A 55,541-nucleotide genomic window follows, 5' to 3' on the forward strand; every position below is an offset into this window, starting at 1 on the left:
ATGTGCCTACGGCTATCAACCACCGTTGTTCCCCACCCAGGAGAAGGAGGTTTCCTGCCTGTCTGTCCAAGCCTTCATCTGCCGCTGCCGCAGAACCTGGCTCCGGGCCCGTTCCATCCTCCTTCGGTCTGTGGACCCCTGCACCTACTTACCAAGTGGGTCAGCGAGTCTCCACCCGAGACCTGCCCCTCCACGTGGAATCCAGGAAGATGGCACCCAAACACATTGGACCCTTCACAATACAGAAGGTCATCAACCCCGTTGCAGTACGGTTGAAGCTCCCGCGCTCTATGTGCGTCCATCCAACCTTCCATGTCTCCAAGGTGAAGCCGGTCCATGACAGTCCCTTGGTCCCTGCAGCACCGCCACCACCTCCTCCACGCATTGTTGACGGGGGTCCAGTCTACACGGCGCCTGATGCACTCCCGCCGGTGGGGGAGAGGCCTTCAGTACTTGGTGGACTGGGAGGGGTATGGCCCAGAGGAGAGATCCTGGGTTCCTGCTCGTTTCATTGTCGACTCCAACCTCATTGCTGATTTTCATCGGTGTCATCCTGACCAGCCAGCTAAGATGCCTGCCTGTCGGGGAGCCCGCGCTTTGCCTCCACCAGACCGGTCTCTAGGGGACCGTTCCTTGGGGGAAGCTACAGATGGAGCTCATCATCTCCAATCAAGCCAGTATATAAGCTGCCTCGGCCCACTCCCTCTTTGTCAGATTGTCTATGCTACTATGCTAAGTCATCTTGCCTTCATCTCTGGACTGCCTTCCTGGTTCCTGATCAGCTTGTCTCCGACCATCGCTCCTCGTGTCTGCCCCGGTAAACCCACCAGCCTTCTGTCCCTGACTCTAAGTTCTGCCTGCCTGTTCCCTGGTCTTTGTCTGCCTTGGGAGTGGAAGATCAGGGTTCAATTCCCGGTGGAGCCATACTCATCAGAACTGTGTTTCTCTGACCGTGCTACTATTGCCTTGACATTGTGTGGAATAAAGACTGTAAAATTTATACCGGTGTCATTTGTGCTGCTATTGGGTCCATTCTATACCCGTTACACAGCATTACCCGATGACTTTCAGGGAACATTTCTACATAATTCACCTCAAGTTTTGAACCTTTGACCATGTTTAACAGACATTTGACATCATAACTGTATAAAAATAACAGAAATTAATAACAACAATAATAATACAAGCATGATATGTCCCCTTTAAAGTATGTTCACATAGAAGATGAAGGGACATTTTGAGGCGGTGTGAATGCATGTTGGGTGTAGCCTACATAGGATGAAGATGAATGCAAATGAATTTGAATTCTACTGCCTGTCAGTCATCCATCATCCACATTCATTATATGTTTTAAAAAGTAATTTTTTACATCTTGCAGTGTTTTAGAAGTTTTCACCAAGGCTGTTTCATTTCTTTTACAAATGGCCACATGGTGAAGCTGAACTTCAGCAAATTTCATTTAAACCTGTTAAGCAGTGTATGAGAGCTACCTAACAAATAGCTCCTAATACACAATTCTAACATAAATGACAAACTGAACATATTCATCTTGTGAATTGTGTGAGTGTAACCCCTAAAACACATTTTCAAGAATAAGGAACACAGTGGACTAGTTCATGTGGTCCCAAAGTTTTATTGACTCCAACTGTACTGATAGCTGACATGGTTGAAGGAATGATGGTATGCATTTACAGAATTGAGATGTTTTTCCCACTTGTTGTTAACATCATGATAGACAGTATGACAGTCAGGAACACACATTGTGACTGCTGAGACGAATTAGACTTGGGTGTGATGGCTGATGAGAAAATGAGAGTTGGAGCCAGTCTGTCGCAGTCTGGGTCAGTTAGTGTTGACGAGCAGCAGATAAAATCATATGTGTGTGATATGTAAAGATTCTAATCTGTAGTCTTCGGATCCAGCCGCTGCCAGTCATTCTCATAAAGAATTTTTAAAACATATTCGGTATTTGTTACTGATGACGTCACCTATATGTCACCTGAGGGAGTCAAGCCATATTCTGCAGTGTACTGGTACACATATATAAATATTGTGTCCCCTGAAAGAAACTGAAGAAACCCATAACTGATCAGAGCAGTGTTGGCAGTTATTTTAATGGAAAGTGGCTAAAGCATCACATGAGAATTTGCATATCTGTCAAACTACACTTAACCTTAGCTTCAATTTTTATTATTTTTCAATCCACTATCATTTCATCAACATGCATTTAAATCTACCTCTAATTTCAAAAACGTCAAGTTAAATCATTTAGAGCCAAAACAAAGTGGTTCCCCAAACAATGAGGATCACTGATTGGTCGTTTGGTACGCACATTCACAGCTCAAAAGAAAGTCAGGTTTTCCCCTTTGCAGACAGATATGAGAAGATCTAATTGACATCACAAAAGATCTTAAAATCAAACACTCAAGACAGTGTATGCATAATTCTTTCATATTCCTGAACCCAAAGAAGTTTTAAAATAAAATAAAGTGAAAGAAGCATAGAAAGACCTTCCACCACAGTCTGCCACATTGGGCGAAGCCTCAGATTAAACTATTATGAATATCTGATTAATCAAAATATCAAAAGACGCCAAAGTCGAGGTTCCTCAAATTTTCCTTTGGACAAAGCAGGGGGCAAGAGGACAAGAAAAGAGGCATCAAAGTCTCTTTCTATCTTGTCAGTCTCCCTCTGCCTCCCCACTTCCTTTGCATTTTCAGTTGGTCTCACTGTTTGGTAAGACTTCAGTGATATCAATATCAATGATGCTAGTCCCCTTGGGCTTGAATCGCCTGTCAAAACACACAAAGAGGAAGAAAAACACAATATACACATAAGTCAGGGACACACAGATATGAGGACACACACGGAAAACACCAAATAAAAAAATGAATGAGGGTGAAAGTCACATTTTCATTGTCTTTTCAAGTCATTATATCAAATTAAATGCAGAGGGGTGAACATTGAGGACACATTAGAATAATAAAATATGTTCATTACAATATCATCACAAAGTAAGCTTCATGCAAGATCATTTCTTATTCTTCTCCTAAATCTCTTGTTTCTTTCAGGTATACTTGTACGTGAATCAACAGATTCACAAAAGTGTCCTAAATCGCTTGTTTCAGCCGGGTGAATGCCACCCATGACATGTGTTTCTGACATTTCATCAACGTGATCACCGCCTCTAAAATTGCCATGTAAGGCTGCGTGTTCCACTTTGACATGATTAATTCACTAAAATGTTACCAAACAGTAAACAACTACCGCTCACATAAAAATCATCACATCGAAAAAACCTGTCAGTAAATTAGCAAACCATGATGATGACAATATGATGTGATCATTTTGTTTTCGTTATGCATTTTATTTTAGTTAATTTTGGCATCATAATTAAACTCCAAATTCATTCTGACAAAGGCCTCATGATTTCAGGTCAAATCAGTGTTTTTTGCCCCATGGAGTAAGTAAGAAGGAGAAAATGGGTGAATGTTACAAAGTCTCTTAAATTACTCGTACGAGCTATTTAAGAACAAATCTATTTGTACGAATGCTTCTTGCTTGAGGCCCAATGTCTCTTAAACCACACTGGACACCTCAAATCAATGAGATAATGGTGTCAACATATTAGAAGGTGACATTTTCCATTAAGGCCTCAAAAAAACTGATCTATTTTGGCATGTGTGACAGAGAAAGTTTGTTACCCACTCGTATGGTATTTTGGCCGAGTCAAGCATCTTCCTGGAAGCGACTGTCATCTTGTCGTCATGATACTTATCAGAAAGATAGACCACCTTCTCGATACCTGGACAAAGAGAGGGAGGGATTATGAAGGGATGCAGAGGGTAGGTAGAAGTGCAAAATAAAGACTGTTATAAATGAAAGCAGGACGAGAGAGGACAAAGGACAGAGGAAAGATGAGATGAGGACATCATATTCAGTTGACATAAGCAGTTAAATTATATTGTGACAAAAAAGCTGATTTAAAGCTTCTTATTTTTACAACTTACAGCGTACAGCTGCAATGACCTCATTCACGCTGGTCTTTTGTGGACACTTTCAGTCAACATTTTTCATTTCAGTCCTCTGACCTTGAGCCAAAATTCATTGTTTGTCCGTGCAAATTTTCCTGACGAAGGTTTGAGGACCTAAATATTGTGTTAAAAAAGTGAGTTCAAGTGATGGACAGTGTGCAGAATTCTTGATTTTCTTTCATACAAATGCTAAAATTCTTGAAAAAGCTCTCACTCGTCATCTGGAGAAGATTCTACCATTTATCATTTCACCTAATCAAAAGGGTTTCATTCAGAACAGACACTCTGTCTTTAACATTAGATATTAAAGAAAGAGTGGACTACGAACTGTGAACTGTGAAATAATATAATCTATAGTCCATCTTCATCTGATACCTCAGAGATAATTGTCTTGCATGATGTAGAAAAGGTGTTTGACTTGGTGAAATGGGATTTTCTTTTTTAAACCCTCCAAAAATTTCAGTCTTGGTTCCAAATCTATACCATGGATTAAGGTTTTAAGCTGCAGTGTGGCACAAGACAGGGGTACCCTCCGACTCCCCTTCTTTTTGATGTGACAATTTAGCCATTAGTTATTGCTCTGAAGGAAAATGTTTGCATCAGAGGAATTCACCACTGGGGCCTAGACCATAAGGTGTCACTTTATGCAGATGATGTGTTGTTATGTATCTGTCCCTTTATTACACCTTCCAAAACTTGACTTTGGGTTTGGTAAAATATGAAGCTACAAAATAAATCCTCAAAAAAGTGAACTAATGCCAATCAAAGATATGACAAAAGGACTCCCTACTTCAGCCCCCTTTAAAATGAGTCTGAAAAGCTTTAATACTTAAGGATCTGAATCTCTAGTAGCCAAAAGATAAAGACAGTTTATTGGATATATTTCCTTAATTCATTTTAATTATTTAAACAGCCAGACTTAATACTTTATTTGGAACAAGAAACATCCTTGGGTTAAACACAGTATACTATAGAGACCCTATGAAATGGGCGGCATGACACTTCCAAACTTCCTGTATTATTATTGAACTGCTCACTTAGAGCATTGTTAAATACAAAACATGCCCCTTGTCACTGCTCCTTCACGGTCAACTACAGTACAGCGAAACTACCACTGAATCAGTTTCACTGTTGTCATTATTATGATAGACACTACATGTTTGCTTCATCAGCTGTGGCCTGTGATAAGGCCTTTGGTACATGGTCAAAATGTAGGATCACCTCAAATCAAAAACAAGCCATTTAACAGGGAGAAATGGAAGAAACCTTAAGCAACAGGTGTCTTGTGTACAGAATAGACTAAAATCAGGATAACAAAATCATAGATAGTTTATTTTGACAAATTTGCTTCAGTTGAGCAGCTGGTACAAAAATGTCATATTCCTAGAATGCACATGAAGTATATACAGTACTTCTAAGGAATTGTATGACATATAACTCCTTCCCTTTCTGTCCTTCCTCATCCCCTTTAGACTCAAATGTAAACCAGAGGACAATCCATAAGTAGAACCAACTTACTGACCTGAGAGTGTGTGTGTGTTTGTGTGTGTGTTGTCAGTACCCACCTCCCTGGATGATGAGCTTGGTACACTCGTTGCAGGGGAACAGAGTCACATAGATGGTGCAGCCCCTCACATCAGCACTGTTCTTGTTCATTAATGCATTCAGCTCTGCATGGCACACTGTGGGACAGAGCCGAGTCAATACAAGACATCACCTTCAGTGCTGTCATGGCAATCTGGATCACATGTGTGTGCGTTTGTGCGTCAAACTCAGGCTTTTGTACATGACCGGTGTGATGTATTTGTTACTGCTGAATCAGGATAACGGGTTTGACCTGAAGTAATAGTATGTATAGTATAGTATGTTCACTGATAAGTAAAAAGAAGTGTTAAATGTAAAAATATTTTTAATTAGAAATATTTGTTTAATCTTGAAATATTATTTTCCATAAAATTACAACTTTATTCCTGTAATATTCAGATTTTTTTTCATAGAGTGATTTTGAAAAAAAACTAATTAAATTAAATTATTGATCAAAATTACATTTTTCTTAAAATATTTCAATTTTTTTCTCAAAATCTAATTTTTTCCTTAAAAATGGCCATAATACTTTGTCTGCTGGACAAATTGAAATGAGGCATGAAATGTCCCAGCACATTCTTGCTCTCCAGAGGATGAACCCTTTTAGGTCACTATCAGGGTTTTGCTCTTTATGTGTTGTCTTTAGGAATCAGTTACTATGCAGAAATATTGTGTGAAGAAACTGAGAATATTTTGTGAAGAAACTGAAGAAATTTCAGATGTTAATCAGTTATTTGCTCTTTATCATCCCTTACATGTGTATGTAAGGGTCTGATTTTGTTTCAATTAAATGACTCTAAAGCCTGATCTGAAGCATCTTATTAATAAAGATGGAGATTCATTATTTACCCTCTATCTCACTCTGCAGGTGAAACAGTGGTATTGCCTTTGAGTTATAGCTCTGAGACAATGAACAGTACTCAGCACTGACGTATGAACAACTTTTAATTTACAGCCTTTGCTGACACTTTTTTTTTTGTCATTATTATCATTCTTGTTTGATATTTAATGCTTTTAATGTGAGGCACCTTGTAAGTTTTGTTCTGAAAAGTGCTATATAAATAAACCTTTATTTACTTACATCTATAATTTTATTGTCTTTAACAATGACAATAAAGCTGATTCTGATTAATCACACACATTTCCTTTGAATTAATAAAACCCAACACTTTGATTGCAGATAAAAATAAAACCAGTATTATTTCAGACTATCCAAAATAACTGTAATCAGGCCCAGAACAAGAGTCTGAGTAGAGATAGAGCTGGTTTGCTTTCAGAGACCTGCTGCTGATTATTCTTATCTGTGTATAAAAATAATTAAAAAAAAACAATGTGTGTATTTAAGAATTAAAAACTAAGGAGTGTGTATTCTAACCATAAGGGTACTTAGTGTCCAGTCTGTCTCCTTCTCGTTCCCATGAAAAGTCGTCATCGCAGCCATTGGGCATTTTATTGTGACCAGTACCGACTATCTTATTCTCATGGTTCACGATACAGGCCCCCACCTGAAACATAGAGAGATATTACACTGTTTAGTCCATTTTGTCTTTATATAATCAAAGATGATACATAACAGTCCTTTAATTTCAGTATGATTAAACACACTCTCAACCTCTTTGTGTGTGGATCTCTGTGAGAGTGCTCAGCTTTGTTCATTTCTAAATGTGTTTGAGTTTGGCTTTCTGTAGCAACATTCACCTACTCAATAAGGTCTATTTTAAGAGCTTCTTCCCTTCCCACTCCCCCAATGATCAGACTTATCATCCCAAAGTTTGTTCTCTGTGATTTAACTTTAACTTTGGATGCTTTAGAACCTCAAGGAAACTATACGTTAAAATTATTGTACAAAGGTTCTCTCATTCGAAACACTGAAAATTAAAAAAAATTCACTTACATATGATATAAATGTCCAACAGAATCCATATATACATAATAGATATATATATATGGTTGATTGTGTTGAGTTCTAATACCCGCCTGTGTCTCCTCAATCACAAATGTCTCACAAATTCAAAATGAATAACAGGGGAATTGCTAATTAATTGGGGGAAAAAAAGAGGGCTGTACCCAAATCATAATTTTGTCGACTCAGACACATCTTTCAGATGAGTAGGTTGAGCTGTGCTTCCCAAAAATTATTTAATTGTGGAGTGGTGTAAACCAACTCATCAGGATTCATGGGGGAGCTCAGAACTTTATTAATATCTTTACATGTGTTATTCAATATATACTCTCCTTTTTTAAATTACACAACGAAAAGTAAAACTGGATTAATCTACAATTTCTACACTATACAGTTAAAGTTATCCCTTTATTTAAGTATAAAGCATAGTATGTTCCCCTGTCTCTCCTTTTGTGTTCATCGTCTGACCAAACAGGCCAAACAGGTATGAATGTTCCCCTCTTGTCTCTTAATCAGCAGTCAGGTTTCCATCTGAATGTAACGCAAATTTGAACAGAATTTCTAGAAAATCAGCATAAGAAAGTAAGACTTACCCATATGGAAAACGTGATGGAAATGAGGTTGTGTTGTATGGGCAAAAGTTGTGTAAACGTAAGGTTAAACATGGGTTTACTGTGTTCTTATTGAATTGTTGCCTGTCACCTTGTCTGCATATGTTTGGTGAGTGTTTGCTTGATATTCTAGTGTCGTTGGGATTGTGCTCAACTATGAGTCTCTGAAGCTGTATGCTAACGGTAGCCATGCTAACCGCTAGTTCACCATCTCTGTTTTTTGTGTCGAACTGATTTATTCCTTCTCACACACTCACGTCATTAACAGAAATATGACATTTCTGTTTGTTTCACGTAGTAATTTGGTGAACATTACTCCACTTGTGTTGGTCTGTCGCTACTGTCACATCTCCATGTAGGCTATGTCATGATTCATTCACCTAGTCTGTTTTCATTACACTTCCCTTTGCATTTTGATTTTATTGATACAGCTATTTTTCCACTTTAGCCAAGTGATATCTTAACTTTTTAAAAACTTTTTGGTATTTCAGTCACACTCTTTTGTTTTTGTTATGCACATGACTGAAATGCACTCAGTGTATTCATTGCTAATGCCTGTAGCTCAATTTCTGAGTTGGAACTTGGGAGGATGTATGGCTACGTTATTTTGCCCTGTTGTCCTCCCAAGAGAAATGGTTGTAATGTCAGGCACCCAAAAACAACTTGTAGTTCCATGGCACAATTCAGATGACATATATGTAAGTTGAGAAATCATTTCTTAACCCCGTGGTTAATACTGTAGCCATGACAACGAAGGTAACTTAACTTTAAGGAAGTAGTAACTTTAACCCACACCACATGTTCTCTACCCTTAACAAAGTGATCATTTTAATGCAAACTATGATCTTTCTTTGGTTTTTGTGCCTAATCCTAACTAGATCTTAACCATAGCCTTGTCACATTACAACACATTATTATTTTTTAACAGTGATTTGTACAAATGATCTTGTGCAATGACTGCCAATTGCTGCCAATAAAAGCTGGCTGATCCACTTCTACCAGTCATTCATGTAACAAATTTCCTGGAAACATTCCTTTCAAGTTTTTGGAGAGTCAAGGTGTCGAGATCGGCAATATATGTGAACACACACCTTTGTGCTTGGGTCTTTGCTCCTCTTAGCTGTCAGGGCAGCTACAGCCATGAAGTAGTCATAACAGTCCAGGATTTCTGCGCTGCCATAGAAAAAAGAGACAAAGAGAGGATGTTAAGTTTTGTGATCTGGAGAAAATCAATCTCTTAAACCATTTTGACGTAAGAGGCTTTCCATTTACTGAAATCACAGCTAATTTCAGTGCAGTCATTCCCTCCCTTGTATTAGCTTATGTGAGGAGGAACATTTTGAGAAGATGCTAAAACATCATTACTTTAGATCTCTGGACAATGAAACTATATGTTGTAGGTGCAAATATATGAACTAAGACAATGAATTTAGGGCTACATATATAGGTGCAAACAGAAAATAGAAAAAGAAATCACTATAAAAAGTGTAACTTAGTTGAATGATGGTCAAATAGCTGAGTTGCCAATTACTGGATTGTCATCAGTGACATTTCTCAACAAACTAATTGATTAATTGATGTTTCAGCATCAACACCCACAATGGGCTTGCTGTTCTGTTCAAAAACAGAAAATGTGCTGAAAATGTCACATATACACAGAAACACTAGATAGTGTCATTAATCTAACTTACGGTCAGTCAGACATGAGGGGACTGAGCAGAGTGAACACTTTTATTTATGGCTTAATAGCAAATGTAACTAACAGGATGAAAGAGTGATAAAAGGAACAGATTCTTTTAGAAAGACACTTTAAATCTGAGAAATACAAGACTGAAACTAGACAATGTAACCTCTTAATTTGTGCCTCTCATGTTGAATGTAATAATTATAATAAATAAGAGACACAAACTGAGGCTAGGGTGAACATATAATGAGTGCAATAGACAAAAAGTTAAGACTAGTTACCCATGTGAAGGACCAGACTGCACCTGCTGATTGTTTCCGTCCATATCTTGTAGAATCAAGTCAAATCCCAGAGTGACTTGAGGTTTTTCTGCTTTTTATTAGATGCTGCAATGCTGTGCTGTATGACAGTGTCAGCGGTTGTAGACAAATAGGACAAATCATATTTATACACAGTCTATTGGACACACACTACGTCATCATTAAGGTGTGGTAGCTGCACCCATAGAGACCATATTTGGGTATCTCAACAATATGTTCCTGTGTGAAAGAGAATATCTGATTATTCTGAGACAGATCCTGCCGATGTCTGTTTGAGTATAATCACACATAGACTCGTCACCATCAGTCTGAGATGCTATTTGTGATCCTGCATGTTTACTGATAGGAAAGAGTTCCAGACTTCCATCCTTCACTGCCCACTATGTGAGCGTCTCTTTCCAGTGGGGCAAGTGATATATGGGCTCAAATAAGGGTCTATAAGATTTTGAGCTTCCCAAATGGGAAAGTGGTCTCAGACTTTTGGACCCACACATGTGTGAGGATGTGTGCATGATTTCTTTCAGTTCTGTCATTATGGAGGTGGAATTTATGACCTTCAAGTGACAATGCAGATTGGCATACTATGGTCCAATTTACAACATCCAACCAACCAAACCATGTAAAAACCTAGCACATCATCTGACTCATTTACTCACAGAATAAACTACACCCTGTTTTAAAACTAAAAAAATGAAACGAAACTTCGAACCAGTTCTACCAGTCATTCATGTAACAAATTTCCTGTGGCAATTCTCCATGTGTTTTGGGAGTGTCTTGGAGTACTTTCAATTCATTTTTACTCGATCTTATGCAGACTTCCCTTGAATGACCTTGAATGAATAGATGTGTCCAAACCTTTTACAGGTACTGTGCACACACACCTGTGTGTTCGGGTCTTTTCTCCTCTTAGCTGTCAGGGCAGCTACAGCAAACAAAGTAGTCAAGACAGTCCAGGCAGTCTTCTCTCTTCCTTTTTGCACTGCCATTGAAAAAAAGAGACAGACAGGATGTTTTGTGATCGGGAGAAAACCAATCAGTTAAGCCATTTTGACTTGAGAGGCTTACCTTGGCTAATTTCAGTAGTAATTCAGCAGTAATTCCCTTTGCTTATATGCCTATGTAGGTTCCTACTTCATCCCAGTCTGGCCCTGGGTGAAGAAATACCAGATTATTGTCTAGCAAGTCTATTCTGGTATCATTTACTCCTTTTAACAGAGCTGTCTTTAGGTGCTTTTAGACTGAATGCAGTTACATTTGTCCATGGCTTATTAACGCAATTTGACTGCTGGAGTGTTTTTGCAGCAAATGTTCCAACTATACAGAAGTTAGCAGTAGCTTCCTAGCTACCATGTGTGTGTTTATGTGACAGCTCAGACTCTCACTGATCTCGAAACTGACTAGAAACTTGTTATGTTACTTACCTCCAGTATCTCCTTTTTCTTCTGGAAATGGTGTAATAAAACTTCAGGATGAACACAAATACTTTGTTCAAGTTGAACCACTCTGTTGAACATTCCCTGTCCTAAGATCTTCACTTTGAAAAAGGAAAACCTCCCAAAAAACCCATTTAACAGGGAGAAACATGTTATGGCCACTTTTGTTATGGCCATTTGAGCCAGGTTGTTTGTTAAAAAGTTGGTTTTGTGCCTCAGGTAGGAATTGTCGTATGGTGTTGCACTTAGCTAGGCCAAATCACCTAGGTGATAGACAAACCAATGTGGAGTTGAATGGCATCCAATTTTCACCATTGGTACTTAGCTGCAAAAGTTGATACTTTTGACAATCTTTGTGAGCTGATTGTGTTGGAACAGTTTAAAAATGCTATTCCTCCTATGCATTGCTACTTATATAAAAATATATATAATGAGCAGAAACCCTCCAGAATGCTTAAAGCAGCTGAATTGGCAGATTTTTTGTTGACGCATAGGGTCATTTTTCAGAGACGTGAATTTGGGGTGATTGGAGAATTGGTGAAGATAATTGTGGTAACTCCCGTGGTGGTGCAAAATTTTCATCTGGCTCTTTGCGTAAGCCTGCATTTACAGGGCGGCCTGAGGTTGCCAGAGTTTGTAGTTACTTCCATGGGGAGGGTCATTGGAAGGACAAGTGTCCGCTGTTGAAGTCAACAGCTATCAATCAATCAATCAATCAATTTTTATTTATATAGCGCCATATCACAACAAAAGTCATCTCAAGGCACTTTTCACATAGAGCAGGTCAAGACCGTACTCTTTAATTTACAGAGACCCAACAATTCCCCCATGAGCAAGCACTTGGCGACAGCGGTAAGGAAAAACTCCCCTTTAACGGGTAGAAACTTCAAGCAGAACCCGGCTCTTGGTGGGCGGCCATCTGCTTTGACTGGTTGGGTTGAGAGAGAGAAAGAGAGAGGGAAAAGGGGAGGGGGGACAGAAGAACAACAATCATAACAATAACAATAAGTATAAGTATCAATAGCCAGGGAAGGATGCCATCAGGACTGTGAAGGACCACGAAGGCTCGGCCCAGAACCCAGGGTTTCCTGTGAGATGAGAAAGCACAAAAAACTCCGGGGAAGAAGCAAAGTTATTGACATGCATTGATGTTACATGAATGCATACAGATGGAGAGGAGGAGGAGGAGAGAGGAGCTCAGTGCATCATGGGAAGTCCCCCAGCAGTCTAGGCCTATAGCAGCATAACTAAGGGCTGACCCAAGGCGAGCCTGGTTGGCCCTAACTATAAGCTTTATCAAAAAGGAAAGTTTTAAGCCTACTCTTAAACATAGAGAGGGTGTCTGCACCCCGGACCGAATCTGGTAGATGGCTCCATAGAAGAGGAGCCTGATAGCTGAAGGCTCTGCCTCCCATTCTAATTTTAAAGACTGTAGGGACCACCAGTAAGCCTGCATTCTGGGAGCACAGTGTTCTATGAGCTCTTCAAGATATGATGGTGCCTGACCATTAAGGGCTTTGTAAGTTAGTTAAGGATTTTAAATTCTATTCTAGATTTTACAGGAAGCCAATGTAGCGAAGCTAAAATGGGAGAAATGTGATCTCTTTTTCTAGTTTTAGTCAATACACGTGCAGCTGCATTCTGGACCAGCTGGAGAGTCTTTGGAGACTTGTTAGGGTAGCCTGATAATAAGGAATTGCAATAATCCAGCCTAGAAGTAACAAATGCATGAACTAGTTTTTCTGCATCTTTTAGGGACAGGATGTGCCTGATTTTTGCGATGTTACGTAAGTGAAAAAAGGCAGTCCTTGAGATTTGATTTATGTGGGAGTTAAAGGTCATATCCTGAACAAAGATAACTCCCAGATTCCTTACGGTGGTGCTTGAGGCCAGGGTAATGCCATCCAGAGTAGCTAATTAGATAATGTGTTTCTAAGGTGTTTAGGGCTAAGCACAATAACTTCAGTTTTATCTGAATTTAGTAGTAGAAAATTGCAGGTCATCCAGGTCTTTATGTCCTTAAGGCATGCTTGGAGTTTGTTTAATTGATTGGTTTCATCTGGCTTCATTGATAAATATAATTGGGTGTCATCTGCATAACAATGAAAATTTATGGAGTGTTCCCTAATAATATTACCTAAAGGAAGCATATACAGGGTGAATAGAATTGGTCCAAGTACAGAACCTTGTGGAACTCCGTGTCTAACTTTTGCCTTCACGGAGGATTCATCATTAACATGTACAAACTGAAATCGGTCTGATAAATAGGACTTAAACCAGCTTAATGCAGTTCCTTTAATGCCAATTAAATGTTCCAGTCTCTGCAAAAGGATTTGATGGTCAATTGTTTCGAATGCGGCACTAAGATCTAACAGGACAAGTATAGAGACAAATCCTTTGTCCGATGCAGTTAGGAGGTCATTTGTGACTTTCACCAGTGCTGTCTCTGTGCTATAATGCGCTCTAAATCCTGTCCTGACTGAAAATCCTCAAATAAACTATTGTTATGTAGAAAGTCACATAACTGATTAGAGATTGCTTTCTCAAGGATCTTAGATAGAAATGGAAGGTTAGATATAGGTCTATAATTGGCTAAAACACCTGAATCAAGAGTAGGCTTCTTAAGAAGAGGTTTAATTACAGCTATTTTAAAGGACTGTGGTACATAGCCTGTTACTAAAGACAGATTGATCATATCTAGTAAAGAAGTGCTCACTGAGGGTAAGGCTTCCTTAAGCAACCTAGTTGGGATGGGATCTAAGAGACAGGTTGATGGTTTAGCTTAACAAATCATTGAAGTTAGTTCAGGAAAGTCTACTGGAGAAAAACAGTCCAAATATATGTCAGGAATTACAGCTGTTTCTAAGGTGCCTGTGTTTGGGGAGAGAACGGTGCCTGTTGAGGGCAGGAGGTGGTTAATTTTGTCTCTAATAGTTAGAATTTTATCATTAAAGAAGCTCATAAAGTCATTACTACTGAGAGCTATAGGAATACATGGATCAATAGAGTTATGACTCTTTGTCAGCCTGGCCAAAGTGCTGAAAAGGAACCTAGAGCTGTTTTTATTCTCTACTATTAATGCTGAGTAATAGGCGGCTCTGGCATTACAGAGGGCCTTCCTATATGTTTTAAGACTATCTTGCTAGACTAAGCGAGATTCTTCTACTTTGGTGGAACGCCAAATCCTTTCCAATTTTCGCGATGTTTGCTTTAATTTGCGGGTTTGGGAGTTATACCATGGAGCTAACCTCTTATGTTTTATTATCTTCTTTTTTAAGGGGGCGATGGAGTCGAGTGTTTTTCTTAATGAGCCTGCAGCACTATCAACAAGATTATCAATTTGGGAGGGACTAAAGTTAACATAAGAGTCCTCTGTAGTATTGAGACATGGCAGTGAATTCAGTTCTGATGGAATTGCTTCCTTAAATATATCTACAACACTATCAGATAGACATCTAGTGAGGACATTTTTGTCTAATGGTGTGTAATCCAGTAATAGCAATTCAAAAGTTATTAAAAAATGATCTGATAGAATAGGATTTTGTGGAAAAATGATTAAATGTTCAATTTCAATCCCATAAGTCAGAACAAGGTCTAGGGTGTGGTTAAGACAGTGAGTGGGATTATTTACACACTGAGAGAAGCCAATTGAGTCTAATAATGAGATAAATGCAGTGCTTAGACTGTCATTATCAACGTCCACATGAATATTAAAATCACCTACTATAATTACTTTATCTGTACTAAGGACTAAATACGACAAAAACTCTGAGAATTCAGATAGGAATTCAGAGTACGGGCCAGGAGGACGGTACACTATAACAAATAGAACTGGCTGTAAAGTTTTCCAGGTTGGCTGAGAGGGACTAAGAACAAGGCTTTCGAATGAGTTATAATTAAATTTAGGTCTAGGGTTGATGATTAGGCTTGAGTTGAAAATGGCTGCAACTCCAGTGTCTCGAGGAATATGAGTATTAATATGACTGGGGGAGTGGATTCATTTAGGCTAACATATTCTTCATGACACAGCCAGGTTTCAGTAAGACAAAATAAATCAATATGATGATCTGAAATTAAATCGTTTACTAATACAGCTTTAGATGATAGAGATCTAATGTTCAAGAGTCCACGTTTAATTATCTTATTTTGTTGTACTATTGCAGTAGTGGTTTTAATTTTTACTAGATTTTCATGAATGACTCTTCTTTTGTTTACTTTGGATTTAATTGATTTAAGTGGTCGGGGGACAGACACAGTCACTATGTAGTTTTGGGTGGGTAACTGCTCTAATGGAAGCGCAGAGAAGCGTGTAGGACTGCAGCTCTGCTTCCTGGTCTCAACTCTGGGTTGTCATGGTTTTGGTCTACTAATAAACTCAGCCATATTTCTAGATATGAGAGCAGCTCCATCCAAAGTGGAGTTTTTCCTCACAGTGTCAAAGTGAATGTGAATTTACAAACAAATGTTCTGCGGTGGAAAGTAGCTTTTTCTGCAAAACTTTTGCAAAATACTCTGCTTTAGTTTCAGTTTTAGTCAGACTTTGGATGGAATTATTTTTAAACATGATGATGCATCATTCCATGTGATGATCTCTCATCCAGCTGCTCTGCACTGTGCTTTCACTATTATGAGTATTCTCTGATTCCTTCATACAGGGTAAATGAGAGCTACAAGGGGAAGTCAGGTCTAGTCCTCAACTAAAATGGCCCTTGAGGAGCAAAAATCACCTTCTGAGTTGTGCATTAAAATAGTCCTTGATTTGAGATAATGTAGGTTAAAATAATCTGCTTTTGAAGTTATGATTATTCAGTCCTGTATAACATTACAACTATATCAGCTAGTGGTGCTAATAGCTTATACTAGCTATTCATAACTCTACTCAGTTTGTAACTGCACAACTTATTAGTTATTGGGAGGATTTACTGAGAAGAATTTAAAATTTTGGGTCTACAGTTTAGCCACTCTAGCCATTAGGTGTAATCAGCCTCACCCATTTAACTTATTCACCCACACTGCAGCCACACTCGTAGGGGGGTTAATGGTGAATCTGATCTTGTGACTCTCAGGAGTTACTCATCCATTGCTACAGAAGTCATGTCCTCGTGTTCTCTGAATGAGTCAGTGAAATAAGTTAAGAAGAGTTGAGTATAAGTGGTGTACGAAAAAAGAGTGCACTGTTGTGAACAAGACTTATGCTTGGACACAGGACAGATGAATATACTATGTGAGTGTGGAATGTCTCATCAGCGCCTCAGGATGGATGCTGAACAGTATCATCTGTGCTTTTCTGCTGCAACTGGTTCACTGGCAGCTTTCACTTATACGCATTCCTGTTTTAACTTTGCAGCCCCCTAAGCCATCCATAGTAGCTGTTGCTACAAGATAGTGGGAAGGGATGAGTGTGAGCTGTGTTTTCCATGTTACTGCATGTTTGTGTGGGTGAGTGGTGGTGATGAGGATGACAGAGCAAGGCACAGTGAAATGAAAGTTAAAGGATGAATCACTCATTTACTAAAAGAAAGCAGAATCCAGTCAGAAGTACACAACACAAATTAACGGCTTTTCATCAGCACTGAATGGGGGAGGAACCAGCCCCTTTGAAGAATTTGTTGTTGAATAGATGTTTAATAGATATTATATTTAATAGATTATATATGTCTATTTGTCTGTAGACGTTTAGAGCAAAGTTATTCAAGGTTGAAAAGTGAAGGTTTAATAGACGTCTAGTCTTAGCCTAGATTGTTTCAGAGTCTTTTCAACGACTACATAGATGTTTATCAGACGATCAATTAAAGTCTATTATATGAATTTAGACGTTTACTAAACTTTCACATTTCAATTTATTTTCACCAGGGTTTAGCTTAGCTATTTAATCTATGTCTTTTAGACATCTAATAAATAACACAGACAGCCTATTATAGTGAAGTCTTTTATTTGAAAATGTATATATTTATATAAATTTAAATTATATGAAAATATATTAAAATTACAAAAAATATAGAAAATTATATGACATATAAATTCAAAACAAAATTTGCAAATATTAGAAAATGAAACCACATGAAAAACAAAGGATAACTAGAAAATAAACAGCAATAATAATACAACAATAACAAAACAATAATATAATCATTTTGATCATTGAGTATTATGTAATAACATGTCAAACATCATTGCCATAAAGTTGTCATGATGACTCGGGTTACCTGGCAAAAAATAAATAAATCCAATATTGAATAACTGCAAACAAGTGCATTACACAAATAAACAGAAAACCGAGCATATCCCTTTATCCAGGGCTTCAGCTTTCAAGTAAGGATACGCAGAAAGCCCAGTATTTGTATTTGTATTTGTATTTGTATTTGTTGAGGCAGCAAAATTATTTGTATTTGTATTTTTATTCGAATAAAAGTGGAAAGAGGCTTAAAATCCTGTTTTTGTTTTTATTACACTTTTAATTTTAGAAAATTAAAGTGTTACAATAAGTGTTCATGAATAAACTACCTTACAAAGTAGGTCCCCACACCGGGTCTCAAACTGGAGTCTCCCAGATCATGGACGACTACACTGATTACTGAGCTAATACTTTATTCATCGCCTCATTGCAGACAGATCTCTACCTATTTATACACCCAAAACCCAGAGACAGCACACCATATTATGTGTAGGAAGGAACCTCAAAGGCGATTATTGCTTTGCACTTTTCATTTATTGCCTATTTTTTACAAACTAACTTTGTGGAAAGGAGAAGGGGGATGACAGGTTATGGAGAGTCCCTTGGGAGCACTTCTCGTGTGTCAGTAGCTCAGCTTTATCTCTGAGGAACACCCCCAACTCCGGGAGTGATGTCCAAATTAGGAAATGTGCGTCATGTAGCAGGTGGCTGTGACTCCCCTCGTTGAGACCAGCTGACAGACATAACAGCGGAGCAGAGGAGAGAGACTGAGATAGCTATGTACCCGATCTGCGCACTGGTATTTGACATGTTTTTTTTCTTCCCGAAAACAATTAATTTTTAAAATGTTTGTATGAAACAAATATTTGTAAAAAAAAAAAACACTATTTGTGCTTTGTCAAATAACGTATTTGTATCCGGGCACACTCCCACTATCAATCAGTCTTTTAAAATCCTGTAGTGGATGGCAATCTTAAAAGGCTTTTTTTCCCCCTTAAAAAGACGTGTTGGAAAAGTTGTTGATGGACAGACTACATCTGTGGTAACTATGGGGTCAAGATGGCAGGGCAGATGTCAGGTCTAAAAGATGGAAGGGTTGCAAAAAAAGCCCTCTTATACGCATTCCTGTTTTAACTTTGCAGCCCCCTAAGCCATCCATAGTAGCTGTTGCTACAAGATAGTGGGAAGGGATGGGTGTGAGCTGTGTTTTCCATGTTACTGCATGTTTGTGTGGGTGAGTGGTGGTGATGAGGATGACAGAGCAAGGCACAGTGAAATGAAAGTTAAAGGATGAATCACTCATTTACTAAAAGAAAGCAGAATCCAGTCAGAAGTACACAACACAAATTAACAGCTTTTCATCAGCACTGAATGGGGGAGGAACCAGCCCCTTTGAAGAATTTGATGTTGAATAGATGTTTAATAGATATTATATTTAATAGATTATATATGTCTATTTGTCTGTAGACGTTTAGAGCAAAGTTATTCAAGGTTGAAAAGTGAAGGTTTAATAGACGTCTAGTCTTAGCCTAGATTGTTTCAGAGTCTTTTCAACGACTACATAGATGTTTATCAGACGATCAATTAAAGTCTATTATATGACTTTAGATGTTTACTAAACTTTCACATTTCAATTTATTTTCACTAGGGTTTAGCTTAGCTATTTAATCTATGTCTTTTAGACATCTAATAAATAACACAGACAGCCTATTATAGTGAAGTCTTTTATTTGAAAATGTATATATTTATATAAATTAAAATTATATGAAAATATATTGAAATTACAAAAAATATAGAAAATTATATGACATATAAATTCAAAACAAAATTTGCAAATATTAGAAAATGAAACCACATGAAAAACAAAGGATAACTAGAAAATAAACAGCAATAATAATACAAGAATAACAAAACAATAATATAATCATTTTGATCATTGAGTATTATGTAATAACATGTCGAACATCATTGCCATAAAGTTGTCATGATGACTCGGGTTACCTCTGACTACATCTGTGGTAACTATGGGGTCAAGATGGCAGGGCAGATATCAGGTCTAAAAGATGGAAGGGTTGCAAAAAAGGCCCTCTGAAGTATGCTGGACGCCAAGTATATGATATTGTCATAGTGGATGACAGCGTAGAATTAGTATATATGATAGATGGTTGAAGAGTGACACTGTATGTATGAGGGGAAGGTACTTGAACACGTGCCGTGCCCGAGCTCACCAAACTGCTCAACGATGAAGATCAGGTGATGAATGCAGAGTCATGCCCGTATACAAAATCTGAAATTAGCACAGTATTTTTGTAAAATTTGCCTTAGCTGGATGCACCAATAAGGGTTTTAAGAGATAATACTGTACTGAAACAGCTACACTTATTCACCTTCTTATAAGAGTTAGATGAAAAGATCAAATCCATTCTCATGTCTGTAGGATAAATATGAAGGCAGCCAGCAGCTGCTTAGCTTAGCTTAGCTTAGCTTAGCATAAATACCGGAAACAGGGGTAAACGACTCACCTAGCCTAGCTAGCCTGTCTCTTTCCTAAAGTAACAAAATCCTCCTACTAGCTCCTTTAAAACTGACAAATTAACACACTTTATCTCGTTTGCTAGTGTTTTATCCAGCTGGATCCAGATGTCTTTCATCAAGCTGTCTGGATCCAGCTTCTCAAATTTTCTACTTTTAACAGTTTTACATCATTCCAACTTCAGTATTTTGGGTTTTGAATGGTTGGTCACATAAGTTTGAAGGTCATTTGAAGCTGTCACCTTGAAATGGAAAAAAGTGATAATCAAGACATTATTTTAAAATTAAAATAACTGTTATTTGCAGCCCCACAGTACATGTATTTCACCCTTTTATAATAAAAGTACCATTGAACAGGTAGAGTCAATTTAATTCATATCTGCCAGTAAAAATTAACAGTTCTGTTCCATCTTTATCTCTCATCAGGTGGTGGTCAGCAAGGCAGCGCAGATTGTCAACCAGCTTACACGTAAGGAGGCATCTCGCCATGCACTGATGCAGTCCCCTCAGATGGTGGCCACGGTGGTGCGAGCCATGCAGAACACAAGCGACATGGAGACAGCAAGAGCCACAGCCAGCATCCTCCACAACCTGTCCCACCAGAGAGAGGGCCTGCTCTCCATCTTCAAGTCTGGAGGCATCCCCGCTCTGGTCCACATGCTCAGGTACTGCTGGACGAAGAGAAAGAGAAATCATTGAGTGATGAAGCTTGTCCAACTTCTTTCACTTGTCACAGTTTCATCCTAGTTGTTGATACATGTTGGAGAAATGTGCACAACTACCGGTGCAAACTTGAAACCTTCACTCTGGGTTACAGTATAGTTATGAAAGGAAACTTCCACCTTAAACACATTTTGCTGTTTCATGGTTTGTTCATCTAATATCATTCAAAATATACTCAATGAGCATATCCCAAGATGGAAACTTAGGACAACTGGACATGCCATTATTTTTTGATACACACTTAACCCTCCTGTTTATCTCCCTCAGCTCTCCTATGGAGTCTGTGCTCTTCTATGCCATCACCACGCTCCACAACCCGCTGCTGCACCAGGAGGGAGCTAAGATGGCTGTTCGTCTCACTGACGGCCTGCAGAGGATGGTCCCCCTGCTGAAGAAGAGCAACCCAAGTTCCTGGCCATCACCACAGACTGTCTGCAGCTCCTGTCCTATGGCAATCAGGAGAGCAAGGTGTGTGTGTGTAATTGTCAGTTACTGAAGGTTTTGTGCCAGTGCATAGTCATACAATGGCTGATACACTTCATTGCAGCCAAGTATTGTAACTTGAGACTATTCACGTTGTCGTGCTTGTATGTGCATGTGTTGTTTTGGGTGTTACATGTAATTTATTATTTGTTGAGTAGTAAAATAAGTGAGGATTAACTGGTGTTACTCACGTCATGGCTTTGTTTCACTAAGGGCTTCTTCACAAAAAGATCCTGAGTGTTTAAAAAATCAAAGTTGTGTTTTCACTTCATGTACCGACACATACTCACACTGTTCCTCTATTTTACAGCTCATCATTCTTGCGGGAGGGCAGGGAAAGATAAAAGCATTGTCTAGGTTGGGGGAAATAAGTGTGCTCTTGCTGAGATGGTTGTTTAAGAGTGGTGGTGGAAAGGACTCAAGGCAGAAAGCTAAATGAGCCCCTCCGGTCTGTAACGCACTGTTGAGTGTTCACCCTCATCAACCTCACTTGCTGCATGTGGGGAGAGAAACCAAATAGTGACTACTTGAGATACGACAGTGTACATGAAACACTGTGCTGAGAGGAAAAGCAGAAAGTGGAGTAAATAAAGGCTAGAAAAGAGGAAGATGATGTTTAACAGGATCTGTGTTTTATTATCATGCAGTTATTATAAATTTGTATAAGTGAGATCTGAGTGATGGAGGAGAGTACATCATGACACTTGCTTTGATTAATTGAAGGGTTGGAGCCAGAGCGGTGAGAGGTCACCGTCTACATGAGCTTGATGTTGACCTCTCCTCTTTCCCATCACAGCTTAGCTGCCCCTCCTCCTCCAGCAGGAGCATCAGGGGGTTGAAACAGCTGCTGCAGAAAAACCTCCTCATCTATTCTGCAGCTTTGCCTGCTCCTCAGTTCTCTTCGTGTTCTGTTTAAGGGTCTCTCTTGCTTTCAATTACTGAAGACATCTTGTTTTGTAGTCTCTCTTATCCAAAGCCAGACACACAACAAGCAAAGAACAAAGAGATAGATGTGAGGTGCTGGACAACAGCACCTACACTGACAATAAACTCACACAACCAACCACAGAGCAAACACAATAACAGTAAAAGTAAAATGATGTGGTGTAAATAATACAATTAATGATGGCTGAATTCCATTTAGCTGGTTCAGTTTCAGGGTCCTGGTATTGTGCATGTTGGTTCACTGTCACACTGTCATGACTTAATTAATAACTATTAACCCTATTAATAACTAATTATTAATAACATCTGTGCTTTTCCTACTATAATGAGTCACAATGTGCACTGTGAAAAAGGAACATTAGCTCAAAAAGTGTAATATTTTGTCCAACATGCAGACAGTCATGTGCCCTTCCTGCCAGCAGAGGCCAGTGTTGAACTAGATTAAACTCAACTGTAAAAGGCCTCCAACTCAGAGAAAAGACAATGAGCATCACTGCAGACAGGTGGAGAAACCTGTTGGATGTTTTTAAATGACACACCTCCTCCTCTCCCACTGACACCTACAGAGGCAACCTGTAAAATATAACACATCTATCTGTGTGTAAGACACATTTGTCTTCTGTGTTTGATTTTCTGACAACACATGAAATCAATGGGAACCTGTAACGGTAATAGAGAGATGGGTGGAGAAGCCAGCACTAAAACATCTCATATGTTTCTCACGTCTCTCCAATCCCAAATATTGTCATAAATATGTTAACAGTCACTGCTTATCACTGATATTATCATAAACTGATAAATTCAACAAAAAATAAGTATCATCAGGTCTGCACCAGACACTAATTATGTTCATGTTAAAGGTACCAGGGTTGGTACTGAGGCAACAGATAATATTTTTTCCTGAAAAGAGGACAAAAATGATGAGGCAGGGAAAAGTGACTGCTCTTCACAAAGTCCTCCCGGATCATGCCAGAACGAGGGACTTACACGCATTCAGTCCCACAGTGAAACAATGAACAGTCCCACGTTTCCCCCTACTGTAGGTAACTAGATATTGTTAGGGCATATTTGAGATCTTGAGATGCTTCACAGTTGCACATAATTATTCATGTGAATTGAATAATAAAATGAATGAGAAGAAAAAAATGAAAAATATATCATTGTTATATTATTCAAATATCGTTCAGCAGAGCAGAGAATTGTCTCTATCCTGGCTCTCATTCAAAAATGTGCCTGCCAGCACCTCTAAAGCTCAGTAATTAACACAATATATCTCATTGTTTTTTTTTAATCTGAGCAAATGTACAGAGTTAGGTTTTGGGGTTATTTTTTGAACAGTGAGTGGATGTGCAGCCTCTCTGGCTATAACACTGGAGCTTGGGATGTAGCACAAAGTTCTTCGCGCAAACTGTCTCTTTTATATTTATGTTTATGTCCAATTTAAACAATATGACATATTAATTATTCAGATTCATAGACACATTTTTTTTAACTTTGGACAGAGCCCAACCAGCTGTTTCTCCTCCAGGTCTTATGGTAACTGAAAGACCAATCAAATATCAAAGTCCATGGACTTTGTGACAGGCCTTCCCTCTTCTGAAGGCTATACTGTCATCCTGACCATTGTGGACCGCTTCAGTAAAATGGCCCACTTCATGCCTCTGCCCAAGCTCCCTTCAGCCAAGAGAACTGCTCAGTTGGTCCTGCTCCACATATTCCATCTTCATGGCCTCCCTGTCGATGTGGTGTCGGACCGTGGGCCTCAATTTGCCTCCGTTTTTTGGAGAGAGTTCTGCAGTCTCCTGGGTGCCACCGCCATCTATATGCCCACAACTCCCTCATCTGCTCTGCCACCAGCCTCTCTCCTTTCCAATGTGCCTACGGCTATCAACCACCGTTGTTCCCCACCCAGGAGAAGGAGGTTTCCTGCCTGTCTGTCCAGGCCTTCATCCGCCGCTGCCGCAGAACCTGGCTCCAGGCCTGTTCCATCCTCCTTCGGTCTGTGGACCCCTGCACCTACTTACCAAGTGGGTCAGAGAGTGTGGCTCTCCACCCGAGACCTGCCCCTCCACGTGGAATCCAGGAAGATGGCACCCAAACACATTGGACCCTTCACAATACAGAAGGTCATCAACCCCGTTGCAGTACGGTTGAAGCTCCCGCGCTCTATGTGCGTCCATCCAACCTTCCATGTCTCCAAGGTGAAGCCGGTCCATGACAGTCCCTTGGTCCCTGCAGCACCGCCACCATCTCCTCCACGCATTGTTGACGGGGGTCCAGTCTACACGGCGCCTGATGCACTCCCGCCGGCGGGGGAGAGGCCTTCAGTACTTGGTGGACTGGGAGGGGTATGGCCCAGAGGAGAGATCCTGGGTTCCTGCTCGTTTCCAACCTCATTGCTGATTTTCATCGGTGTCATCCTGACCAGCCAGCTAAGATGCCTGCCTGTCGGGGAGCCCACGCTTTGCCTCCACCAGACCGGTCTCTAGGGGACCGTTCCTTGGGGAAAGCTACAGATGATGGAGAATCCCTCCACCGGACCCCCTCCACCCACCCGGCTGAGGAAATGGACTGGTCTGACTCCAAGGAGTTTTAGGCCTGTCTCCTGCCCTGTTTATAGTGCCTTTTTAGGGATGTAGGGAGCCATCCCTTGAGGGGGGGGGGGGGGGGGTTCTGTCAGAGTCTGCTCTCCCCCTCACCTGTTGCCGTGGGAATTATCCAATCATTCAGTCTCACTCTCCGCTCTGCCACACCCCTCATTAGTTCAACCATATTCACCTGGCGCTCCCACCTGCTCACCCAATCAAGCCAGTATATAAGCTGCCTCGGCCCACTCCCTCTTTGTCAGATTGTCTATGCTACTATGCTAAGTCATCTTGCCTTCATCTCTGGACTGCCATCCTGGTTCCTGATCAGCTTGTCTCTGACCATCGCTCCTCGTCTCTGCCCCAGTAAACCCACCAGCCTTCTGTCCCTGACTCTTAAGTTCTGCCTGCCTGTTCCCTGGTCTTTGTCTGCCTTGGGAGTGGAAGATCAGGGTTCAATTCCCGGTGGAGACATTCTCATCAGAACTGTGTTTCTCTGACCGTGCTACTATTGCCTTGACATTGTGTGGAATAAAGACTGTAAAATTTATACCGGTGTCATTTGTGCTGCTATTGGGTCCATTCTATACCCGTTACACAGCATTACCCGACGACTTTCAGGGAACATTTCTACATAATTCACCTCAAGTTTTGAACCTTTGACCATGTTTAACAGACATTTGACATCATAACTGTATAAAAATAACAGAAAATAATAATAATAATAATAATAATAATAATACAAGCATGATATGTCCCCTTTAAAGTATGTTCAGATAGAAGATGAAGGGACATTTTGAGGCAGTGTGAATGCATGTTGGGTGTAGCCTACATAGGATGAAGATGAATGCAAATGAATTTGAATTCTACTGCCTGTCAGTCATCCATCATCCACATTCATTATATGTTTTAAAAAGTTATTTTTTACATCTTGCAGTGTTTTAGAAGTTTTCACCAAGGCTGTTTCATTTCTTTTACAAATGGCCACATGGTGAAGCTGAACTTCACCAAATTTCATTTAAACCTGTTAAGCAGTGTATGAGAGCTACCTAACAAATATCTCCTAATACACAATTCTAACATAAATGACAAACTGAACATATTCATCTTGTGAATTGTGTGAGTGTAACCCCTAAAACACATTTTCAAGAATAAGGAACACAGTGGACTAGTTCATGTGGTCCCAAAGTTTTATTGACTCCAACTGCACTGATAGCTGACATGGTTGAAGGAATGATGGTATGCATTTACAGAATTGAGATGTTTTTCCCACTTGTTCTTAACATCATGATAGACAGTATGACAGTCAGGAACACACATTGTGACTGCTGAGACGAATTTGACTTGGGTGTGATGGCTGATGAGAAAATGAGAGTTGGAGCCAGTCTGTCGCAGTCTGGGTCAGTTAGTGTTGACGAGCAGCAGATAAAATCATATGTGTGTGATATGTAAAGATTCTAATCTGTAGTCTTCGGATCCAGCCGCTGCCAGTCATTCTCATAAAGAATTTTTAAAACATATTCGGTATTTGTTACTGATGACGTCACCTATATGTCACCTGAGGGAGTCAAGCCATATTCTGCAGTGTACTGGTACACATATATAAATATTGTGTCCCCTGAAACCCATAACTGATCAGAGCAGTGTTGGCAGTTATTTTAATGGAAAGTGGCTAAAGCATCACATGTGAATTTGCATATCTGTCAAACTACACTTAAATTTATCTTCAATTTTTATTATTTTTCAATCCACTATCATTTCATCAACATGCATTTAAATCTACCTCTAATTTCAAAAACGTCAAGTTAAATCATTTAGAGCCAAAACAAAGTGGTTCCCCAAACAATGAGGATCACTGATTGGTCGTTTGGTACGCACATTCACAGCTCAAAAGAAAGTCAGGTTTTCCCCTTTGCAGACAGATATGAGAAGATCTAATTGACATCACAAAAGAAAATCAAACCCTCAAGACAGTGTATGCATAATTCTTTCATATTCCTGAACCCAAAGAAGTTTTAAAGTAAAATAAAGTGAAAGAAGCATAGGAAGACCTTCCACCACAGTCTGCCACATTGGGCGAAGCCTCAGATTAAACTATTATGAATATCTGGTTAATCAAAATATCAAAAGACGCCAAAGTCAAGGTTCCTCGAATTTTCCTTTGGACAAAGCAGGGGGCAAGAGGACAAGAAAAGAGGCATCAAAGTCTCTTTATCTTTTCAGTCTCCCTCTGCCTCCCCACTTCCTTTGCATTTTCAGTCAGTCTCACTGATATCAACATCGATGATGCCAGTCCCTCTGGGGTTGAATTGCCTGTCAAAACACACAAAGAGGAAGAAAAACACAATATACACATAAGTCAGGGACACACAGATATGAGGACACACATGGAAAACACCAAATAAAAACATGAATGAGGATGAAAGTCACATTTTCATTGTCTTTTCATGTCATAATATCAAATTAAATGCAGAGGGGTGAACATTGAGGACACATTAGAATAATAAAATACGTTTATTACAATATCATCACAAAGTAAGCCTCATGCAAGAACATTTATTATTCTTCTCCTAAATCTCTTGTTTCTTTCAGGTACACTTGTACGTGAATCAACAGATTCACAGACGTGTCCTAAATCACTTGTTTCAGCCTCTTAAAGTCTCTTAAATTACTCGTAGGAGCCATTTAAGAACAAATCTATTTGTACGAATGCTTCTTGCTTGAGGCCCAATGTCTCTTAAACCACACTGGACACCTCAAATCAATGAGATAATGGTGTCAACATATTAGAAGGTGGAATTTTCCATTAAGGCCTCAAAAAAACTGATCTATTTTGGCATGTGTGACAGAGAAAGTTTGTTACCCACTCGTATGGTATTTCAGCCAAGTCAAGCATCGTCTTGGAAGCGACCGTCATCTCGTCGCCATGATGCTTATCAGAAAGATAGACCACCTTCTCGATACCTGGACAAAGAGAGGGAGGGATTATGAAGGGATGCAGAGGGTAGGTAGAAGTGCAAAATAAAGACTGTTATAAATGAAAGCAGGATGAGAGAGGACAAAGGACAGAGGAAAGATGAGATGAGGACATCATATTCAGTTGACATAAGCAGTTAAATTATATTGTGACAAAAAAGCTGATTTAAAGCTTCTTATTTTTACAACTTACAGCGTACAGCTGCAATGACCTCATTCACGCTGGTCTTTTGTGGGCACTTTCAGTCAACATTTTTTATTTCAGTCCTCTGACCAAAATTCATTGTTTGTCCGTGCGAATTTTCCTGACGAAGGTTTGAGGACCTAAATATTGTGTTAAAAAAGTGAGTTCAAGTGATGGACAGTGTGCAGAATTCTTGATTTTCTTTCATACAAATGCTAAAATTCTTGAAAAAGCTCTCACTCGTCATCTGGAGAAGATTCTACCATTTATCATTTCACCTCATCAAAAGGGTTTCATTCAGAACAGACACTCTGTCTTTAACATTAGATCTTAAAGAAATAGTGGACTACGAACTGTGAACTGTGAAATAATATAATCTATAGTCCATCTTCATCTGATACCTCAGAGATAATTGTCTTGCATGATGTAGAAAGGGTGTTTGACTTGGTGAAATGGGATTTTCTTTTTTAAACCCTCCAAAAATTTCAGTCTTGGTTCCAAATCTATATCATGGATTAAGGTTTTAAGCTGCAGTGTGGCACAAGACAGGAGTACCCTCCGACTCCCCTTCTTTTTGATGTGACAATTTAGCCATTAGTTATTGCTCTGAAGGAAAATGTTTGCATCAGAGGAATTCACCACTGGGGCCTAGACCATAAGGTGTCACTTTATGCAGATGATGTGTTGTTATGTATCTGTCCCTTTATAACACCTTCCAAAACTTGACTTTGGGTTTGGTAAAATATAAAGCTACAAAATTAATCCTCAAAAAAGTGAACTAATGCCAATCAAAGATATGACAAAAGGACTCCCTACTTCAGCCCCCTTTAAAGTTCTTCTCATATCTGTTTAAGTTTATTGGATATATTTCCTTAATTCATTTCAATTATTTAAACAGCCAGACTTAATACTTTATTTGGAACAAGAAACATCTTTGGGTTAAACAAAGTATACTATAGAGACCCTATGAAATGGGCGGCATGACACTTCCAAACTTCCTGTATTATTATTGAACTACTCACTTAGAGCATTGTTAAATACAAAACATGCCCCTTGTCACTGCTCCTTCATGGCCAACTACAGTACAGCGAAAAAACCACTGAATCAGTTTCACTGTTGTCATTATTATGATAGGCACTACATGTTTGCTTCATCAGCTGTGGCCTGTGATAAGGCCTTTGGTACATGGTCAAAATGTAGGATCACCTCAAATCAAAAACAAGCCATTTAACAGGGAGAAATTGAAGAAACCTTAAGCAACAGGTGTCTTGTGTACAGAATAGACTAAAATCAGGATGACAAAATTATAGATAGTTTATTTTGACAAATTTGCTTCAGTTGAGCAGCTGGTACAAAAATGTCATATTCCTAGAACGCACATGAAGTATATACAGTACTTCTAAGGAATTGTATGACATATAACTCCTTCCCTTTCTGTCCTTCCTCATCCCCTTTAGACTCAAATGTAAACCAGAGGACAATCCATAAGTAGAACCTACTTACTGACCTGAGAGTGTGTGTGTGTTTGTGTGTGTGTTGTCAGTACCCACCTCCCTGGATGATGAGCTTGGTACACTCGTTGCAGGGGAACAGAGTCACATAGATGGTGCAGCCCCTCACATCAGCACTGGTCTTGTTCATAAATGCGTTCAGCTCTGCATGGCACACTGTGGGATAGAGCCGAGTCAATACAAGACATCACCTTCTGTGCTGTCATGGCAATCTGGATCACATGTGTGTGCGTTTGTGTGTCAAACTCAGGCTTTTGTACATGACCGGTGTGATGTATTTGTTACTGCTGAATCAGGATAACGGGTTTAACCTGAAGTAATAGTGTGTGTTTACAAACTGTATGTTCACTGATAAGTAAAAAGAAATGTTAAATGTAAAAATATTTTTAATTAGAAATATTTGTTTAATCTTGAAATATTATTTTCCATTAAATTGCAACTTTATTCCTGTAATATTCAGATTTTTTTCATAAAGAGAGATTTTGAAAAAAAAATTAAATTATTTATCAAAATTACAATTACATTTTTCTTAAAATATTTCAATTTTTTTCTCAAAATCTAATTTTTTCCTTAAAAATGGCCATAATACTTTGTCTACTGGACAAATTGAAATGAGGCATGAAATGTCCCAGCACATTCTTGCTCTCCAGAGGATGAACCCTTTTAGGTCACTATCAGGGTTTTGCTCTTTATGTGTTGTCTTTAGGAATCAGTTACTATGCAGAAATATTGTGTGAAGAAACTGAGAATATTTTGTGAAGAAACTGAAGAAATTTCAGATGTTAATCAGTTATTTGCTCTTTATCATCCCTAACATGTGTATGTGAGGGTCTGATTTTGTTTCAATTAAATGACTCTAAAGCCTGATCTGAAGCATCTCATTAATAAAGATGGAGATTCATTATTTACCCTCTATCTCACTCTGCAGGTGAAACAGTGGTATTGCCTTTGAGTTATAGCTCTGAGACACTGAACAGTACTCAGCACTGACGTATGAACAACTTTTAATTTACAGCCTTTGCTGACACTTTTTTTGTCATTATTATCATTCTTGTTTAATATTTAATGCGTTTAATATGAGGCACCTTGTAAGTTTTGTTCTGAAAAGTGCTATATAAATAAACCTTTATTTACTTACATCTATAATTTTATTGTCTTTAACAATGACAATAAAGCTGATTCTGCTTAATCACACACATTTCCCTTGAATTAATAAAACCCAACACTTTGATTGCAGATAAAAATAAAACCAGTATTATTTCAGACTATCCAAAATAACTGTAATCAGGCCCAGAACAAGAGTCTGAGTAGAGATAGAACTGGTTTGCTTTCAGAGACCTGCTGCTGATTATTCTTATCTGTGTATTAAAATAATAATAAAAAAAACAATGTGTGTATTTAAGAATTAAAAACTAAGGAGTGTGTATTCTAACCATAAGGGTACTTAGTCTTCAGTTTGTCTCCTTCTCGTGCCCATGGTAGCTTGTCATCGCAGCCATTGGGCATTTTATTGTGACCAGTACTGACTATCTTATTCTCCCGGTTCACAATACAGGCCCCCACCTGAAACAAACATGATATTACACTGTTTAGTCCATTTTGTCTTCATATAATCAAAGATGATACATAACAGTCCTTTAATTTCAGTATGATTAAACACACTCTCAACCTCTTTGTGTGTGGATCTCTGTGAGAGTGCTCAGCTTTGTTCATTTCTAGATGTGTTTGAGTTTGGCTTTCTGTAGAAACATTCACCTACTCAATAAGGTCTATTTTAAGAGCTTCTCCCCTTCCCACTCCCCCAATGATCAGACTTATCATCCCAAAGTTTGTTCTCTGTGATTTAACTTTAACTTTGGATGCTTTAGAACCTCAAGGAAACTATACGTTAAAATTATTGAACAAAAGTTCTCTCATTCGAAACACTGAAAATTAAAAAAAATTCACTTACATATGATTTAAATGTCCAACAGAATCCATATATACATAATGGATATATATATGGTTGATTGTGTTGAGTTCTAATACCCGCCTGTGTCTCCTCAATCACAAATGTCTCACAAATTCAAAATGAATAACAGGGGAATTGTTAATTAATTGGGGAAAAAAAGAGGGCTGTACCCAAATCATAATTTTGTCGACTCAGACACATCTTTCAGATGAGTAGGTTGAGCTGTGCTTCCCAAAAATTATTTAATTGTGGAGTGGTGTAAACCAACTCATCAGGATTCATGGGGGAGCTCAGAACTTTATTAATATCTTTACATGTGTTATTCAATATATACTCTCCTTTTTTAAATTACACAACGCAAAGTAAAACTGGATTAATCTACAATTTCTACACTATACAGTTAATGTTATTTAAGTATAAAGCATAGTATATTCCCCTGTCTCTCCTTTTGTGTTCATCGTCTGACCAAACAGGCCAAACAGGTATGAATGTTCCCCTCTTGTCTCTTAATCAGCAGTCAGGTTTCCATCTGAATGTAAAGCAAATTTGAACAGAATTTCTACAAAAACAGCATAAGAAAGTAAGACTTACCCATATGGAAAACGTGATGGAAATGAGGTTGTGTTGTATGGGCAAAAGTTGTGTAAACGTAAAGTTAAACATGGGTTTACTGTGTTCTTATTGAATTGTTGCCTGTCACCTTGTCTGCATATGTTTGGTGAGTGTTTGCTTGATATTCTAGTGTCGTTGGGATTGTGCTCAACTATGAGTCTCTGAAGCTGTATGCTAACGGTAGCCATGCTAACTGCTAACTTACCATCTCTGTTTTTTTGTGTCGAACTGATTTATTCCTTCTCACACACTCACATCATTAACAGAAATATGACATTTCTGTTTGTTTCACGTAGTAATTTGGTGAACATTACTCCACTTGTGTTGGTCTGGTCTGTCGCTACTGTCACATCTCCATGTAGGCTATGTCATGATTCATTCACCTAGTCTGTTTTCATTACACTTCCCTTTGCATTTTGATTTTATTGATACAGCTATTTTTCCACTTTAGCCAAGTGATATTTTAACTTTTTTTAAACTTTTTGGTATTTCAGTCACACTCTTTTGTTTTTGTTATGCACATGACTGAAAAAATGCACTCAGTGTATTCATTGCTAATGCCTGTAGCTCAATATCTGAGTTGGACCCTGGGAGGATATATGGCTACGTTATTTTGCCCTGTTGTCCTCCCAAGAGAAATGGTTGTAATGTCACCCAAAAACAACTTGTAGTTCCATGGCGCAATTCAGATGACGTATATGTAAGTTGAGAAATCATTTCTTAACCCTGTGGTTAATACTGTAGCCATGACAACGAAGGTAACCTAACTTTAAGGAAGTAGTAACTTTAACCCACACCACATGTTTCTCTAACCTTAACAAAGTGATCATTTTAATGCAAACTATGATCTTTCTTTGGTTTTTGTGCCTAATCCTAACTAGATTTTAACCATAGCCTTGTCACATCACAACACATCATTATTTTTTAACAGTGATTTGTACAAATGATGTTTTCCAATTACTGCCAATTACTGCCAATAAAAGCTGGCTGATCCAGTTCTATCAGTCATTCATGTAACAAATTTCCTAGGAAAATTCCTTTCAAGTTTTTGGAGAGTCAAGGTGTCAACTTTTAGAGTAATTTTAATCACATTTTACTCGAGATTGGCTAATATATGTGAATACACACCTTTGTGCTTGGGTCTTTGCTCCTCTTAGCTGTCAGGGCAGCTACTGCCATGAAGTAATCAGAACAGTCCAGGATTTCTGTGCTGCCATAGAAAAAAGAGACAAAGAGAGGATGTTAAGTTTTGTGATCTGGAGAAAATCAATCTCTTAAACCATTTTGACATAAGAGGCTTTCCATTTACTGAAATCACAGCTAATTTCAGTGCAGTCATTCCCTCCCTTGTATTAGCTTATGTGAGGAGGAACATTTTGAGAAGATGCTAAAACATCATTACTTTAGATCTCTGGACAATGAAACTATATGTTGTAGGTGCAAATATATGAACTAAGACAATGAATTTAGGGCTACATGTATAGGTGCAAACAGAAAATAGAAAAAGAAATCAATCTAAAAAAGTGTAACTTAGTTGAATGATGGTCAAATGGCTGAGTTGCCAATTACTGGATTGTCATCAGTGAAATTTCTCAACAAACTAATTGATTAATTGATGTTTCAGCATCAACACCCACAATGGGCTTGCTTTTTTGTTCAAAAACAGAAAATGTGCTGAAAATGTCACATATACACAGAAACACTTACTAGTGTCATTAATCTAACTTACGGTCAGTCAGACATGAGGGGACTGCGCAGAGTGAACACTTTTATTTATGGCTTAATAGCAAATGTAACTAACAGGATGAAAGAGTGATAAAAGGAACAGATTCTTTTAGAAAGACGCTTTAAATCTGAGAAATACAAGACTGAAACAAGACAATGTAACCTCTTAATTTGTGCCTCTCATGTTGACTGTAATAATTATAATAAATAAGAGACACAAACTGAGGCTAGGGTGAAGGTATAATGAGTGCAATAGACAAAAAGTTAAGACTAGTTACCCATGTGAAGGACCAGACTGCAGCTGCTGATTGTTTCTTTCCATATCTTGTAGAATCAAGTCAAATCCCAGAGTGACTTGAAGTTTTTTCTGCTTTTTATTAGATGCTGCAATGCTGTGCTGTATGACAGTGTCAGCGGTTGTAGACAAATAGGACAAATCATATTTATACACAGTCTATTGGACACACACTACGTCATCATTAAGGTGTGGTAGCTGTAGCCATAGAGACCATATTTGCGTATCTTAACAATATGTTCCTGTGTGAAAGAGAATATCTGATTATTCTGAGACAGATCCTGCCGATGTCTGTTTGGGTATAATCACACATAGACTCGTCACCATCAGTCTGAGATGCTATTTGTGATCCTGCATGTTAACTGATAGGAAAGAGTTCCAGACTTCGATCCTTCACTGCCCACTATGTGAGCGTCTCTTTCCAGTGGGGCAAGTGATATATGGGCTCAAATAAGGGTCTATAAGATTTTGAGCTTCCCAAATGGGAAAGTGGTCTCAGACTTTTGGACCCCACTGAACATGTGTGAGGATGTGTGCATGTTTTCTTTCAGTTATGTCATTATGGAAGTGGAATTTATGACCTTCAAGTGACAATGCAGATTGGCATACTATGGTCCAATTTACAACATCCAACCAATCAACCAAACCATGTAAAAACCTAGCACATCATCTGACTCATTTACTCACAGAATAAACTACACCCTGTTTCTAAACTTCTAAAAAAAAAATGAAATGAAACTTCGATCCAGTTCTATTAGTCATTCATGAAACAAATTTCCTGGGGCAATTCTCCATGTGGCCTGGGTGAAGAAATACCAGATTATTGTCTAGCAAATCTATTCTGGTATCATTTACTCCTTTTAACAGAGCTGTCTTTAGGTGCTTTTAGATTGAATGCAGTTACATTTGTCCATCGTTTATTAACGCAATTTGACTGCTGGAGTGTTTTTGCAGAAAATGTTCCAACTATACAGAAGTTAGCAGTAGCTTCCTAGCTACCATGTGTGTGTTTATGTGACAGCTCAGACTCTCAGTGGTCTCAAAACTGACTAGAAACTTGTTATGTTACTTTCCTCCAGTATCTCCTTTTTCTTCTGGAAATGGAGTAATAAAACTTCAAGATGAACACAAATATTTTGTTCAAGTTGAACCACTCTGTTGAACATTCCCTGTCCCAAGATCCTCAATTCGAAAAAGGAAAACCTCCCAAAAAACCCATTTAACAGGGAGAAACATGTTATGGCCACTTTTGTTATGGCCATTTGAGCCAGGTTGTTTGTTAAAAAGTTTGTTTTGTGCCTCAGGTAGGAATTGCCGTCTGGTGTTGCACTTAGCTAGGCCAAGTCACCTAGGTGATAGACAAACCAATGTGGAGTTTGTCTGGCATCCAATTTTCACCATTGGTGCTTAGCTGCAAAAGTTGATACTTTCGACAATCTTTGTGAGCTGATTGTGTTGGAACAGTTTAAAAATGCTATTCCTCAATGCATTGCTACTTATATAAAAATATATATAATGAGCAGAAACCCTTCAGCATGCTTAAAGCAGCTGAATTGGCAGATTTTTTGTTGACGCATAGGGTCGTTTTTCAGAGATGTGAATTTGGGGTGATTGGAGAATTGGTGAAGATAATTGTGGTAACTCCCGTGGTGGTGCAAAATTTTCATCTGGCTCTTTGCGTAAGCCTGCATTTACAGGGCGGCCTGAGGTTGCCACAGTGTGTAGTTACTTCCATGGGGAGGGTCATTGGAAGGACAAGTGTCCGCTGTTGAAGTCAACAGCTATTCGTCATTCACCATTGCCTTCGTATGCTCCAGCTATACTATGCTCTACAGTTTTGGAGCAGTGACCATTGTGTGTGGATTTAAGTAAAGGTTCTGATTCTGGCCTGATTCCCAAAACTGGCTCTGGTTTTGAGCTGTTCATCGCTGATGCTTCTGTGTACTTGGTTGGTAGTGAGGAGTGTGTACCGATTAAGTAGATGGGTAACACAGGCGCTAAACACCCATTTCTCAGAAACAGGGGATTTTGTATTGATGCAGGGTATGGATCTGCACCATAACATCATGCTGGATTCTGAGCTGGTACAGGGCATTGTTCCTGTCGAGATCTGAAAATGGCTGTGCACATAGGCACCTGAGCAATGGAGCAAGTGGAGCAAATGTATCCCTATTATTCAATTAGGAGGAGCAAAGTTATGGTTTTGCTACCTCACTTTTTGTCTTTTTAAAAATAAACTTATCATCATACAGTCCCTGCAATCAGGTGATTTTATTTAAGCAGCTTATATCAATGATCATTTTTCTATTTTCAGCAACTGACAAAAACAATAAAAAAATCTGATGTTTTCGGACCACCCTTTGAGTTGGTTCAGTCCAAACCGTTGTGAGAGAGACAGACAGACAAAGTGGAGTTTTTCCTCACAGTGTCAAAGTGAATGTGAATTTACAAACAAATGTTCTGCGGTGGAAAGTAGCTTTTTCTGCAAAACGTCTGCAAAATACTCTGCTTTAGTTTCAGTTTTAGTCAGACTTTGGATGGAATTATTTTTAAACATGATGATGCATCACTCCATGTGATGTTCTCTCATCCAGCTGCTCTGCACTGTGCTTTCACTATTATGAGTATTCTCTGATTCCTTCATACAGGGTAAATGAGAGCTAAAATGGCCCTTTTAAGTCTTGAGGAGCTAAAATTACCTTCTGAGTTGTGCATTAAAATAGTCCTTGATTTGAGATAATGTAGGTTAAAATAATCTGCCCAGTATTTGTATTTGTATCTGTATTTGTTGAGGCAGCAAAATTATTTGTATTTGTATTTTTATTCGAATAAAAGTGGAAAGAGGCTTAAAAATCCTGTTTTTGTTTTTATTACACTTTTGCTGAACAAATGCTGAACAAGACTTTTTTAGGTGACCAAAATGTTACAATTTCATGAACTGAAAACACACTGAAATAACAACAGCTACAGCTACACCTACTCTGTAAGTATGGGGTTACGCCAATGTTGTCGCCGTGGTAGTGACTTGTCAATCACAACGTAGCCACACCCTAAAGCATACCCTGCTTTATTGTCTATTTTACTCTAAATGGGACCTTAATTTACAAATGAACATAATGCTGTATTGAAGACGACTTGAAAGTAGCAACTTATTATGAAACTGTTTACTGAGGTAATAAATCAAGTGAGAAGTAGGGTCATTTTCTCATAGACTTCCATACAAACGTTCTTCTTTTTGCAGCTAGTAGAGTCGCCCCCTGTATGGAGCTATTTCCCTATCTTTTTTCAAGAGCGTGGTATATCAATTTGAGAGCATAATTTATTGATTTCACGTTCAAATTTTGTAATTTGTCCCTCAAAACCCTGCCCTCGCACTCAAATAGCCTCTGCTTGCACTTAGATTTGCTCTGTTTCTGCTTTGTGTGCTTGGCTAACAGGCTAAGCTAACTGTGTCAGTGGCTTTGCACTAGCAGCAGTCCGGATGGAGGAGCTGCTAACCAGCCTGAGGAAACTACAACTGTGGGTCCCAAAAGGAAGTAAAACCACAACTGTGGGTCCCTGTAACGCTTATCACTTCAATTTTTCATATAAAAAATGAAGTTCAAGCGAACATCTCGCCTTCTCACACGGGCGTAACCATAGAAACGTTTATGATGAAGGTGACATCGTTTTCTCCTCCAGCACACCAACAGGCGGGCACTGTGCCATGCAGCTACTATAATACTGTATGCAGCTACTATAGTAAAAATCACGGGTGCTGGTGTATAAATGAACCGTCCTTTTATTCCAAAAGTCATAAATAAAGCAAGGGAAGTACATTTTATAAAGCTCTGGAGGGCCGGAGTGGATGAACCTAGTTAAAGAGTACCCACCCGTATGGGACGCTCTAAGAAGTAAAGCGAACAAGCTCGCAAGGAGGCAGGGATCGTTTCATTGGTCAACACTAAACCTGGCCTTCTATTGGTTGGGGGATTTTGACAAGGTTGTTGCACAAAAAATCCAAGAGCAGAGGAGAACTCCGAGAGCAGAAGTTTCACGAGCGTGCAGAAGCAGCCTGAGTGCGAGGAGAAGAGCTGAGGCTTGAATGCAGGAAATCTGTGCAAGCAACATTATATTTGAGTGCAAGCACACAATTTGAGCAGACACAGAGCAAATCTAAGCACAAGCAGAGGCTTTTTGAGTGCAAGGGCAGGGTTTTGAGGGACAAATTACAAAATTTGAACGTGAAATCAATAAATTATGCTCTCAAATTGATATACCACGCTCTTGAATAAAGATAGGGAAATAGCTCCATACCCCTGCTGGCAATTAGAAAGAATGCAGGTTTAAGGAACTTCCGCATTGGCTTCACTTTTCATACTGGGGGGAAGTAACATTAGTTTTTAGCGAATTTTACTATTCCTTGCATAAATCATAAAGCTTATCTATGTGTAAGTATATTACATCTACATGTTGAAGCACCATGGCAGAATTGGACAAGGCATAGTAACACATATAGGCCTACAGAGATAGACATTAATTCCAGATACTATGTTGTTAAAGCTTTGTAGTTGATGCAGTACAGTATATGATGCCTCAGGGACCTACCCACAAATCACTCATGCTGCAGTTGGCATCAGCACTATAATTATTTTTAAAACACAAAACTGTTCCTTCAGTCCGGACTAAAATGTGGATTTGATCTGTCCCTCTGTCAGTACACCTACACTATAACACATTGTTAATCAAGGGTGTGGAGATTTCTGTACATCGCTGAATGTGTCCTTTATTTCTTTCTCAGCTACTTACGCCGCAGCTGTGCTCTTCCGCATCTCGGGGGATAAGAACTCAGACTACAAGAAGCGAGTTTCTGTGGAGCTCACACACTCTCTGTTCAAACACGACCCCGCTGCCTGGGAGATGGTGAGTGTCTGGCACCCTCCGCTGCAAGGACAAGACAACTGAACATTTAAAGTAGATTTTTAAACATTTCTGTATTACCTTCAGCTCTCCAGGTTTACATCAAACTCATCTCAGCATTCTTAGATCATGCTGATAGCAGTGATAAAGTACATTCTGTGAAGCACTTTGTTTTTAAGTAACAGTTTTTTTTATTATAAAATCATTCATGAAACTTAAATGAAAATCAGCAAGCTTTCTATATTAAAGTACTGACTTTATTTTGACCTTTGGCCTCTTGTGACCTCTTTGCAGGCCCACAACAGTGTCCCCATGGATGGACCCTATCCAGATGGTGAGTAACTGTGGCTGAAATGTGCACATGCAGCACATTCCTCAGCACTGGGCCACCACAGGGAGCAAACCACAGCATTAATGTGCTGTAATCTGCTAGCAGGTTGTCTCCCCATTTGGTAGCAAAAGGAATTAGCTTTTCTAGTAAAAAGACTACATGGGTACTTACTAACCAGCTGACTTATCAAGTGGCTCAGGTCTTCCTTACCTAGATTTTTTCATATCTCATGTCAAACTTGTCCTTTTTCCGTCTGTTTTGAGTGATTTGTTTTAGAGAGGCTTCATAGTTAGCTAGTGTTGGGCAGAACAGGTCATTTAACATTCACAAAAACTGGATTTCTGAGAAAATATTACTGGCTCATACTGTACATCCCATAGATGTGATGCAATCGAGTTCACATTTTAATTTGGTCTGTCTGTGAAGCAGCTGGAAGATGTCCACTCTAAACAACAGAAAACAAATATATTACACCTAATTTCATGCTAGATAAACCTATAACTCTCCTCATTCTGCTCTGTTCCTTATTATGTTTTTGGAGGTGAGTGTTTACTCTGCTAAAATATGCAGCTATGCTGTGAGGGAAGGAGCCAACTACTGACCTGCGTTGTTGTTCCTTTGATCTCTTTGGAGTCAATCTCTCCTTTCTGTCTTTTCATTAGTTCAGTGTTTGTGTCGTACTTAAAGATGATATCTTTGTGTCATTGATGTTCTTGCCAAAGTCTTGTATTTCAAGCTGCTCAGATATTTTTCTCACTGACTTTAGCTCCTATGTTTTTCTCTGCCCTGCAGAAATCTCTTTCCAGCTCCTCGTTTTCCTTCATCAAATAGTTTTTCCTGCAGCTCTTTCTTTGCACCATCAACAATTTTTTGGTGGATCAATCAATTTCTGACCCATTTTTCTGTTTTTGCAATTCTTTAGTTCGTCTCACACTTTTTTTTTTTTTTACCTAATCCAGTAAAGAGTTAATTCACTGCAGTAGTAAATACTGAGCCTAGTATGATGTTTTCCCTTTTTACATACTGAGAAATTAGATTTATCTGAGGCCTTGCACACAGTCAAAGGCCTTTTGTTAGACATGTTATTTAATAAATAGAAAAGAACTACAAGGGACATCATAGGATATCACTTCCTTTTTTCACAGGGGAAAAAAAACAGAAAGAAGTTATCTCTTATCTTGTATCATCTTATCTTATCTCAACTATTATTTGCTTGATTGAAAATTTCAGTTTTGTGGCTTCATTAGCTGCTAAGATAACAATGAAACTCTACAGTGTGAGTGTCATCATAGATGTTATGCCCATGTTTTCCTTCTGTGTGGGCACTGAAATCGAACTGAGCCATCATTACATCCATTTGCATTTAAATAGTGCATTTTAATTTGAGGAGAAAATGATGATAAGCTTTTGCATAGCAACTGTGTGGTTTTATTCAGTCATCATCATTGTTTCCATGTCCATATAGAAAATATATTAACACTTTAATTAAACATTTCAATGGCCAGTCAAAACACACACATCATGCAGACACAATACACTATAATAAAATGTGAGGACACTGAGGACAGAGAAGATTTGATATGACGTTATTATAAGATTATTGCTTGATTTCAGACTTCATCCCTTTGTTAGAGCCGTCCCTCGTTGTAGTGTGACTGTGAGTATAGAAAGCATGTGTCTCTACATTCAGTCTCTCTCTCTCATGTGTGTGATACATGCTATTGAGAAAATGTATTTTAAAAGTTAATAATTATTTGTGTGGGTGCAGAAGTCATGGGATGAAGTTGCAGTTGCTTATTGTGCATATCTGCTGTGTTTTTTAGGCATCTGTTCATTGATGCTTACTGTTATTGAGCTGCCTTTGCGCAGCCTTAAATACACTCGTTCAAATAGTGTATGAGATCATTCAATCATGATACAAGATCTTAAAACAACAGAATCCACCCTGACTGGACTCCAGTGGGAAAACTGATGACTCTGGTGGTTGTTGTATATGTCCTGCACCGTTTTAAGCCCAAAAATCACACCCACGCTGGCTGGGGGCAGAAGTACTGAAGTGGAGCTCCAGGTAGGTGGACAGCTCATGTCTGCCTCCAACAAGCCTTAGATCACATTGTCAAACAAGTGCATGGACTGCATTATGTTCTCATCCTGGATGGAAAGAAGAAGGAGACAAAAGATTTTACTTAGAGATGAAATTGTAGTTTTCATTATAGTCCCATCATTTAAATATGTTTGAAATATTGCTGAGAGTATTCAATCCAAAAGACCTTTTGGCATGTCTCCAAAAACTCCTCGATGGTGACCACCCCGTCATTGTTCTTGTCCATTTTCTGGAAAAAATGAGACACACAGTCACAGATGTTTCATATGGTAACTTAAAGGATGCATCCAGGAGTATTAATCATTTTTTGCTCACCAAAACACACTGCATGTGTCTTTGAGGCCTAACAAACATGTTGAATGCATTTGCTTTCTCATAAAAAGTGTTTTGAAACCTTAAACATTGTAAAACATTGTAAACATGGTTTACAACCATGATTACTAAACTACAGGAAAGTTTCATGTGTCGCTCATGTACATGTGTACAGGAGATCCAAACTAATCGCACTACTAGTGGTCAAAAACTCCACAGGTTACCTATAAGTTAAGACCAAACAACATGCAGTGATTAAGATCTGTTCTCTATCTACAGTACATGCATAGATGAACATCAGTCTTTTTCTGTCGCTGGTGCATGGGAACATTTGCTGGTTTGAATAAATGCTTTGACTCACTTTGAGTTTACTGTTGGGAGATGTGGAGTGTGTTGGTTTGATCATTTCTGTGTTTTACCTGGAAGAAGCTGTCAACATGATCCTTTGGAGCGTTATCCTTCATGCAAGGGTAAGTATACTTCCCCATCATGTCATAGATGGAGTGCATGATGTTTGTCATCTCCTGGACAGAGAGAAAGGAGGAAAAGAAATAAGAATAATACATAATACAGGACAGCTACAGCAGACCTTCTCCTAAACCACACAACTTCCATACAAACACAAAGTGAGAAAAGAGAAGTAACAATGCAAGTACCTCTCTGGTGATGCAGCCATCTTTGTTGAGATCATACAGGTTAAAGGCCCAGTTGAGTTTATCAGTGATGGAGCCTCGCAAGATGATGGACAGACTTATAACAAAGTCCTACATGAGGAAAAAAGAAAACTGAGGCATTAATGAGATAATGAGAGAGATTAAAGACCCGAGGAATGAGTCAAAAGGTGCAAGCAAGAGAAATAGGAAGGTAAAAGAGAGAAGAGAAAGATGTTCAGTGGGAAGATAAAGATTAATTTTCTTTAAATACAGTGAAATAAGGAAGTGAAATATTCTGTCTCATGAGAAGGCAAGATGCAAGACATGAATAATAAATTGACTCAGTTATAATAAGGTTTGTGTTTCAAATGAATAAAAATTAGTAATTTCAACATAGAATGATGTATTAAAAAAAGTGATAATAAAAAAGTAGTAAACTTCATACAGTATATACAGCACTTTTCTGAACACAGTTACAACTTGCTGTACAATAAAGCAACAGAGTGAAATGATGGGAAAAAAAGAGGGGTTGGGGAGGACATCAGAGAAGAGTGAAGGGACGCGTGTCTTACCTCAAAGCTGACTGCTCCATTGTTGTGCGTGTCAAAGGCTTCAAACAGGAAATGTGCATACATATTTGAATCTGGAATAAAGAGAAAATAAAGGGATCATGCAAATATCATGTAAATGTATGATTTAACAATGACAAATTAACAATCCAGTTAACTCATTTGTGTATAACTACTGATAAAAAAGACATATGTCAGTCTGTAGAGGAAATAAAGGAGCAGCAAACCAGAATGTGATTTAGATACATCACACAGTTAAGTACATAAGTACAGTTAAGTGTGTGTTTAAAGCTTGTGGTTGTATGTTGCCTTCTGTTAACCTGTGAAAACATGAGAAATTCATGTTTGCAAAGGTGTAGAAAAGATTTGTAGTGATAGAAGAAACATTGAGAATGTTTAAATAAAATTTGAGCACAAATTATATCATCAGTGAGGTTACACAATGAACATATAACAGCTTTTGTGAGCATTTGACTAAAGATTCAAATCAGAACACCATACAAAACTCAAAGTTCCCACGCTGTGTGTGACAATGAAGTTACACCGAACACATTTACATTTTGGATTTTCTAATAAGACATTGCAGTGTAAAGAGTTTATTTTCACAGTTTTACAATTTTATATTTTGGTATTGGAGAAATGCTGGTGGAATTTTGGTTAAATAAAGATAAAAACACAGGATGAAAAGAAAGAGTCTGACTGACCTCCCTGAGGGAAGAACTGGGAGTAGATGCCTTTAAAAGTCTCTTCATTCACAGCACCAGTGGGACACTCCTGTGGAAATCAAAATATTATCATGTCAAAAAAATACACGGATATACACGCATATGCTCACATCCACACGCATTATCATATGATAAAATAAATCCATACACACAGATCTATGGTGGTCAAACTCTGTACAATTATACTGTTCATGGTTATTCAAGAGTACAAGAATCAAACATTCACTGACATTTTTGAATCCCCGGTAGAGGATCTGCAGCTCTTTCTTGCTGAAGTTGGTTTGTTCTACGAGACGGTCGAGCCCCTCCGGTCTGTAACGCACTGTTGAGCGTTCACCCTCATCAACCTCACTTGCTGCATGTGGGGAGAGAAACCAAATAGTGACTACTTGAGATACAACAGTGTACATGAAACACTGTGCTGAGAGGAAAAGCAGAAAGTGGAGTAAATAGAGGCTAGAAAAGAGCAAGATGATGTTTAACAGGATCTGTGTTTTATTGTCATGCAGTTATTATAAATTTGTATAAGTGAAATCTGAGTGATGGAGGAGAGTGCATCATGACACTTGCTTTGATTAATTGAAGGGTTGGAGCCAGAGCGACAGCAGGGCAGCAGTTTGAGGAACCGCTGCTTAATGGTCTTTTTATTGGGTTTGGATGGTGGATTACCTGGAAATAACCAATCACAGCACAGATTAGACACAGATAGAGTGGCCTACATAGTGGACACCATGTAAAAACTAGAGCCAAACTACACTCAAATACTTTGAATCACTTGTCCGTGTAACTTAGTGCGAGAAAATGAGTTTGCTGACCTGGTTTTGAACCAGTGAACCATCAGATCAACCATCAGTGTGTTAAATCACACATGACTGAAGCTAAAAAATAGGGTAAGTTTAAAAAATATGATGATTATAAATAAATTTCTGCGACTTTCATGTGATTCATTTTCCTGTGTTGGAGAATAAAACATTATATTTGTTTTTCTTTGAATGAGTTAACACCTTCGACAAAAAAAATCCCTTCATTTTCCTTAGGTAACTTATGGGTCTTAAAATCTTATTATTACACACTGTCTGGGAGTATATATATTCTCTATCATCTCATTCTGACTCTTTATTGAAGCTACAATGTAAAATATAGTAAAATATTCAGACCCAAACACCATATTTTAGATGTGTTGCACATCCTTCTATATATATATTTTCCTAAAATTCAGCCTGACATGTTTGGTATCTTTGGAAACTCTAATCTTCACTAGAACTTAAAATAAAGTTATCTGGGTTTGAATAATGTTTGGCTGCATAGCATGAGTTTGTAATGACTGACCCACCAACAAGTCAGTGAGATTAAAGGGGTAAAGAAAAGTGTTTTAAAGGTCTCTGTCCAAAGCCTCTAAAGCTCACTAATTAATACCTTATACCTTGTTTGTTTAATTTGTACAAAAACCAAAGGTAAAAAGTTTGCCAGACTGCAGTTGCCATCAGGAAGTCCTGTAAAAGCATTCATAACATGGTTTGAACAGGCGTTAATAAGTGAGCTTTAGAGATGCTGGTAGGTGGAATTTGTCAGTGTCAGGTTAGCTGTTTCCAGTCTTTATGCAATGCTAAGCTAAGCTAACTGTCTCCACATATGTACCATACAGGCATGAGAGTGACACTGACCTTATCTAATTCTCAGAAGGAAAGCCAATAAGCACTCCACAAAATAACAAACTATTCTTTTAAAGGTGCAGTGTGTAAGATTTAGTGGCTAATGGCGATGAGATTGCATATTGCCCCTCACCACCAGCCCCGCTCCTTCTGAGTGTGTAGGAGAACCTACAGTGGCTGCAAAACTCGCGAAAAACAGGAAAAAGAGCCAGTGTTTTTCTTTTTTTGTCCATTCTGGCCTACTGTAGAAACATGGCAGTGCAACATGGCAGATTATACACTAATTAAAACATACTCATGAATATTATATTCCATTTCTGCCAAGTCCATTATCCTAGATGCCACTAAATTCTACACACTGCACCTTTAAGATGTAAAAGTAGGCTGATAGTGACAAGGACAGGAAATACGAGAAAGATTCACACACACGCACACACAGTAGTCGGCTCTTTGTGTAACAATAAAGAGAACAGACACCCACCATCACGGTCGGCTGGCCTTTACAGAAACCACAACACAACTTTGTCACTTGACCTTTTAGAGAAACATTCAGGATTCTCTGCTACAACCAGCCGCCTTTCTCTGTCTGCACGTCCAAAACACAACCAGCAACAAACAACACATCACTCAGTCAATTCAGCAAACATACACCTGCATGTAGGTCATACCTAAATAAACAATAATATTCCACAGCAACACATGAGGAGTCTCAAACACTTTCACACTAAAGTATTCATCTAAGAGAATATTTAAACCTGTAACCTTCAACCACTAAATATCACACGTTATACATTAGATTTCATACTGGCATCGTATTGGTCAAATAAACAATATCTTATCATGCTACACTGAGCAGATTTGGATGATAACTTTCCTGATAACTCTTTTGTCTAACTTGTCAGTACCTGTTGACAGGTCGCCAGTCAGCCAGCAGCAGATGTGTCTGTCCATCTTCAACAGTCTCTGATATCTCCTTTTTCTCTGGTCCATGCTGAACGTGATTGAGGATTGTCTCTGTTTCTTCTGTAGAGCTCTAAGATGAGTTTTTTTCATCTTGATGGTGCATCTGTAGCAGTCAAACGTTTTCGTTCAAAGAGGATTTCCACTCATTTTATTTTCTGATGCTGGGCTCCAGTACTCCTTCACTGCTTTTTCACTCTTTTTAACTACATTACAGCTGTTCCTGATCTGATGGACCTCACCATCTACATGAGCTTGACGTTGACCTTACAGCTCAGCTGCCCCTCCTCCTCCAGCAGGAGCATCAGGGGGTTGAAACAGCTGCTGCAGAAAAACCTCCTCATCTATTCTGCAGCTTCGCCTGCTCCTCAGTTCTCTTCGTGTTCTGTTTAAGGGTCTCTCTTGCTTTCAATTACTGAAGACATCTTGTTTTGTAGTCTCTCTTATCCAAAGCCAGACACACAACAAGCAAAGAACAAAGAGATAGATGTGAGGTGCTGGACAACAGCACCTACACTGACAATAAACTCACACAACCAACCACAGAGCAAACACAATAACAGTAAAGGTAAAGTGATGTGGTGTAAATAATACAATTAATGATGGCTGAATTCCATTTAGCTGGTTCAGTTTCAGGGTCCTGGTTTTGTGCATGTTGGTTCACTGTCACACTGTCATGACTTAATTGATAGAACAGAGCCATCGTTAATGTTATTAATAACATCTGTGCTTTTCCTACTATAATGAGTCACAATGTGCACTGTGAAAAAGGAACATTAGCTCAAACAGTGTAATATTTTGTCCAACATGCAGACAGTCATGTGCCCTTCCTGCCAGCAGAGGCCAGTGTTGAACTAGATTAAACTCAACTGTAAAAGGCCTCCAACTCAGAGAAAAGACAATGAGCATCACTGCAGACAGGTGGAGAAACCTGTTGGATGTTTTTAAAGCAAAATCAATGACACACCTCCTCCTCTCCCACTGACACCTACAGAGGCAACCTGTAAAATATAACACATCTATCTGTGTGTAAGACACATTTGTCTTCTGTGTTTGATTTTCTGACAACACATGAAATCAATGGGAACCTCACTGTAACGGCAATAGAGAGATGGGTGGAGAAGCCAGCACTAAAACATCTCATATGTTTCTCACAACGTCTCTCCAATCTCGAATATTGTAATAAAAATAAAAAGTAAATAAATAAATAACGGTATCATGATGTTCAATGAGTTTTACATTCCCCAGAAACTGTGAACACTTTGGTGAATTGTCCTCAGTTTTAGGATCAATCAACCAATCAATTAATCAATCAATCAAGGAGCAGCAACAGCAACAAGTTGAAACATACAGTGAAAATGAACGACACCTGAGAAATATACAACAATAATCTCTGCAACACAGGGATTACTGTAAATGCTTTGCTCAAGGGAACCTAATAACTAACCGACAGAGTGCATACAGCGTCTGTAAATGAACACAAATGATTAAAATAGTTTAGAGAATAAATCGATCGTTACTCTGCCTGCATCCCTCCAGATTTTATGTCCGTCTGTTCATTTATTCCTCATTTTATTTTCAACAGAAAGTGAAATTAACTGAACCTGCAGGAGTGATCGTACATGTGTGTGTCATTGTTACCTTGAGTGTGCTTATCATGAGGATATGTCAATCAAATTTTCACATGTAGCAGCTGCATGATCGTGGAAAAACAAACAAAGCTTTATAGAGCCACACAAACACACACACACACACACACACACACACAGAATGAGGATGACACATCTCAGCTTTTTGATGCAGGAGAATAAAACTGTATAATGATTTTTTTTTATATAACTATTTTTCACACACAGAGAGAGATAAAATGAAAAAAGCCTCCCTGCTGATTTCTTTCTTTCTTCCTCCAAACCTGGCTGATATTTTTAAATGTGACAGAGTGCAGGACATTGATCACAGACAGTTTCAACATTACTGAGATGCTTTCTGAGGGCAGTAACAGCAATAGTCCAGCAATAACAGGATAGGAGGTTGTTCTTAGAGAGACAGTACAGCCTCTAAAAGCCTGTGTCTTCTGGTGAAGGTGCTTTAAAAGTAGCATTTTAACAGTCCAGAGAAAAAAATGAACACTGAATATCTGCAGAGAATTGCTCTGGCTCAGCAGTTATTTCATTAGGTGCTGAGATTTCTAACTATCCAGCCTTTCCTCAGTTCTGGAGACCCTCTGGGTGACTTTGACCGTGTGAATCAATTTCACCATATGAAGCCCTCTGAGGCAGATCAATACACTCTGTTCCCTGCTGTTATTAACACATATAAAAGACTCTTTTGTCCGCCTTTTTATCCACTGGCACAAACAACTCAACCTGAAAGAGAGGAGAGCAAGACTAAAAGAAATAAAGAAATTCACATGAGGTAACAGAAGGACAGCGAGGCACTAAAGAGGTTCTGAGGGTCAAGATGGAGGCCTCACACCTATATTTATATAACTTCATAAAGTTTTACTGTAGGACTTTGTTCTTCAACCCACTGTGAACACTGCAGATTTTGAAGAACATCATATGAATCAATTAATTTCAGTGTATTTTAATCAGTATATCAGGATATTTGTTTCCAACTCTCAGGCCCAGTTAACTTTCGAAAGACACCAAACGCCATGTGCACATCATGTCGGAGTTATTGTAATTACGTTTTGTAAATAGCGTCCACGTCAGCATCCAAGTCATCCAAGTTAAAGCTGAGAAACTCTGATTTTCTGGAAGCTCCGATATGTCCGACTTGGCACTTAATAATGCAGAAAAGCAAACAAATATGGACGCCTCACATCAGACAATGTTCAGTCATTCAACCGTCTTAAAACAACAAGCAACTAGTATGACTACTGTTTCAGAAACATCTCTTACTAAAAAAAAAAAAACCCAGGAGCTCATAACCATACAGACCACAACCTGAGTGTCCTCCTTGTCACTGGTGATGATGGACAATGAAAACTTTCATTCAAAAACGTTCCTAAAGTTCCTGATTATGAGCAGAAAAAATGACATTTTGACATGAAAGCTCAGGTGTAAATATTAACATTAATGACGGCTGGATTCCATTTAGCTGCTTCAGTTTCAGGGTGCTGGTATTGTGTGTTCGTACTGGGACACTTGAATAGAACAGAGCCATCGTTAACGTTATTAGTAACACCTGTGCTTTTCCTGCTATTACAAGTCAAAATGTCTGCTGTGAAAATAATTTGTAACAACTCTCAGAATTACACTTTACCTTCATTATCAGCCTAAATCAAAACACTCTTCTTCCCTCCTTGTGTGTGTGTCAGTGGCACCATTTTGTGTTTACTTTGGGAGGTCGTGGCTGTTTGAGGAGGGTCATGTAGTGCTAAATGAATGTTTGTAAGCTAATGTTGCCCGGGCAACAGCCTCTGTGCTTACCATAATCCCCAGAAGGACATGGATCAGATACAAACCATGGACACACACACACACACAAACATATTTTAAAATTACACACTCATGCGTCCGAGCGTCAGTCTCGTAGATTCAGCTTTGATTATTTGTTACACAACATTGATCTTAATACAACATCCCTCATCAGTCCAGCAAATCAGATGATTTCTATTTGGCTCCTACAACATGAAAACTATTCCAGTCTGAGGGGTTTATGTTTTAAAATCAGCGTTTTAATGATGTTATATAAACGGCACATTTATGTTATCAACGTTGAGATTTTTATGGATTAGGAAAGAACGTACATCATGAAAAAAATATGTGTGTGTTGCCACCTTACTTGTGCAAACACACACACACACGCACGGGGAAAAAAGCAGGTTCGTTCCCTCATAAAAGCAGGTGCACTTGACATGTTTTTACAATGTATTCAAGTAAAGACTGCCACAACACTGAAGACAATATCAGTTTAAAAATAGATAAGAGATTCACGGCTGAATGACAAATTAGTTCCAAAATGTGTGTCATAAAAAAGATAAACTCGATGTTTTATGACATAATAGTTAACATGCAGCGTGCAGCACAGCAGCAGTCAGTCGGGCTCATTGTAACATGTGAAGTGTATTGTAGAAAGTGATGACTTGACAAAGATCTAGCATCTATAATGTATGAACGTAGAGGTAAACATCATGAGGTTTTCAGCAGCTGCTACACATAAAGACCATTCTGTGTTTTTACATACAGCTGATACATTTTTAAATCTATTTTCACCAGAGACTTTTTCACTGTTGTTGTTTGTTTTTAATGTCACTGTTTGGTGTTTATTTCTCAGATACAGTGGAGATGAACAGGAAAGGCAGCAGTTACACACTTTTGTGCCTCAGGCCACTGATCGCCACGACGCTGGTGCTTCACTCTTTAATAAAAAAGGCTTGTTTGTGTCTCCTCTCTGTTCATGCACCTGCTCACTGTTTGGTTAACCTGCTGCTGAATGGATATCACACTGGCTATTGTACCAGCAACAACTATCAGCCATTAAATAAATGTTATCTTTATACCATCAATCTGTCTATACTTCCACTTCAAATTCAGTATTTCAGTATTTGTCCTTCAAACCAACTTAAAACATCACTGTGCATCTCTGTGTGATATGAAAGGAGTTATTTTCATACATGTATTCAGTTATTTTTAAAGGAAAAGTCTATTTCGGTTGTGTGTGTGTGCGTGTGTGTGTGTGTACTGATCTCTACAGAGGCTTGTCTTTGCGAGCTCTCATGAGGAAAATGAAACACTGTAAAGTCTGACAAAGAGAAGAGTCTCACTGATCTAATTAGACTATAAACACACACACACACTGACAGGTATAATTTTAGATGACAACAGATGACAGGTTTTCATTCTATTTATGTATTTATTTATTTATTTGGAGTGAGAAAATTCATCAATTCTTTATCACCGCGTATTTCAACAATCACATTTTCAGAGGTAATCAAGGGAACATCAGGAAAACAAACATGTCAACACAATATGACTAATATTGATAATTTGATATGTTATTCAGGTCAGGTAACCAACTCATTCTCATTGTTGACTGATGTGTTGATACACTTTACATATAATCAATCAATAGTTTTGTCCATGAAATGACAGAAAATAATGAAAAATGTACATCAGGAGTTTCCAGAGCCTGAGCTGATGTCTTCTGATTGCTTGTTTTGTTAGCCAGTAGTTCACAATTCAATTTACAGAAACATAAAACTGAGAAAATAAGCAAATGTTCACATTTTAGAAGCTGCAAATTAAAATGTTTGGATTATTTGGCTTGATAAATGTCTTTAACTGTCTGTTTTCAAAATTGTTACAGATTTTCTACCCATAGACTAATTTATAACTCAACTAATTCTTTCAACATTAATATTATTACAAGAGACAGATGTGCTTTCAAACTAAATTTACATCTGTTAGACTACAGAACAGCACTGCTGCTGTTATTCAATCATCTCCTGCTTCACTTACAACTGATTTTAATATGTTTCAAACATTCAGCCCTGATTAAAGCCATGTGGAGGAGTTGACTTTATCTCCAACAAACTACCTAGTTAACTCATATTGAAAACTATGTGTGTACTGCGATGTCCTTTACTTTGAACCATTCACACATTTCACAAAGCTTTCTATATGTTGGAAACTTCCAAACTCAAAAACATTCAGCACATGACCTGATGACGCAGACTGATGACCTACAGTATATATCTGTAAAATCAGACCCCAATTCACTAAGTGAATATACAATAAATAAGGCTGTAAAGTTTGGAGCTGCTGTAAAACTGTTTAGTGAGCACATTCTCACACACATACACGCACACACACACACACACACACACACACACACACAGGCACACACACGCACGCACACGCACACACACACACACACACACCGACTGGCTGAATGTTTAATGTGATATTACGTTTTTGTTTAATCTCTTCTTAGACTTCCTGCTCTATAATATTTCATATAATATCACCGTTGCAGTACCTGGTGACAGAGGAAACAGGGTTAAAACCTCACTGATGTTTTTCTGACTGGGCAAAGTCTAATTATCAAAGACCAAAAATGAAATTGTACTTATTTAAAGGCTTAAGTCTATTCAGGACACGCACTCGATGAGCCAAAGAAAACTTTCATCAACCATTTTTGACGCACGATTTTGACTGGAAATAAAACCAGGCCAGCAACCAATCAATAATCTACACTTCAATTTTCCATATTTTTGAAAAAAGATGAGAACATTTGACATGCTGAAAAGCCTCCACTTACCTGTAAGCGGATCGTAAGATCTGTCCAGCTCTCTGGAGTCAGACAAACTCTGGTCTTGACTCCTGGATTTCATGTTTTCAGTGCTTACCGGACCTCCGCGCCGAACCTGCAGGATCTGTGTGTGCGTCGGAGCCACAGATCATCTACGACTTCTGCGCTTTCATGTCACTTCTTGGCCAAAAAAACCCAAATCAGCCTGTGAGGGCTTCAAACTGGCCGCGGAAAGAATATAACAGCAAGGAGGAGAAAGTCCGTGCAGAGCGCGTCTCTGTGCGTCCTTGCTCGCATCTATCCACTCTGACTGAAATCTCTCCTCCTCCCGCTCAGCATCAGCGCACACTCACATCCACAGTCCGCGCTTTACTGTCACTTTGAGAGGCTTCTGGGGATTTAAGATTCAAATGCAATTTACAAGTTTAATCTGATCACTTTACTTATTGTCCAAACATCCGAAAAATGGCAAATAATCTGCCTGTCAGCTGGAACATCTGCATCTATCCAAGCTGAGAGAGACAGAGAGAGAGAGGGGAGACTCAAACCATCACAGCTGAGGAGTGAGGAGGAGGAGTGATGAAGGAAGAGAGACAGACAGAGGGATGTGCTGATCTATGCGTCACTGATGGATGGTCTCACCTTGGCTCAGGACTTGAGCAGCATTGGCTCAGTAGACAAGTAGTAATACCTGCAGATCAATACTCTGTCAGCTCCACGTCCTTGAGCAGGTTGAGTAGACTTACAGATGACTCACTCACATTTAGAAATGCAAGCAGCAAGGTCGTGATCAGAAAGAAAAAAAAATCATTTGAATATTATATCCGTAAATACACATTATAAGCTGGATAGAGACAGAGGAGACCACAGAGTGATTCGTGGGATAAATTCAAGATTTCAGCAGCTTTGGTTCCCATCAGAAGCTTCTATTTTAAACACAGTAATGAGCTTTTCTGGGATGTCATCAGGGTTTTAATTAAGAGTGTAACTGAGCAGCTTGTTTGTGTCTGAGCTGAGTACATTTTAAAATCAGTAATTTCACTTAAACTTTTTGTTATGTATGTCAAGTTCTTAAGGACAGACATGAATTACATGGTTGCCAACAATTAGGCTACACTGTTGGAGCACTATCAGGATGATAATCCATTAAAGTTTTACTCATAATGTCTGAGGATGTGAAGAAAAGGTCATCGTTAAACCGTAGAAGATTTGTTGGGTGTATTTACTAGGGATGTGCAGAGGGCCCAGTATTTGTATTTGTATCTGTATTTGTTGAGGCAGCAAAATTATTTGTATTTGTATTCGAATAAAAGTGGAAAGAGGTCTAAAAATACTGTGTTTTTTTTTTATTACGCTTTTAATTTTAGAAAATTAAAGTGTCAGTTGCTCCAGGAGTGATGTCCAAATTAGGAAATGTGCGTCATGTAGCAGGTGGATGTGGCTTCCCTTTGTTGAGACCTGCTGATAGACGTAACAGAGGAGCAGAGGAGAGAGACTGAGATAGAGATGTAACTGACCTGCATACTGGTATTTGACTTTTCTTTTTTTTTCTTCCCGAAAACAAGTAATTTTTAAAATATTTGCAAGAAACAAATATTCGTAAGAAACCCACTATTTGTGCTTTGCCGAATAACATATTTGTATTCGGGCACACCCCTAGTATTTACACATGATCTCGCAGTCTGGATGCTACATTGGCCCCAAAGAGCTGGATCAAGATTTCCTTCTTCCTCAAATCCAAGATTTAGTTTGCAAAAAATGGGGTTTTTTGCATAACGTCAAAGTCAGAAGAAGATGACATAACTTCAATACTGGAAGCAATCCAGCAAGCTAGTATTCTGCATGCTAGCAGCAAACCAAAGTGTTGGACTAATTAACAATTTTGATCCGTTGATGGCTGTAAATGAGAAGTTAAGGAAACACCAAAGTGATTACACTTCATCCTGAGGGGAACATATATGCATGAACCAAATTTCATCAAAATCCATCCAACACTTGTCCAGATATTTCACTCAAAACCACACATGTCAACCTCATGGTGGCACTAGAGGAAAGTTATGGGATCACTAAAGTCATTAGGATCCACCCTCTGGGGGACATGAATGTCTGTTCCAAATGTTTGTGCCAATCCTTCATGTAGGCTACATATAGAGATATTTCACAGAAAAACTAAAAGTCACCAGAATGTGTCCTCTTGGGAACTTGAATGTCTGAACCAAATGTCATGATAATCCATCAAATAGTTGTTGAGATATTTCAGTCAAAGTGGTGGACCGACTGCAATATCCTGACTTTTAGCTCATTTACTGTAGAGATTCAAAACTCACTGGATGCTACATTTCCCATAATGCAACTTGATAGTGTCTTTCATTAGACCCCACCTGCCTGGTGAACACCCAAAGCCAATGAAAACATCATAAAGCTGTTTTTACAGGCTGGTTGTATAAAATTGACTAAATATAGGGGAATCAGTGTAGTGGCCCTTTAATGCCAGTTCAAAACCCAATACAAACCCTTTTTTGCTCTTTCAAGGAACAAATTACATTTGAGTAAAAGCAGAAGATCCCCTCAAAAAGCTTTACCACATAAGTGTTTTCATGTGCTTACCTCTACAGTAAACCCTCAAACTGTCACATAGAAAAAAATGTAATTGGAGAAAAGAGAACTCTTTTTGCCAAGAAAAGCTAAATAAGGCTTGTTGGGTATAAACAGCGCAGTGGAGCTTCTTTAAAGACGGGTGAGGGATTATTGTGTCCCCTGTCAGAAGACTGATGAGGAGGAGAGAAAATATATCAGCTACTGGAGAAAGGAA

General features: G+C 38.7%; 3 protein-coding genes, 1 long non-coding RNA gene and 1 pseudogene across 7 annotated transcripts; 2 read left to right on the forward strand and 3 right to left on the reverse strand.

The window, feature by feature from the left end:
- Positions 1-1,650: 1,650 nt before the first annotated feature.
- On the reverse strand, positions 1,651-11,723 carry LOC121908323 (deoxycytidylate deaminase-like). The gene is made up of 9 exons (XM_042428238.1): positions 11,558-11,723; positions 11,202-11,284; positions 11,018-11,115; positions 10,098-10,215; positions 9,224-9,305; positions 6,994-7,123; positions 5,600-5,716; positions 3,709-3,805; positions 1,651-2,792 (listed from the first exon to the last, which is right to left on the reverse strand). Exons 4-9 carry the CDS (start codon positions 10,139-10,141, stop codon positions 2,717-2,719), a joined length of 546 nt encoding a protein of 181 aa, XP_042284172.1. The 5' UTR covers positions 10,142-10,215; positions 11,018-11,115; positions 11,202-11,284; positions 11,558-11,723; the 3' UTR covers positions 1,651-2,716.
- An 8,229-nt stretch (positions 11,724-19,952) lies between these two features.
- Positions 19,953-22,145, forward strand: LOC121907982 (annotated as a pseudogene).
- Positions 22,146-26,184: 4,039 nt separating this feature from the next.
- On the reverse strand, positions 26,185-33,572 carry LOC121908329 (deoxycytidylate deaminase-like). 3 transcript variants are annotated; one of them, XM_042428256.1, is made up of 6 exons: positions 33,556-33,572; positions 33,375-33,456; positions 31,117-31,246; positions 29,723-29,839; positions 27,880-27,976; positions 26,185-27,325 (listed from the first exon to the last, which is right to left on the reverse strand). In XM_042428256.1, exons 2-6 carry the CDS (start codon positions 33,423-33,425, stop codon positions 27,268-27,270), a joined length of 453 nt encoding a protein of 150 aa, XP_042284190.1. In that variant the 5' UTR covers positions 33,426-33,456; positions 33,556-33,572; the 3' UTR covers positions 26,185-27,267. The 3 variants fall into 3 exon arrangements, with proteins under 3 accessions (XP_042284190.1, XP_042284199.1, XP_042284183.1); XM_042428265.1 differs by lacking the exon at positions 33,556-33,572 and having other exon boundaries at positions 33,375-33,466; XM_042428249.1 differs by lacking the exons at positions 33,375-33,456; positions 33,556-33,572 and adding an exon at positions 32,226-32,428.
- Positions 33,573-39,077: 5,505 nt separating this feature from the next.
- On the forward strand, positions 39,078-40,589 carry LOC121908356. Its single transcript, XR_006099216.1, has 3 exons — positions 39,078-39,168; positions 39,460-39,499; positions 40,289-40,589. It is a non-coding gene; the product is annotated as an uncharacterized LOC121908356 (long non-coding RNA).
- Positions 40,590-40,721: 132 nt separating this feature from the next.
- LOC121908308 (Kv channel-interacting protein 2-like) lies at positions 40,722-52,857 on the reverse strand. Of its 2 annotated transcripts, none has more exons than XM_042428227.1 (9): positions 52,739-52,857; positions 44,430-44,528; positions 44,090-44,214; positions 43,839-43,908; positions 43,138-43,208; positions 42,569-42,676; positions 42,332-42,436; positions 41,767-41,829; positions 40,722-41,647 (listed from the first exon to the last, which is right to left on the reverse strand). In XM_042428227.1, exons 1-9 carry the CDS (start codon positions 52,809-52,811, stop codon positions 41,600-41,602), a joined length of 762 nt encoding a protein of 253 aa, XP_042284161.1. In that variant the 5' UTR covers positions 52,812-52,857; the 3' UTR covers positions 40,722-41,599. The 2 variants fall into 2 exon arrangements, with proteins under 2 accessions (XP_042284161.1, XP_042284155.1); XM_042428221.1 differs by lacking the exon at positions 52,739-52,857 and adding an exon at positions 46,417-46,682.
- Positions 52,858-55,541: the final 2,684 nt, after the last annotated feature.

Source organism: Thunnus maccoyii, chromosome 2 (genome assembly GCF_910596095.1).
Source record: "Thunnus maccoyii chromosome 2, fThuMac1.1, whole genome shotgun sequence".
NCBI classification, from domain to species: domain Eukaryota; kingdom Metazoa; phylum Chordata; class Actinopteri; order Scombriformes; family Scombridae; genus Thunnus; species Thunnus maccoyii.

Excerpts from the sequence above, each read along its gene's own strand:
- LOC121908323 (XM_042428238.1), bottom strand. The coding sequence starts at position 10,141 with ATGGACGGAAACAATCAGCAGGTGCAGTCTGGTCCTTCACATGG. Across the intron at positions 7,124-9,223 it reads GCAAAGACCCAAGCACAAAG|GTGGGGGCCTGTATCGTGAA; the intron begins GTGTGTGTTCAC and ends TCTATGTTTCAG. Across the intron at positions 3,806-5,599 it reads CAAGCTCATCATCCAGGGAG|GTATCGAGAAGGTGGTCTAT; the intron begins GTGGGTACTGAC and ends CTCTTTGTCCAG.
- LOC121908329 (XM_042428249.1), bottom strand. The coding sequence starts at position 32,297 with ATGTTTAACTTTACGTTTACACAACTTTTGCCCATACAACACAACCTC. Across the intron at positions 31,247-32,225 it reads CCATCACGTTTTCCATATGG|GTGGGGGCCTGTATTGTGAA; the intron begins GTAAGTCTTACT and ends TGTTTGTTTCAG. Across the intron at positions 27,326-27,879 it reads TTGGCTGAAATACCATACGA|GCAATTCAACCCCAGAGGGA; the intron begins GTGGGTAACAAA and ends GTGTTTTGACAG.
- LOC121908308 (XM_042428221.1), bottom strand. The coding sequence starts at position 46,564 with ATGAAAAAAACTCATCTTAGAGCTCTACAGAAGAAACAGAGACAATCC. Across the intron at positions 43,209-43,838 it reads CCAGTTCTTCCCTCAGGGAG|ATTCAAATATGTATGCACAT; the intron begins GTCAGTCAGACT and ends TCTTTATTCCAG. Across the intron at positions 41,648-41,766 it reads TTTTGGAGACATGCCAAAAG|GATGAGAACATAATGCAGTC; the intron begins GTCTTTTGGATT and ends CTTTCCATCCAG.